This window comes from Chamaea fasciata, unplaced genomic scaffold (assembly GCF_029207755.1).
Source record: "Chamaea fasciata isolate MVZ Bird 193981 ecotype frontalis unplaced genomic scaffold, bChaFas1.0.hap1 SCAF_2, whole genome shotgun sequence".
Taxonomy (NCBI): Eukaryota; Metazoa; Chordata; class Aves; order Passeriformes; family Sylviidae; genus Chamaea; species Chamaea fasciata.
This window is the reverse complement of record NW_027094087.1, coordinates 32,792,786-32,864,308: the sequence shown is the minus strand read 5'-3', so window position 1 is coordinate 32,864,308 and position 71,523 is coordinate 32,792,786. Positions and strand designations below refer to the sequence as shown.

Genomic DNA, 71,523 nt, shown 5'->3' with positions numbered 1-71,523 from the left:
GGATTGAGTGCACTCTCAGTCAGTTTGCAGATGACACCAAGCTGGGTGGTAGTGTTGGTCTGCTGGAGGGCAGGAGGGCTCTGCAGAGGGATCTGGACAGGCTGGATCGATGGGCCAAGGCAAATTCTAAGAGGTTCAATAAAACAAAGTGCCGAGTCCTGCTCTTGGGTCACAACAACCCCAGGCAGCACTACAGGCTTGGGGAAGAATGGCTGGAAAGCTGCCCAGCAGAAAAGGACCTGGGGGTGTTTGTCAGCAGCAGCTGACCCTGAACCAGAGTGTACTCGGGTGCCCAAGAAGGCCAATGACATCCTGGCCTGTATCAGCAACAGCGTGGCCAGCAGGAGCAGGGCAGGGGTTGTCCTCCTCTACTCAGCACTGGTGAGGCCACACCTCGAATGAAAAAGACAGAACAGACCAAGAAGCACTGATAAAGAACAGACCCTTGGCTCAGCCAGCTTCAGAAGATAATCACAAGCTTTCTGGAAGCCAATTTAAGTGCCATGCCAGAACACAGTCTAATTTTGCTGTTAAGCCCTTTGCCAGGAAATAAACTATTTCATTCAAGATGTTATTGCATTAAGCAGAAATGACTAAGGCTGAGATTCTGAAATCCAGTTCATGCTGAATGTCACCTCACTTGACAGGCAGATCTTAAGTAACAAAAAAGGCATTCAAAAAGAGAGTTTTTAATTCAGTTTTATTTTTAGCTAGGCCCTCCTGCTTACCTCTAGATATCTTGTTTCTTATCAGAATGAATTAAAGCTTCACGGAGCATAAGATGGAGGAAAGCTGAGCAGCTGTGGTGCATGACTTTATATACTGAGTAGGATCAAATGGGTAAGAAATTGGTGATGCTGGACAGGAAATAGGATTCCCTTCTCTTCACAAAGCAATGCCCAAGTGTGGTAGTAAGCAGAATCTCTTGAAAAAATACAAAATACAAATGTATTCACAAATAATTTAAAGAGTTTGTTATACTCTGACTTCTACAATTGGAATTAATCACAAATAGTTGGATGGCAACCAGAATTTTTTTCACAAGGCCATTTCATTGTTCTGCTTAAAAAATTTCCGTCATTCAATTAGGGAGCTGAAACAATGTCTTGGACAAAAATGACATGTTCGCTGCAAAGCAAACAAAACCCAAAACAAGCTCAGTGGTTTTTTTCCATTAAAATTGCTGTCTTTCTCCAACTGGCTATCCCAGTTTAAACCCTGATGGAAGCAAGGCTCAGCAGTTTCTGACTCTGTAAACTCAAAGAAAAATGCAGCTGCAGGGAGCAAAGCCGATCTGGCCCAGGTAGCTTGTAGAGAAGAATGGATCCCTTTCGCAGTGAAGACAAAGCCTTAAGGAATCGAACACACACTATGAGTAATGGATAGTAAAGTATGCAAAAAAATGATTCATAAATAACCCATAGAATGAGAGTTATGAATTGATTTACTCACTGGATTTTGATACACACCATATTTTTTAAGATTTCCTAACCAAAAAAGGAATCCTATTTGTTGCAGATTTTTACCCAGAACTTTAGAGTGCCTAGAAAGAACAGCATTGCTCTGAATTTTGGGTTTTTAAAATAGAAATTGATTTGAAAAACCTTCCTTTGTATGAAACAGGAGGACTTGACCACTTTTTTTTATCATTATGACTACAGCACTTTTCACAGAAATAGGGTGTTAACCTCTGAGATGTGGCTGTGTTCCAGCTCAGATGGTTTTCTTTCTTCCTGAATTTTCTCTGTAGTTTCAGCTGGATGACGTATTCCTCACTTCCCTTCCTTTGTGTAATCCTGGTGGCACAGAATGGGAAAGTCTGCTGTGTTTCCCCCACAGAGATTGCCTGCTGCTGAAATACAGCTAGTGAAGGATGTGTGCACAAGGTGTACTACATCCACACTCTTGGAGGCACTCAAGAGAAGCTGCATGTAATAAATGAGGCAGACTTTGCCCCCAGTTTATTAAGCATGCTTGTTTATTAACCCTCCTTGGATGACAGCAGTGCAGAAATAGGGAGTGGTGTTATCCTGAGCATTGTTCATTGTCCATTCTTTACCCAGAAAACACAGGTTATTTTTATCAAGCCTCAGAACTGACAGACAGAATCATGATTAGCTGATGAAACTCAGCAATTCTGCAGCATAATGAAAGACAAAAATTCCAGAGGGACAAATAAACTGTAGGTGGCCCATCTTTATGATACATAAAAGTAACCTTGAAGAATTAAAAAGAAGTCCACTCTAGAGTTCCACTCCTCTCTTTTACATTAAACCTTTTCCTTATCCGTGAGTAAGAAAATCTTTAATGCCTTTCTCTGCCATAGTGGTGCCATTTGCAAGCAAAGGCATATTTCTCACATACTCCCACTGTACTGTTCTGAAGTTCTCTCTTTTATAGGCAGGAATCTGAGACAGGCCTTTCCTAAGGGTCTTTGGAAGGTCTGGGCTGGCATTTTTCTACTGTACCACAATCTCCTTCCTAACACAGATATGTCTCTGGGTCTGGAAAGAGCTTGGTTGTTATTTTGGCAGTCCACAACTAAATACAGGATGAAGAAGAACTCAGGGTGATTTTCTGACCCTAAAGAGCCATTCAATAAAACCAGGAAAAAGTCCATCTTGATATTGCTAATATTGCACAGGAAATCCTCCTCAACCCAAGATCTTATTTTTATAACCTTTCAGAATTTCTTTGCATAGTATAAAGAGAGACATATTCTTAATTCCCTGAGAATAACTTCTAAATCTGTTTCAAAAATGTAGTGGGGCAATACCTTGGGATTTAAATGCTTCAAACTTCTGAACAAGCCAGATATGATATTTGCAGCTGAGGCCCACCTCTGCTCTGAAGAAAGCCCATTTCACCAGTGTGATTTTATTTTTAAAAGCAGTTTTCCTGGCAGGCTTCTCTGCCTTTAGCCGATTACGTAAACTACTGACATATGCAGACCAGTTGAGGCCATTTTCTCCATTAAATTCAAACCTTGTTTTAAAAGTGCAGTTTTAACATGTTGTTCTTTCTGAAATATTCCACAATATGTGCTTTCACGTTTGGTTATATAACATTACATTCTTTTACAATAATAAAGCCGAGTGTATTTTGGAATTGTTCACAGACTGAAGCAGTTTAGCACATGGGACACATCCAGATGCGAAAAAGTTCTGTGGCTTGGCTAGACATGTTACTAAACCTTTTCTCAGACGACCAAATGATGCTCAGGATGAATTTAGATTTCCTTTCTGAAAGGGGCCTAGCACTTTCCTAGTATGCACAGGGAGAACCATCCTATTTCTGCTGATGGGCTATTGCAGTTGACCACAAAATATATTTTACTTAATGTTAATTCAGTAATATGTTAAAACTGCTCATGAGCTTCACTTAGGTACTTATATAGCCTATTAATGGCCTTGATACAGGAGAATATACAAATAATAATGCTGCATTGAATCAAATGTCTTCAAGCTTCAGCCTAGGGACAGAGATGGCTGGTAGTAAGGTGACAAGAAACCCCTGTTTGGTAGGATTTCATGTATAGGCAGATTGCTATGATTTTTCTAAATTTGTAGGTATGTACTTAGATATAAGCCAAAAGGGGATCTGCTATTCTAACAGAATAAATACATTAATTTGTAAGTATGTAGGGCTTTTCTGTTTCAAGAAGCTGATGAAGGGTTGTGGCATAAGAAGGGCTACTGCTATACAGCACCCTCTTGGGTGGAGATGGGCAGCCCCTGTGCTGCAATGAAACACCTCTTTTGTCTGAAGGCATTTTCATGACCCTGTGAAACTGAAGGCGATTCAGGCCAAAGCTGTGGTCTGCATCCCCAAACAGACATTTGAGAGATGCTACATAGCTCTCTCTGCCAAGGGTGTGACATCACTGACATGAATCTTGGCACAGGGGATCCCTTGTCTAGATCCATTGTCTCCGTCTGCATTATCATGTGTTGCCATCCCCACAGCACCTACACGATCTGCACATTCAATTGCTATAGCACACTTCTTCACCCTGGCCCTGCACTGTCATCAGCACAAATTTAGCCTTATGACCTCACAGGACAGATCCTGCTGGATTTACATATCCTGGATCCTTTATTGTCTCTGCACAAGGGAAAATTCTATGAACCTCAGGGATTTCATTACAACTTCCATGTGCCACTCATTTCTCTGGTCCTTCACTGTATAGGCTACTTGACACTTGTTTTATCTATGGCCTGGGGGTTAGAGAGGATAAAAGTTCTCCACTAGGATCAAATAATCTGCTTCAATTGGCTTATTCCAGTCTCAGATTCTGGTCTGAATCAGTCAGGACCTGTCCCATTAACTGAACAGTGTTTCTGTTAGTATGAGACAATGGGTCTATGTCAACAGTGTGCTGGTTTGGCTTTACATCACATTGAAATCAAAGCAGTCATCATGTCATCAGCCTGTAGAAACACAGTGGTGAGTTCATCCACAATAGTAATTTAAAGTCTGGGGTGGTGGTCTTTTTTTTTTTTTTTTTTTTTTTTTAGCTGACTTTAATGGAAAACTCTGGGCTGACTGCCTTTGAGTTTGCTATTTTATGTTTGTTGTTCTGCTTCCTGGTTATTATTGATATCCCATCATTATCCAAATACTTTCTAACCACAGGAATTAGTGCAGCTACAAACTTTTTTTTTGTTTGTTCCTTCCCTTTGCTTGTAACTTATGAATATTTATTTCTAGAGGCCAAATGTCATGTCACAAAGTGTTTTCTATCCTTTCGCTGCATATAGGCACAATACAGTGATTTACCAGGAGACCACAGAGTTTAAATTCATTCCCTTGCAGCATTTATTTTTTTATTTACCCACAGAATTCTTATTTATCCATTCAAAGGATCATCCTGGCACAATTCAGTTTGTTGCAGTGGTGAGATTCTAATTCAGATGTTGAGCTTTGGCTTTCTTTATCAAAGAATTATTTCCCAAACATGCTTGTTACCAAATACCCTTCATTTGCAGCTGCAAGATATCTGGGTGGAAAATAAGAGACAACCTAGAATTGCATGCCAGACTTGCTTTTTTTGCAGATGTGCCATGTACACAGAATGCCCACCTGGTCTTTTCCAGCAGTAAAAAAGATGTATACTAATGTCTGAACTCAGCTTCGCCATGCTGAAAGCTTTCTTTTCATGGAAAAAAAGTCTGGACATTTCATGCACTTATATGGTATTTTGTAGCCTAGTACTTTAGAGCCAGAGGAAATGTACATGTCCAAGAGCATTTGCTGGATACACAGACAGTATTCTTGGAACTAGACTTAACTGTAATCATTAGGGAAATCACTTTGTTGCTTTCCTTATGCAGTTTGAGCCTCTAGCCTCCTCCTTCTCCAGAACAGGAAGCTTTCCATTCTGAAAGCAACAATTCCATACATGATAGATTGATGAGCAGCACTTATACACAACACATGGAGTTTTGTTCTCTTTGCACTTTATCCCTGAGAGGCCTCACACTCACATGGATGATAATCTACCATCTCTGTTCTTGAGACTTACAGTCACTATTCCAGATCTGCCTCTATGGTTCAATCATCTCACCTAACATTAGGCTTCTGTAGCATAGATGCCTACTGCTAAACCAGACATCTGAATTGCTTTTTGTAGTCAGTGGACAGAAAAAGACACTTGCAGAGACCAAGGTTAGCGATCTTTTTATTCAAAACTGCCCTGTGTTAGATATTTAACCTAGATGAAATTGAGTTTGTCCATTTAGTAGGTCTTTACCATCCATAAAGGAAGTTTGGGTGGCTGGCCTAGATTTATACATATATGTTATAGTGGCATCTGAGCCCTGACCTTTCTGTTCAAAGTAAAACCTCATATTGATTTGACATCTTCAGTGGATGTGTAATGGGTTTATATTCCATCTGACTAAGGCAGATGTTTCAGCCTTCATTACCAAAACCTGATTTTCACTCTTCTCAGCACTGTGTACTGTACATGATCTTGCTGGTCAGTCAGACCCATATGTTGGATATCAATTTTGACTTCTTTGACCTCTTCTGAATTCATTTAAATACAGACTCAACTGTGGAGGTTCCTCTAAGATAAAGCCCTTCCTATACATCTCACTGTCAAAAATTACATGCAAGTTTTAGGTCTTTTGCATGAGCAAGATGCAGAACTTGTCTAAAGTTAAACTACTTAAGAGTATGAAACTTTACTCAGAATATGTATAACTCTTAGCTGTGCAGGTCTTATGCACAATCCATACTCTACATGCACAACCACATCTATATTGTTTCACTGACTTCCCCTTCTGTGTTCATCAAAACTCAGCTGTATTTCTTCACCTACACTGAGGTTAACAGCTTTTCTGTCCTCTCTTCCTATCATGCATACTGAGAGCGACTCCTGCTTCTGCCACTTATTTGCCATGTTTAAAAAAAAAATGTATTCCTATTAATGATCTCTCAGACCCATTCATTGTTCTAATTCAGATTCCTTCTTGCAGCTCTCCTTGGCTGTGATGCCTAGAAAATACTTGGCAATCCATGCTGTCTGGCTGGCTAATGCAGTTGCATCGCTTCCCCAGTCTTCATCTAGGTCTTTTGTGTTTTGTCTTGGATTTAAATTCTAAAGCTATTTGCCCATGTGTGTACAGCACTGAGCTCAACTTCTGCTGAGCCACCATCATATAGAAATAATAAAGCATTAGTAAAGAAAAAATTAACAATGCAAAAAATTTTGAAAAATTGAGGGTAAATAACATTTCACATAAGCTTCCCAGTGGAGATTTCCACTGTCATCTTTCATAAAGACTAACACTGTACTTCCTTTGTTAGAAAATCTTTATTCTTCTGGTTTTGATTCTTTCTTACTTTTAAGTTGAAAAGCTTCATCTAGGTTCTGAAGCCAACACTCTGTTGTAAGCATGCATTCCTTTGGCAAAATTCTTGTATTTTTTTTTTCCTGTAAAATACCATGCTTTAGAATAAAAGATCACCATAGTTTTGCTCAAGTAATGCAGAAAACTTCCAGGCTGTAGCAAGTTTCTACCATCTGCTGCTAAGACTGAAAGGGTTGTACTTCAAGTGGACATTGGTGAGACAAGATTTATTGATAGTCTTTTGTTGGATCAGCTGGTATAGTTTGAAAAGTTAGAAAAATTTTCAAAAATATAAGCCGTTTGTATGTCCCAAAAATTAACGTATGCACGATAATATAAAATGTCTAACATACTTCATGCCATAGGAAAAAGAAACAGGTAAAACACAGTAGGAGAGGTGTAATATACAGCCAAGACATGAGATACCACCTCAGTTTGTCTAGGAGGAGCACAATCAATGCTACATCAATAATGTTGGATATTTTTTTTTTACCAAAAGGTACCATTCTGCTTAGCTAGGTGGAGTGTTTGAAAATAGGTGATTAAACACCTCATAAGGAATTACTTCAGAACAGAAAGAAAACCTCCACTGGTTCTGTGGAGTACCTGACAAGAGCTATCCTAGCCTGGAATCCACAGAGAGCAGTTACAGTTGTGATTACAGTCTTAGGAGATAAATATCCTTCTTTGAAAATGTTCTGCTAGACCTCGTATCCTCCCCTCAAACAGCTCTTTCCTTTGAAACCAGGCTGTCATTTGCAGAGATACAGTTTCTTCAGGTCTTCTGCTTTGTGTGGTGTCTCATTTCTGTGTTCTCTCCAGTGAAATCTCCATCAGGTGATAACAGGTGGAAGAATTAAACTACTGCATGTCAGTAATTAATAATTGTGCAAATATCTCTGAGACACAAGAATTATGAATTCATTGTACCTGTTTTTCCAAAATGTATGAAAGCTAGTCAGGAAAAAAGCTGACTAGGAAGAAAAAACAGTTATTTGGGGAACCATCTCATGTGTCCGTCACCATTAAGCACTTATTTATGCCTTGTTAAAGTATTTGGCCACACAGACTGGCTGAAGGGAGCTGCCCAGAAATGGATATAGATGGCTATAGGTGTTTCATCAGGAAGAAAAGTCTGTACAAAGCTCTGTCTCAGTGGAATCAGTCGGCATTCCTCCTGAAATCTGCAGAGCTTTCTGAGGCACCTCAACAACTTTGCCTTATCTTGTGTGTCCTGTTCCTCTGGATAACTATTTTCTGCTCTGTGCTGAACATGCCTTATGTGTTGGGAAATGCTGTTGATCTGGCATGGTTCCTCAAAGGTTTTGCAGATGGGCAGGAATGTTTTGTTCTGATAAAGAAAGGGCTGCAGATGCAAGAATATCAAGTCTCAAGAAAAAGGGAGGAGATTATCTAGTGGAATGGAAATAACACTCCTTTTCTCATGGACAAGGGAAGTGTTTGATAGTGCTCAGCACCAGCTCTACCCATTATTTTTTCTGTGAGCAGCACCTGATCTTCACCTTGGTGATTTATCATCCACATGAGTAACTTTTACAAGAGGCTGTGAACTTAACTGATGTTAAGACATTTGACTGCAGAGATTGCTGCTGCTTCACGTCTGTTGATCCTGACATTTTGGCAACATCTGTACAGGACTTTCTCTATTACAGCTTCAGGACTGTCACTTTCCTTCTCTTCACCAACGTCTTGATTTGATACAGCGTCTGTGCAACACTGTGAAATTTGTCACCTTTATGTAACACAACAGTGTTCCAAAAAGCAAATATTTTTCAATTTATACTTGAAACTTTCAGGCTTTTTTTAATAGGATCCACTCAACAGGGGCCTGTTCACACCAGGTATGAAAGTGGCCTGAGAGATACTAAAGACTGTAATATATTGAGCCTTCAGTTAACCTTTTCTTTTTTTTTTTTTTTTTTTTCTTTTACAATTGTAAGATTAGTCTTGGGTTGCATTGCATCCCTTTACTACACTCATAGCCAAGCGCATAGGACAAAAGTCAGGAAATCCTAAATTAAATGCCTAAGCCAGTGTGCATAGATGGTGCTGCCTCCTCCACTGACTGCACCTGGACCCCAAGGGGATTAGCTGAGACTGACTCATCCCTGCCATGGACATGGGGCTCTGGGGGCAATGAAGCCCACCTAACTTGCCTGAAAATACCTGAAAGCACTCAAGTAACTGTGTTCCAGCACAGAGTATGCATGATGACAGTTGCTGTAGGACAATTACCTCTTTGTACTGCCAATTACTATAGTTTGTCACCATAACTCAAGCAGTCTGAGCAGTCAAGCAGATAGGTGAAGTTTCACAATGGTTCTACATGTAAAGTATTTGGTTTTTTCTTCTTCCCTGAAAACCTAAGGAACAGAGGTACTAGTTGTTCAACTAGTGCATGTATATGTCTGGATTACATCTTTATTTACATCTCCGCATACTATTTTGCCCCACAGAAGAGGGTGATTTCACAGCAGGAAGAAATTAGGACAACCTTCCATCAAGCATCTGCTTAGCTTTCCAGCCTATATACATGATGTTTTGCATAGGACATATAGGAAATATAATGGTAAATTGCCTGTGAATCCTGTTCATGGTGCAGTTAGGGAATGAGTGGAATGGTAAAGGATGAGAAGACAGTTCAAAGAAATAAGGTTACTTTTTGGCATCAGTTTCCTTCTGAAAATATGCTGGAAAATGCAGAGAATGGGAGGAAAAAAATGAGGTTATCAGCAAAGATTAAGGAAGGAAGTTACAGGAAGGTAGAATGAATGGTAGCATGAGTGAAAAACTGTGTATAGTCACTGTAGAGATGTGAAAGAGTTTAAGATTCAGTGAGACACCAATAAAACTATATAGTACACTTGAATACTCACCCAGTGTTTTAGTGTTGAGAGAACAGGGGAACTAAAGTTTATTTTATGTCTGGAAACTTCAATACTGGTCTCTGAAAAGGAACACCAGCAGTATGTTCTTCACTTAACTTTCACTGCTCTCTTAGGTGTAAAACAGCCCAGTGATTGCTCTAGTGGGAGAGCCTGGCTGGATTTAGATGAAGCTCTTCTAGCTCACACTCTCCTCCTGAATGTCTGTATCGTGCAGATGAGCACAGTGTAGAACATCCTTTAGGAAGTGCTGATTCATACTGGCAAATCCACATAGCAGAGATGTTCCCACTCTTATCCACTGTAATCTTTCTGGAGCAGATGCCCTGCATGCAGAAAGCAGAAGTAGAAAAATACTCTCTGCCAGAGCCAGCTGGCAGTGGAAGAAGTGGCCACTGCTGCCTGTGTCATCATGTCTCTCCACCAAACTGGCTATTCTTTCTTCTCTTTTAAAATACCCACTCCTTGGGTTTCTCCTGGTGAAGCAGTGGGAATACTTCTGACTCACTTGAGTGAAAAAGTGACAAATTGGCTTAAAAAGTTTAAATAATTCATTTTCACAATCTAGGTCACTTTGCCAGAGATGGGTTTGGAAGTGCTTACATAAACAACTCATCTGACAGATATGAGAGGTCAGGAATAGATGGAAGAGAGGCAGCAAAGAAAATTTGGGAGTGATAACTTTTTCCAGTGTCACAGCTGATTCTAGAGGAAGGTATCAGCTCACAGACTGAAACTGTGCTACCCAGAAAGGGCTGATGAACACAGCTAATAGTGAAACCATGCTTCAGTGTCTGGGACACTGGTTAAGCCACAATTCAAAAGGGAATGACACGCTAGAAAGATGATACCAATATGACAAACCCTTAGACATCTTTTGAAAAGCAAGTTTATATCTCACCCTTACATAATAGTACTCTAAATCCATCAATAAAATGAATCAGGAAGAATCAGGAGACAGAAAGTTGGACTTGAATGAGCCTTTGAATAAGGAATTGTGAAGCCATCCAAGAGAAGTAAAATACCATCAGAGGCCAGAGATGAGAGAAATCAGTGATTACTCCACCCATGTTCATCACAGCCAAGAGTTAACACAGAGTAGCCAAAAGTTTGGAGTAGAAGCTGCAATACTCAGCATGGCAATACCAAATGGCAGGTGACGCTCCAGTCCTGGCAGCTTGGTGTCCTCCTACAGTATTTTCCCTGTAATCATATGTTACATAGACCTGGCAGTGATGGTGGGGACAGTGTCGCCTATTCTGTCACAAATGCCAGAAGCAATGCTATTGCTAATGCCAGATCTGTTCTGGGGAGAAGGATTAAATGAGAGAACAAATGCTCTTGTTACTTGTCATGACTCTTCCAAAGGAAGAGCATCATAAAACACACTTCAATTAAAAAAAAAAAAATCTACCCAAACTAAACTCTTGCTTATGTAATAAGAAAAACAGCTTGTGTTATTTTCTGTAAAATTGCCATCTGGGGGCTGCTCATAATGTATTTTTGTTTGAAGTGGTGACCATGGATATATTTATGAATGTTCATTTCTGATCTGGAAAGAGGTGAGAAGCAGGAAGGCAAGACCTACAGACTACTCAGTATTATTTAAGGGAGGAAAAACCTGGAGACAGAGCAGAGAGTTTTTGGCGGAATATTCTGAAATAATGTGCTCAGCTTGGCCACTGGGTCTAATAAAGGATATAGTTAAAAGAAAAAGGTTGAGAGATGGGCAGTAAGACTCACATAAGAATGGAAAACCATGGGTATTAAAGGAAAAATACTGAAACTTAATTTTAGTAGCAGGACAACAAGGGGAGACTATGATGAATTGCATGAAATGAACACTTAAAAGAGGCACATTGGGATTTTTCCATTCATGTGCTTTTCACAAGAAGCCAATCACAGAAACAGAATAGCAGTGAGCATGAAAGGAAGGAGAGAAATATTATTTTAAACACTGTACAACCTCCACTGACTTACAAGGCATTAGAGTGAGAGATTAGCTGGTCTTAAAAGAGTATTTTTATTTTTTAAATTAGTATTTTCTGTATATTCTCATGAAAAATGGAAACATTTTCATTTAAAGGAATAGTGATGAAACTGTGGTATGGAAGAGACATAAACTCTAAAATTCCATGGCATGAATGCAGCCAAACTGTAAGTGAAACTGAAACAAGGTAAGTAACTCTGTTTTGTTTGTTTGTTTGTGGCAGCTGCCTGTATTTCAACATATATTTAAAAAATAAAGTCATGCCAATATAACTATAATAATTCCTGGGATTAGATTAAAAAACAGAGATATGCAAATTATTTTTTTTACTCAACACCTTTTGAGATTTCTCCTTCTGGAAAATGTCACACTAGCTTTTGGTAAGGAATTTATTGCTTTACAAATGACAATGAATCAGAACTACAGTGAATATGAAATGAACATGCACAAGGGGAAGATAGATGATCATAACCAGCAGTCTGACGGCCAGTGCCTGTTTAGCTGCTGTGGGAATCTATGTATGAGCATGATACTACATTTTCTTTAAATGTGTCCCTGGGCAAAACAAAACAAAGGCTACACGAAGCAATCACCATTGTTAACAGCTCTTAAACAAAAACAAGGCAGTCTTTCTTTTCTTTTCTTTTCCAGTATTTAAATGTCTCATTGTTGAGCCAAGAGTAAAATAATGCTGTTCTGAAGAAGCCTATACATTATCCTGATGTGCAGCAGCTGAAGATTTAATCAAGGTTGCTGACTGGGACCTTCTTCCTAAACCTCTGGTCTCCTGTTCAGGTAATTAACACAGTATCTTCAGGCAGCTCGAAAATATGCTGATCTCCAGCTTTCTTTGTGGTCTGTAGTCCAAGATGTAGGCAGGGCTTATTCCAAGGACAATTTGAAAATGCACACCTAATATTACCTTTTCCATGTGTCTCTGTTGTTTTGAAACTTGACTTTATATGTCAGGTGGTCAGTTTTAAGGTGGTTTTAGGTCTACAGATGAATTGTGAGGATGGTGTTAACTGTGGTGTTTTGCTGTGAGGTCAGAGAAACTTTGGGTTGTGACTCACGGGCATAGGCAGATGAAAAACGGCTGTGGGGGCTGACACCTCTAACATGAACACAGATTTCAATGTCCTCCATTGTACTGACACTGGAATATCTCCAGTCCCTCGATGAGCTGGTTCTGGGCACCAAAGTGCTAGGAAACTACTTCAGTGAAATAAGTGAAAGTTTTCTGTGGATTTATTGCCTTGGAGTGGGGTCCTCGAGGGTCATACAAACATGAGAGTTGGCACTAGGAACAATATGGGATGATATGGGCAGGGACTAATCAGCCTGGTTCAAATTGTCACCTGATTGTGACCAAAGGTGGGCAACCACACCTGTGGATGGAGATTCTTTGCTGTGCTCAGCAGTGTTTGCTGCTGCTTCCAGATTCCTCCTCCCGACACAAGGTGCTGCTGCCCAACATCTGCTTGCAAAGCTGCCCTGTTGGGTCACAGGGAGCCAGGACACTTCCCATTAAAGTAATTAAGAGACCAAGATATTTGTGCGTGAAATGGGGCTGGGAGACAGGTCTGACAGCAGAAAGAGACAGGCAGCTCCAGAGGAGAAACATGGCAAGAGGTGTGATGGCTGGGCACACAGAATACTGGCAACAAGTACACTTGTGGTCATGGCTGTTTACCATAGGCATGCTGGTTTCTACACTTTAAAAGCTACATTTTATCTTTAAAAAATAATAATAATAATAAAAAAAAACCCCAAACAAAACAATCCCCATAAAAGCCAAAGATAAATTAGGAGGTGGCTTGATAACAAAACATATTCTTACAGGGAAGAAATACCAGGTGCCCCTTAATGTCACTAATGGCTGGGGCCAGCCAGACACATTTCACAAGAGAAATAAGGCACAATTGTTCAACTGTGAGAGTGATTAACCAGTGGAACAGACTACCATGGGAAGCAGCAGATTTTCCATTTCTTCAAGTCTTCAGCTCAGGACTGGATGCCTTTGTGGAAAATACTTTTAATAAACATGAGATTTTGGGCTCAACACTAATTCAGTAAAACTCAGTTGTGCTTATTAAACAGGAGGTCAAGCTGGATGATATAATACCCTTTCTACTCTTAAAAATCAATGAAGTGTAAATGAAACAGCTATTGAACTCCACTATGGAACTGGTTAGGGAACACATTCCTATGCTTTCCTTGTCAGTGGCAATGTTTTGGCTGGAACACTGCAGCCTCTGGTGTCTAGGACAGCATCTTGCTCCTGCTTAACCCTCTTCTGAGGTCAGCCTGTCTCTGTCTGAAGCCCTTCAGCTACAATTATCTCCAATTCAACATTCTTTGTGTCTAGTTCACGTTGTGTTACATAAAAGCAGAACTACAATATTATGGGAAAAAGAAGTATGCTTAGTATCATGTGAAAGGTAAATAGAAAGAAGCTAATTTAGTTAGATAGAACAGATGCTACACATGAATGAAGTCTGAGTAGCAATGTTTTCATGCAGTCTTAAGGCTGCAATTTTCTCAGCAACTCATCTCAAAAGTCCCTAAAAAAGCTGGGGTTTTTTCCTCCTGAAAGTAATAAAACAATACATAAAAGTGAACTTTTCCTCAATAGGGCCCAAAATCCATTAGTGAGGAAATCTTCATTATTATTTGCTTCAGATTTATAGATGGAAATGAAAAAAAGTGAGTTGCCTATGAGTAGTCAGGAGCTAGTGAGGGTGATCCTGCTGTCTGTATCTCAGACAAGTGTCTGAGAAGATTAGAAGTGTACACATATCTGGTTTAATTGTGAGAAACCAAATATATTTTCCTAAAAGGGTTTTCTGTGGCTGTCTCGATCATAATCCTGAAGGAAGTGGGCTAAGGGATGCTCTTGCTCATAACTGGATCTGATGATTTCTGTCAAATACAGTTGCACAAAAGATAATGTATAGCTAAAGCTGTAGGCATTTCTGGTACCCTCTGGAGAGACATTTCCAACCATTTAACAGGTTCTTTACATGCAGTTGAGATGTTCAGAGTCAATCCATATCCAGCAGTATGGGTGATGTGCATCCCAATGGCAAATGAGTGATACCACAGGTGGGAGAGGAGTAGATGCTAAGTGCCTGGTGCTCAGCCTGAAATTCAGCATACAACTGCACAGCTGCTCTGCATGCACAGAGCTGGTGCCTGTGTACCACCCACATATTTACATGGAATCATGATTAGGAACAGTTAGCTTGTACAGACTTGGGCTGTCTGTGCACTTAAAAGCAAGCCTTCAGTTTGAGGATGAACTAAAAACACTGTTTTATAATATTACAACACTGTTGTCACCCATGAAAGAGTCACAGCAAATAGGCAAGCACAGGCCATGGTACACAGAGAGGAACTCGAAGGTTTCACCATTTTCACAGTAACTTTTTTTCCTACCAACCAACCTTAGAAACCCCTTTCCAGCAATAAGCCAACACGCACACTGTGGAAATATTACCTCTTCAGTTCTATCAAAGATTATCAGAAATACATAGCTACCCTGAGCCCAAATATTACCTTGGCACTAAGGGTGAAGGAAACAAGCCAACAAGACTTTCCCCTAATTCTGCTGCAATGTAATCCGTTAGTCTATTTTGTTCTCTACTAATCCCTGTTAACTCTGGGCTTTCTCCTTGTATGCCCCGCATCTGGAACATGCCTGTACAGATGGGAATTCAAGAGGCCAATGGCCTCACTGGCCTTATATAGGAACAGTTAAGCCTAAAATATTCATGACTGACATTTCTCTTATCTTAAAACTTCCATTGTACTATCCTTCACGACTACCTAATTATATTATCTATTAGTATATTTTCCCTATACATAAATTGAATCTTCTTTACTGCAATTAAAGCCCATTGCTTCTTGTTCTGTAGAAAATAATTTATTTCTTCAATGACCTTTCCCTTTTTTCATGTCTGTTATCACCTCTCTTCTCAGTTTTCTGTAATTAAGGGTAAGAAGTTCACAGTTTGTTCTGTTTTTCCATTGCAGGTCATGGTTTCAAACCTATAATCATTCCTGCTGGTTCTTCTCTGGACACTTTCCAACAGAGCCAAATTATTCTTGAAGTGTAGTGCTTGGAGCTGGATATACAGATAAGACTTTAGCTGCAGTAGTTGACATTATTCAAGTCTTTATCTGTTATAATCCCTTCAGCTCCCTTCTTGAGGCCTGGTCTTTACTTCTATGTTGTCTGTCCCATGCTTGCGCAGTTGAACATTTCTTCCCAAGTGCAATACCTCAAATTAACCTCCATTAAAAAGCTATTTTCGGACCCTTCTATAAATATGTCAAAAGCGTTTGGAATTCTAATCCAATACCCCAGTGTTTTTTCAGTCTCCTCCCACCTCTTTGTCATTTCCATGTGGAATGTGCCCATTTTCCATTCCAGCAGCTGAACTATTATTGAATAGATTGAAAAAGATTTAATGAGGGAGAGTTCCATTGGTAGTGCTGCTATACTAATAAAGGATGGCAGCAAGGAACAGTGCAATGCAGTTATGACAGCACTGCCCTAGTCTGGTCATACCCACCACAGAGATAGTTTTTCTTCTCCAGCCTTTTAAGGTCTTCAAGTGGAAAAGTGATGCGAAGACATCTTGGGCCATAGTTTAACCTGTTACTTTTTAAAGCAGCAAAAAATTATGTTTTCTGTTTCCTACCTTCCCTTTGGCACTTGTACCCTGCACAGCCTTTTCTGTCAGGTCAACACAACTATTCATGTGGCCAAGTGGTTAACCAGGTTGGGGGAAAGCTAAGACAGCAGAAAGAGAAGAAGCATAGCTCATGGATAGATGCCTGCTCTGAACCAGGTCACTGTGGAGACTGTGCCCATACAAGGAAAGGGATAGGAAAGCATGGCTGGAGGTGTATGCTCACAATAAGAAAGACTCAGCCCTTGCTGCTGCTTGGAGAAATTGCCCATGCACCTCTCTGCTCTTGCTTTCTCTCTGATGCTGGGTTTAATATTTCAAAATATTCTGTTCTTTTTGACTCCATTAATTTTGATTTTGGTTGGATCCCTGATCTGGCTGACCACAAGACAGGTGTTAGACATAGGAAAGAGGCTCCTGAAAATGTAGTTTCATGACTGGCTTGCATCCAGATAAAGAAACGTTTTGGCCCAGAAGCATTTTCTTTACTGTGCCTTCCACCAGCTCAGTGTGACTGACGAAAGGGCACAGCAAACACCAGCAGTGTGTCCTGGGTTGTTTCACCTGTACCTTAGGAACCTGAGCCTTCTGTATTGCCAAGGACCTTCCATCTGCAGCTCCAAACCCGCCTCCCAGAGCGGTGTCCTCTCACCCTGGCTGCTTTGGCAATGTTCCCCAGAGCTCCTGGGGCAGTATCTTTTCCTTGTTTTTCTCACGCTGTTGGTCTCATGCTGTTATCCTGTTGCTCTCCTGTTGTCATTCTTACGACCTTGCACCTGCAAGCCCCTGATAGTGTTCTCAGCAGGTTCTCATGGGAAGTGATTGCCACCAGTGTGGGAATCACCCCTCCTCTCCCTCTTTTCCTACCCTTTTGCTTCTGGTTTACATTTCAGTGGGCACAAAACTTATCAACCATCCAGCATGTGACACCCACAACATAAGTGGTTTCAAGCAACAACATTTGAGTGGGTCCCAATAACCATTATATCATTACTCTGGTAAAAGCACTACAGGACAGCCTGGAGAGAAGTCCAGGGGAGGATGCTCTCTGAGGACCCTCTCCCCACTTTTTTTAACAGTCCATGTGGAAGAGCTCTGCCTTTCCTTTCTCTTTCTCAATCTCTCTAGTTATTTTTTGCACTCTTAATTTCAATGTATGCCCTCAGCCTAGAGCCGCACTAATAAACCTTTGTGCATGTGAACTTGTCGCCACACCCTGTGTGCATCAAAGGAAAGGCTTGTGAGGCAGAAATCCCCCCGAAAGCCCCCTTGCCCTAGCAACAGCACCTCCTATACCAGTTCTGCAGCATCGTGCAAGGATGAGTGCAGCTCCATGCAGTTTAAAGGAATGTGTTTAGCTGATGGGTCTGCCATCACATGCAGTGGAGGGGAGAGAACATAGGGCTGAGGCAAGACAGAAAGTGACAGTGGAATGGCAGCTGCATTGCACTGGAATAGAGTGAAAACATATTCTAAGTGAGAAGGAATAAATATTAATACCCAGGACTTTCCTCTCTGTCGAGAGATAACAAGTTTACACGAACTGGCGTGACCAGAGGAGTGGTTCTGGCACTGAAGGCTGCCTGTCACCACAGAGACAGGCAGACCCTGGGGAGCAGGGTTCTTGGGAAAAGAAGCTGCAAGAGAAAAGTGATGAGGTGATAGGACACAGGAGCTGTTCCAGCAGCTGCTGGTGTGGACTGCTGCCCTCTTAAGCACTGCTGGCAAATCTGCCTGCACCCTGTTACGAGGTTTCACAGTTGCTTTGGAGTTTTTCCAGTACAACTACTGGAAAATGAAACTGAAATATGAGCTGAGAGAATAACGCATTTATTTAAATACAGATTAACCGTAGGTGTTGGACCATTTTTCTCAGCAAACAAATCTTGCACCATGCAGCTAAAGAAAGCCTGAATTACAATGCATAACTGTCTCTAAGGCATTTCTAAATTATCACATTTTGCTGCAGCGAATCATTGCACTGAAGTTTTAGTACTGTGAGTAGCTTCTGAAGATGATGTCAACACAGTCATCATGACTTTGTGTGTTTCAGTGGAAAACACTTGGGCTCAGCCTTGTGCATAGCTATTTTGATAGAAAAATATTTAAGGGAAAGTGTATTGCCATGGTGAACGACATAGAAAAACTAGGGTGTGGCATGGGAAAAAAAGGCAAAAGTTACAAAGGCGAAGGCAAAAGCTGCATTTTTGAAAATTTTATTAATTTATCCATATATTTTTTTGCATTAGCTGCTCCTTTGGTGAGTGAAGCTATCACAGAAGAGATAAGGTAGCACAAGACTTGAGTCTGTGCTATCTTCTCTACACAGTGGCTGTGTAGCAGAGTGGCTTCTCTAAGAGTATTGCCTGGTGTCAAGGAGACACCCAGGCCAAGAACTGCCTGCCAAAGGGGCTCCAAGTGGTAATGGAAGCATGGGGCTTCCCTGGATGCTCCTGATCGCTTGTATCTTTCCCAAGTTGAATGCAAATCTTTGTGGGAATCATCCTTGTAGTGTTTTTGGGAAGACGGGGAGAAAATCCTAGGGAGGTAGCTGCACAGACTTCTGCGCACTTACAGATGGCAAGTGAAATACAGTTTAGCTGAATTTTAGTTTCTTATCTTGGCCTTTCAGAATCTTTGGTGTTATGGTGACTTAGTGCTTTAATATTCACACTTCTATGGACTAGTTCTGGGATGGCAAATAGGATGGACAGCAGCCCTTAGCATTTAGGGCATTTTAAACTGTTGTTACAGGCCACACCAGCAGCTGATTTCCTGTTGATGGCAGAGGTTGCATCATAGAATTTTTATTGTACTTTGTCACTGAGCCAGTTTGTGGGACTGTAGGTCCCCCCATTTCTTCTGTAAACTGGGCTCCAAAGCCCCTTTGCAAATATGGTTCATGTAGTGTAATGTGCCTGTCTGGTTAAGTGAGAGCTCCTTCACATACAGAACAAGCTATTCTGGAAGAAAGGTCACTTTAAACTAGACTAAAGGCTCTGTTCACACGAGCTGTGGGTCCATGAGGATTTATTTGGTGACAATACTGGCTTGAGTAATTCTGGTTTTTTTTCCTGCCACCTCCCTCTCTTCCCACCAATTGTTCTTGCGCCACTCCCTGCACTGTGACAGCAAAGCTGTTTGTGTACTACATCGTGAACAAACAAGGAAGCTGACCTAATACAACAAAACAGAGATATGCTCCTTGTTTTCTTCTGCCAGTTCACTTGACTTGTGTGATTCTTTTCACAACTATGTATGTCACCCCTTGGCAGAGAATGGAAGGGCAGGTGGAAGCAGGAGAAATTAGGTGGATGGGACTGTCTGAGCCACACTGTTGCTGATCACGAAGCCACAGACTGAGATGATACTTTACTGACACAAAAGTGCATGTTGCCCCTCTGTCATCATGGCAGCAGAGCTGTTAGAGCAGCATAGAGAATCCTACACCTTGGTCAAACCCTTTCAACGTTGAAGATAAACCATGAACTGAAGTGGCACACAAGCAGATTTCAGGACATTGCTGAGCTGCAACTCACCACTACCATTTGGATGAGATCTTGTTTCTCTGCCATCTTTCACTCCTGGCTGCAGCTTCCTTTCTGGTGGTCATCAGAGAATTTGCATTTGTCTGGTTTTGCTCATTAGCTAAAGACAAGACAAAGGATCAAGTTACTTTGTGCTTGATCCATTTTCTGCTGGGTTAGTGAGCTGAACTGGCTCATCGAGAGCATTCTGAAATGCAAACCCCATGAAAGAGCAATGGTGGAAAACCAGAATTAGGAACATGAAGAAGGTTTGGAAAGGCGGGTGGGTGAGATATCCTTCCTTTAGTATCACTGAGCTGTCAGGTCAACTCAGCTGTCTTGTCTTCTGATTCAGATACATCTTCCATTTTTATGCAGGTTGTTAGCTCTGGCAGATGGATAACGTATGTAAGTTTTATCCATATCATCTTGAACTTCTGCAGCAAGATTTAAATGTGTGAGCTGTTCCTTGCTTTCAGAGTATGAGTCAGCCAAAGGTTTGACCCACTAATCTTTAAAAAGTGAGAAGGGGGAAAAGACTACAGCCTTTTCTGGCTGTTGCACTCCCATTACACAAAAGGGATGCTATGGTTTTCCGTGTGGAGGCTTTTCCAATTGGTTTCTAATGTTGCTGTTTTCATAAGGCAAAAACTATGTTAGCTGTCAGACTTAAAAACTCAACTGGTGTTCTGAAAATCCAGCCATGTTTTCAGACTCTTAATAAATATACCAGTCAAACAGCCTCTTTAATTGGAGATGGACTGACAGGGCTATTGACAATACATGGAGCAGAACAGAATCCACCTCAGTTGCCATGGCTATGTTATACAGTCGAGCTAACACAATTTTATAAGTTACTTTTTTCCAGTTAATTCAGTAGTTCTGATCTGTAGACACATAAAAACCAGTTAGTAACAATAATGGGAAACACTTTTTATAGAGCAGATCCCGGTGTCAGGTAACTCAGCTGTGGGGCTATCTCTGCACAGAGGTAAAATAACTGGTACCTAAGGCAGTGTAGTCTTGGGGCAGGACAAAGGCGAGGGCCCCTCTGTTAATGCAGGAGCTCTAAAAAGCCGGACTCAGATGCTTCACTGAGTAGCAGGAGAGGTTGGAAGAAAACAGGTATTGCCTGGGCAAAATACCTCTCCATGCTCCCTGTGTCAGTGGGAACAAGAAGCTTGTTATCCAGGCTCTACTCCTTGATGTCTGCCCGCTAGCTCACTACTCCATATATCCTCCCTTCCCAGCACAGCCCAGCCCCTTCATCTTTAAGTTGGCAAAATTAAGGGCTACCCACACAGTTAGAAACCCTGAGCTAATTCTAAGGCCATTATCTCTTCCATTCTTTCTTACATATCATCTACTGCCTACTGTTGGAGACAAAAGTTCTCAGCTACCTGGAGCAGCTGGTTGCCGAAATCACCACTAGAAGAAGGCAGAAGGTATGCAGACTACCTGAAGCATATCAAGGAAGAAAGATGCCAGGGGAGATATCTTGCTGGACCTGCTACAAACAAAAGTGAGCTGATCAAAGATGTGGTTGCAGCCAACACAAGACTGTAGAAATGACAAGGCAAGCAGTAGAATAACAACCCTGGACTTCAGGAAAGCAGGTTTTGGCCTACTTGGGAATCTTTTTGGCAGGATCCAATTGGTATGCGGCTCAGGACAGCTGGTTGATCTTCAAGGAGAAGCTCCTCTAAGAAATAAAGAGCAGTCCATTCCAATGTGCAAAAAACCAAGCAAGCGTAGCAGGAGACCAGCATGGATGTATGAGGGACTCCCAGCTGAGCTCCAACACAAAAAGGAAGTGCATGGAAAGTGGATGCACAGATGGATTGCCCAAGAAAAATACACAGACATTGCTTCAGTGTGTAGGGCTGGTGTTAGGAAAGCCAAAGCTCATCCGGGAGAGCTCATCTGACAGAGAGGGAAAGGTTACAGGAAAGGCTTCTGTAGGTACAGTGGCAGCAAGAGGAAAGCTGAGAAACATGTGGATCTGCTGCCCCATGGGCAGACACAGTCACAAACGACATGGAAAATGCAAAGGACACAAGTTGAAGCATGTGAATTTCTGACTACTTACAACTTAAAAAAAAATTACCATGAGGGTAATTAAACACTGAACACAGAAGACACAGTGGCTGCAAAGATCTTGCATTGAAGGAATTTGTAACTGGACTCAATAAGGCCTTGAGGAACTGGCTTTAACTGACTCTACTTTGAGCAGGAGTTAGAGATGATGAGCTTTACAGGTTCCTTCCAACCTCCACAATCCCATGATTCTGTGAAGAAGCTTGCCTAGTAGAGAATGAATGAAAAGCGTGAGACTGATTTACTTTCAACCCATGTATGTAAAAAGTATTTCAATGTCCCTGAATGATCCAGAAATATTGTGGTATGTTTTAAAAAAACAACAAACCAAAACAGACTATCTATTAAGACCCCATGTCTTCGATGCATTCCAGAGTTTTTCTGACATTTATTATCGTAATCCTATGAGAACTCATATTTGGCAGAATCTTTGCATATATATTAAATCCAGCCTCCCAAGTACCCATCATGTGTTTTTAAAACACCACCAAATCACTACTTAAAACTGACTGCAGATTTTTTTTTAAAAAATATTGTTCTCCTGTTTTCCTCCGTGTACTATATCAAGGGCCATATTACTTCTTAGTTAATATGTGTATGGTATTTATACAGCAGTATTATACTAATTAAACAAATAATGAAGTATAATATATTTTTTCATAGTACCCCTCTGGGATATAAGAAATGCTTCTCCCATAGCCCTGTTGAGAAACTAAGGCAGAGAAAAGCACAGAGGCTTTCCAAAGAGAATCTCAGCAGAGCACAAATTGAAGCAAATTCCCTGAACTTTCAAGCTTGTGTTTAAGCATGCAACTAATTCTTTAAGTAGAAGCTAGATGAAATGTACTATGACATTTGGAAACTGGGCTCCCCTGGTACCCCAGTCTTTCATGTCTTCTAAGAAAACAAAAGAAAAGGAAGTGGTTTAGACTAAAAAGTGTCTCCAGCGGGAAGCAGAGCTATCACCTTGAGAAGAAAGTTCCCCAGCATCTAGAAGATAGGAGAAGGCATAGACCTGCCAGGACACAGTGGTTTGTAAGGGAGATGAACTGATTGATCTGACTGCTGGCCATGAAGCATAGGCTAGCTGAGGCTTCCACTTTCCTCCTGAGCTGGTGAAATGTGGTGGAGTTGAACGTGCAGCTCAGCTGGCCATCTGGAGCATGTCAGCTGACAGCTGCAGGACAAAGGGGAGCTGTCTTCTCCCCGGTAGCTCACAGGGCGAAGTTAAAAATCCTCTCTGCTGAAAACTTTGTGCCTGCCCTTCTTTCAACAAATCTGAAGCACAGTCGTGATTTAGTCTTAATTACAAGACACCAGTCTAAAAAAAAATCCTGCTGTATTTTAGAAACAAGCCTGTATATTTTCCCACAAACACTTCTATCAAAACCTCAATCTTACAACACAGACCTCTGCAGGGTTTTTACCTGTAAACTACCACCTATTGCTATATGTTGTGTAATGCTTCATTGGAGCCTACAGTTCTGAACAGAGACTGTTTATTGCTAAAAACACAATAATGCATGCACCATTTGAAGTATATCTCTTTCTCTTTATCTCTGAAGTTCATGCGAGATTAAATTTTATATACAAGGCACGGCTCACTTCTGTCACTGGCCTCAAAGCTTTTTTGAGACTGGAATGTCTCCCTCAGGGAGAAAAGACTTGTTTCTGCCTCTACATGAATAGCAGATAAGATGCTGTGCCTGTGGGCAGATTACTTTTCCCCTTTGTTAAAATCTTTTTTACTTTTTTTTAATTTTTATGTCTTTTATTTTTTTTTTTACTGTTCATAATTATTATGAGTCTGGGACCTGTAGTTTACGAAGAAATAAATAAACAAACAAACAAAAGCCTGGCAACTGCATTTATTTAACTGAGAGCTGCAGAAGGAGCTTGCCAGGGAGTACAGAAGTAGGAAGCAGAGAAGATCCTATCTTTCTCATCCGGAAACACTATTTGCAGACTGAAAGACTTTTGTGGAGTAAGAGAACAAAAAAAAAAAAACAACCCAAAAACCAACCCAACAAATCCTTTGGGCACCAGAAAAGATGGACAGAGGGGTCGGTAACTCCCACGGCGAAGGGGGTTGTTTCTCCATCACCGCGTGCTCGGGCTACAGGCAGCGCCGGGCCGGTGCCACCACGCTGCCGCGCTGTGAACGCGCGGGCTCAGTCTCGGCCGAGCCCCCCAAGACGAGCGGGGTCCCCGCGGCCCGCTGAGCCCCTGAGGCGGCGGGCAGGGCGCTTTCCCAGCGGCGAGAAAGGCGCTCCTCCGCCGGCGCGCCGGCTCCGGCCCGGGCAGCGGGGCCGCTTTACGGCACAGCCGTTCCCACTCGCCGTCCGCGCTTTGCGGCTGCGTGGCGGCGGGTGGGGGGCGGGGAAGATGTCTGAGCGGGGAGAAGCCCCGGCGGCGGCGGCACCGGCGGGAGAGATGCCGGCGAAGAAACAGAAGCTGAGCAGCGACGAGAACAGTAACCCCGGGGACCTGTCCGGCGACGAGAACGTGAGGCCGGGCGAGGGGGAGGCGGCGCGGGTGGGGGGCCGGTGTTGCGGGAGCGCGCGCGCGCGCGCGGCGGGCACGGGGCCTCGCGCCGGGGGCGGGCGGGAGCGCGGGGGGGAGGGGGAGGGGGCCGGCCCCGGCGGGCCCCGCCGTGAGGGGACGTCGCCCACCGGGACCCCTCGGGTGTGTTCCGGACGGGGGACGGAATGGGGGCCAGAGGGAGAAGGGGATCTCAGCCCACCCGTCTCGGCTCGGTGGCCGCCCCTCGGGCCGCTGGAGGGAGGCCCCGGTGGGAGAGACCGGGGAGGGTCTGGAGGAGAGACTCCCGCTTTTCCTCCACGTGGGTGAAGGTGGATTTGAGGCCCAGACTGTGAGCGGCCTCTGTCTCGAACTTAGCTTCAAAACGTCAGACCTTTTTTTAAAATTTCTTTTCCCCGCAGAGCAGCAGCATTTTCCCTCTTTCTTGCAGTTTTGCATCGTGCATCTTCATTGTCACATTGTAGAGTAACATGCAGCAGAAGTTTACGTGTGCAGCTTCTTGGCGAATGAGAAGTAGGAGATGATGCTCGTAAACTACTGTCAGCAGAAGGCAGCAGGGATGGGGTCTGTAGACTCTAAGTTAGGTGAAACTCTAGTGTTCAGAGCAAAGGTAATGTGATTGATGTGGAATAACTTTATACCTGAAAGGTAAACTTAATCTAAGGTATCGAGCTTTAACTACACTTTCTGTAGTTACTGCTGTGGAGGGGGATCGTGTAGTTACTGTGTTTGTGTTTTATAGTGTGTGGAAGTTTTTTTTTCTGCACTTATCCAGCAAGTGAGGGATCTGGACCATGTCCTCCACTACCTTTGGAAGTGGTGGTTGTGAAGTGACAGGCAGGTTTGAGATGTTCCACACCACTGCTCTTGGTTTTCTTTTTCATTGCTCAGCAGCAGTTGTGGATCCAAGTGTAATTTGGTGACAGACATTCAGGCTTAATTTGCTCTCAGTTGTAGGCTGTCACTCACTATGGAATAGGTTGTCCAGAGATGTGGTTGCCCCATCACTGGAGATGTTTAAGGCCAGGCTGGGTGTGGCTCTACACAGCTTGGTCTAGTGAAAGGTGTCCCTGCCCATGGCAGTGGTTTTGAACTAGATGATCTTTAAGGTCCCTTCCAACACAAACCACTCTGTGATTATATGATTCTCTGATGTGGGTGCCTCAGTGGTGAAGGGATTCCTTTTTCAAGTGGACTCCACTACTCCTGGAAGTTGGGGGATTCTGTTTAAAAGCTGACATAGTAGTGTTGGCTTGGAGAAAGGGCGTGTTTTGCTGCACAGGTGTCCAGTGTGCAGGTTTGTTGCTTGTGTGGTAGTTGCAGATACCCGGTGTAGTTGCACCACTCCAGCTTCCCGGAGTTCTCACAGACAGTATCTGTCTAGTCCAGAGAAAACTTCAGTCTTGTCAGGTACTAAAATTCTGGCAAGTGAGCTTGGGAGATGAGAATTTGGCCAACTCTGAAGTTTTTTATGGTAAAAGAGAAGAAACAGGAAAACTTAAAAATTGTTAAACTTGGTTGTGAATATTAATGGAGGATTGGCTCTTTTAGGGGTCCAATGTGAAGGGAATGACTCCAGATTTGGGAAGCACGCTTACGGGCTTATGTGCTATCTTTCCTCCTTTTTGTCCTCTGAATGTCCTGTTTTTCAGAGTTGTTGGGCAAACAAAGACTAGACTGCTACAGGCTTCTGCTAATACAGACATGAAACTGGGACAAAGAATAAATGCTTGGTGGGAATTGGTGTATTAATGTTTATAGTTGACCTCATTCTGTATTCCTAGTGGAGTTCCTAAATGCAGCTTTGTGAATTTCCTCCAGTGACAGGCTGTTGTCTGCTACTGTCTCCCTTAGTTCAGTTCTGGAAATTACCAGACCTGGGATGAGTTGTTTTCCCCCCAGTAGTCTGATGGAAAGTGGGTGGACTGTCTTGCCAGAAAAAATGGGAAGAGTTGATTTTTAACAAGCTGAACATACTCATATGGAAGCACAGGATTAGCAGGTGAAGATGAGGTGCTCTGTGGTGGGTGATACAGGGAAATGTCCTTTTAAATAGTGCCCTGCAGTCAGGCCACACGTGAAATTGTAGTTTCTGCTGATTGTCCAAAGCCGATTTAAAATCTCTCAGCAGCTGGATGGGGTGTTTTGTGTGTCCTTTTTTTTTTTTTCAATCTTCCCCATTCTTATCTTATGCTAATGGTTGAAGGGCCAGTTGAATTAGTTAGCTGATCAGAATTTAGCTTTTAGCGGAAACAAGAGTCTGTGGGAAAGAGCTGTAGGGAGATGTGGGACTTTGTCTTCTGATGTCGATGGTGGCCCGCTGCAGAACCGTGCTGTGAGTGGTGCTGCTGAGGGTCTACAGGAGCCTCAGAGTGGCTTGGTTCTTGGTAAGGTCAGGCCTCATGTTTTTACACAAACAGCTCTTCTTCAGTACTTCAGAAGTGCTCATTTCATCTGGATAAAAGATGTTTTCTAGGGGAAGCAGCTGCTTTATCTCTGGACATTCTCTTAAGAGCAGCTACCAGTATTCTGAAGAAATGCCACTAGATCACAGTTCATATCTCTCCCTCTTGGATTAGTCCTCATGTGATTCATGTTCTGTTTCGAGAGAGGAATGCTATTATGCTGGCATTAGATTTAAATACATGAATCTAAATAACACCGAGTCCTGGGAGATCTGTTCTTATGAATGACAAGAAAAAGTGAAAAGGCCAAGTGGCTGCAAGATTAGTTGAATTTATCCAGCAGTTACGATCTCTTGGTGACATTCTATATAATTTGGAATGTTTTCAGGATGATGCCGTCAGTATTGAAAGCGGGACTAACACAGAACGCCCTGATACACCAACAAACACTCCGAATGCACCAGGAAGAAAAAGCTGGGGGAAAGGAAAATGGAAGTCAAAGAAGTGCAAATATTCCTTCAAATGTGTAAATAGCCTAAAGGTAGGTATGTGTGAGCTTCAGGGATTGCTGGGCACCACTTACTGGCAGCAATGTTCATGTTGGCTGTGAGACAGCGTCAGGCTTTATACTTTTAAATATCTTTAAACAATTATGTTCCCTGCTGATTTGAAGCAATTACCTTTCTTACTTGGAATAGCTAAAGTTTTGAAAAAAAAAGGATGCTAATAGGTAGGAGGTAGTAGATAGTGCTGCAATTAAGCCTGTTTTTGTACAGTTTGCAAAGTTTTGTGTGATGCTGTGATTATGTATTTCATTGAAGCTGTGGATGCTAGAGATAAATATGAGAAGTCAGATAAACAAACTGAACTAACACAAAACCTGTGACAACTCCATGCAAAGCACAGAACCAGCACAGATTTCTCTATATATTGAAAAAAACCCCCCCAAACAAATCAACGATCTGAAAGTAGCTTTTTCCTCACACTTAACCAGATCAGGTATTTTCTGTCCTCTGGCAGTATCATAACTAGTATGTAGTGCAATTTGGTTGGTTTATTGTGAGTGTTGGGATCACATGTTAGCACCTGACTTAAGCAGTATGTATCTTCCCATATAACACCTGATGGTTTTAAGTGATGTGAATTCGTGATCTTTACTCCCTGTTCTGCTGTTTTAGCATAGTGCTGTTTTCTTCTGCACTGGTGACAGACTTAGGGGGAATGAACAAGTTTTCTCATTTATGACAATTTTACTCTGTCAGGATGTTCTTCTTTTTCTCATTCCTCAGCCTTGTGTGGGATAGTTATGTGGCAAAAGCTGTAAATAGGCTTTATGATTTGATTTTTATAAGATTTCTAGATTATGGATGATTGTGTCTGGAACAAGATGGGAGTTATGGAAACTCTTTGAGGATCTGTGTGGCTCAGTAGTGGATATTTCCTGCAGAATTGCTCTAAGAGTGTTTTTTCATTCCCCCTTGCTTAACTGTGGAGCTGTGCTGATGTGTCTGTTTCTGAATTTTGTCTTCAGGCTGCCTCTGTGAAACACTGGGGTACCTGAGTGGGCAGGGATAAAAGGTTTGGAGCATGGAAACCTCTAAAATGAGCTTTGCCACTGGAGAAATCGTGATACGAAGTTACACTGACAGAAGTAGCTGGGAAACAAATTGATCTTATTGTGTTCTTGAAGTATAAAAATTCTCTCCAGGCCTTTGAGGGTGTGGGAGGAAGGGAAGTTGTTTCATTTCACCAAGGTAGGCAGCAGTTCCTGTGATGCTGGTGAATCACCCCCGCGGATGGTGCTATTTGTGGCTTCAAGTCGTACTTCAAACACAGACACGGCCGTTTGGACACCCAAACTTTTAACAGGTTCTGAGCTTTGTTACTCATACTTGTTTTCTGTCTGCTGAAAAAAAGGGTTAGTACTTTCCAAGCGTCTTCTGGGAAAACAAAACATTCCCTCACCCCGGTGTCAATGCAGACCCCACTGTAGGGTGATCCGAAAGACCAAGCTATGAAACTGAGCAATCGCTGACTTCTTTGGATTTGAATCAGGGCCTGGGAACAGATTCCTGTGCAAGTGGAATCAAACTGTGAGGGAGTAAATGTAGCATTTCAGTTAAGTGGGGTATTTTTATTAGCTTTTTTCCCCATTTCTCTTTAATCTGAAATTAGTGGTAATAATAAGAGATGTGCATGTTAAGACAAAGACCAGGTAGCAGCTAAATTTGATTTTTTACTTCATGGTTGAGAAAGCCTCTCTTCTTTTCCTTTTCGTTCATACTAACTTTGCTGATACTCTGGGGAAAACTCTAATGATTGAATGTTGTATGTGGGTTTAGAAGGACACTTGTGACTCTTTGAGTACCGTGTCATATATCCCCTAGTTTATATGTTTTTGAACTAGGCTGTGTCAAAAACATCTTACTAGGCTGTAAGATGCAGGTATTGAAGTTAATGAAGGGTCAACATGATTTAAAGATCATAGAAATTAATATTCTTTAGGGATGTATAAATTATGTGGTTTTCCACTTTTATACTTTTGGTTTCCCCCTCTTACTTTGTTTTTTACTTCTTTCCTTAGGGTAACAAATAAATATGGCCATTACTGTCTGCTTTGAGCGTTAAATGGTTATGACTCAGCCTGAAAAACTCAGTGCTTGCTAAGTATGTTTTTTAAACGCTACTTTGAGAGTTATTTTGGATGAAATTTAAGCATCAGGAAAACAAAAAATACAACTTGGAAAATGACAGGAAATAAAAAACTGCCTTTTTTCTTTTTGGAGTAGTAAGTTACTTGTAAGATGTACTGTAAAATCTTTGCTTTCTGTGGGTTGAATGGAAATAGGGTTTATAAATGAGTGTATACAGCTAAGACAGCTAGCACAGTTACACATCCTCATATATCCATATATGTTTTACTGATAGATCTTTTAGCAGAAAATCATGTATATTTTGCTTTGTTGTGCTCCTTTTAAAGCAATGCAATTATTTTCCCTACTGTTTACTTCTACTTAGGGTGTGTGCCTAAGTTGTAAGCAGCCTGGTGTTGTCTCAGCTTCTGCTTGCTGTCCCCTGACCTGGGAACCAGTATCCAATGCCATGCAGAATTCTAGTTTGTGATGTGTAATGGAGACTAAATGTAACTAAACCCACTGCCTATAACGGCTTACTTCCACTTCTGGCAACTGGAAATGCACGTGTGGGTTGTTGGTTCCCCACTGGCAGTGTGGGTGACACAGACTAAAAGGCATTCATGCAGGTGATTATTTTTGGTATAGTATTGACTTCACTGCTTTCTGTCCAGAACCAGCTCTAATCTTACTTTTTGACTGAACCCAAGTTGGCATTGAGTGAGTAAGGTTCACCATTGATTGTTTATTTATTTGCTTTTGTAGCAAGCGGTCTGTTTTCTTATCTGCCTTCTTTCTCCAGTGCACGAAGAACTTGGGTGCTTTGGGTTTCGTGCCCTTTATTCATGGCAGGGACAAGATGGCATTTCACAATTGTAATTTTGGATGGGTATCTGGGTCACCTCTGTCTGTACAAACCAGTGTCAGATTTGTGTCACATGCTTGGCCTCTGAGCACAACCATCGTGTACTGCACCTAGGAGTACAAGGTTTTGGAAAACCTCTTTCATTGTTTAGCACTTGGGACAAAAATTAGAGCAGACAAGTATTTTTGAAATAGCTGTGTGCTGTCTGTGACCACTGGGGGTGTTGGCAGTTTAAACAGGAGCAGAGCTTCTGCAGATACCCTGGTATCTTCCTGCAGGAGCCTCTGCCTGGCTGCTTCATCCATCAAACACTGGCAAAACTGCAGTATGTACAGTCAGGCTCCTGGAGATTGTAGCACTTGGTGTGAGAAATGTAGTGTGGGTGAAGTAAGTAGACTAAAGACATTTGTCTTGCTGAGTAATTTTTTCCAGGGAAATAGGTTTTCTTTGAAAAGGCTTGCAAAATAATTTAGCCATGTACTGAAATATAAAAAATATAGAAACAGTATAGCACTCTGCTATATATCTCTACTTATCACCTTAGTCTGGGTCCTACCTAGAAAATCAGAAACTTACTGCAACTTATGCTGGAAGAATAGCCTATCTGGAGGGCGAGAAACTTACTGCTTTTCACTGTCTGTATTTTGTTAATCAGAAATGGCCTATGACAGAGAACAAGGTTGTTCCAGAAAAACAAATGCAAAACCTGCTTATATGTCTCTGTAATAAAGCACTGGGAATCCATGCATTTTTCCTGTGTTATCTTCATGTGATAAGTCAGAAGTACTCACTATTCAGCAGCAGGAACTCCTTCAAGCAGAAATTTGAAACCAAGTTATTATTAGTGGAAAAAACTTTATTAAGCATTCTGAATTTGATCTCTCAGCCATTCTCTTCAAGACTTAAATACATTCAAAAATTAAGGCTACCAAGTAAAATTAATAAATGCATTGCAACACAAAAAATTATGGCCTTGTGTTTGCAATTTTATGGCTTACAGTTTTCCTCATTCTTAGTTTCTAGTTGAATTGTAGTGCTTTACAGTTACTGAATACCTGCTTTTTCCTTCTGTCCTGGGGTTACTAATTACCTTGCTACTTTTCCCTTTCCTAATATTCTATATCCCTCATCTCATAAAGTCATTAGTTTGTTCTTTGGTATTGTGATGGCTTATACTTTGAGTTAAGTTTTGGACAATTCTTTGTAATCTATATTGAGCTTTGAAAGTTGTTACCTCTCTTAAGAATTGCAGGAGGGCCTTCATCTCTGAAAGATCTTCTGCTTTCTCTTTCTAGTTCTTCTAGTTATTTCTGTTAATAACAGATACTGCCTTTCTCAGTAAATAATGCTATTTAAAATCTTTCCAGACTTCCTTTACTTTTCTTTTTCTAAGTAGTGTTAGGCTCCCTACTCACACCCCCTCCTCGAATTTATTCTTTGGTTTTGGATAGGCCAGAGCTGCCAGGGCTGGTACTTGTCATGTTGTCTCTGAAGTGCTGCCATTTGAAGGCTGCTGAACAGCCATCATGAGACACTTCCTTCCTGCCTGCACTGTCCCAGACAGTCCCCTGTGGGGAGGCACTTCAATGAACATTATTCTCGCTGAAAACATCCTGTCAGGACAGGCCAAAATACTGTTATCAATTATTAACAAGCACCACCATATTCATCACAATTCATAAACATACCTGCTTTTTTTTTTTTTTTTTTTTTTTCTCTTCAAACTGATGTAAGTTGTATAAAAATAGAACTTGGCATTTCTCTGGTAACTTCTTGTAAAGGCGATCTGAAAACATTTTGCAGACATGAACTTTGTAGCAGTATTGTGACACACTGCAGAGAGTTCCTTGTGTCTGTGACAAAGTTACAAGACCTAATTGTAATGTAATAGTTAAATGTAGCCCTTCTCCATCCTTATACCAGTATAATTCTTCTCTCTCTTGGTAATTCTTCCCTATGAAGTTGCAAATCCTTGTGTATAAGTAATTATGATAGAAAATGCATATAGCTATGACCTTATATGCAGAAGTTGCCTTACTGAAAATTGTGAAATGAAATAGTAGTGCTGCAAATGCAACTTGGGAGTTCTGCCAGCTTCTAGGCATAACTGAGACAACAGTTCTTCCCCTTTACTTTTTAAAAGCTTGGTGGAGAAAGAAGAGGGTGGAGTGTGTTTGTCAGAATATTCCTTTAAACTGCCTTTAAGACAGCCAAGTTAAAATGTGAAGTGACAAAACTATGATTGTTAACTGTTCACTATCTAAAATTATACTGGCTGTGAACCCATTAGTTTGAGGAGGGAAACTTGTCAATTAAACTATTGAATTTTACAGCAATGATATGCCTGTGGGTTTTGTTGGGTTTTTTATCTCTAACCTTACTTTACACCTGCAGGAGGACCATGGCCAGCCTCTGTTTGGAGTCCAGTTTAACTGGCACAGTAAAGAAGGTGATCCTCTTGTTTTTGCCACTGTAGGCAGCAACAGAGTGAGTAATGTGTTTTTCATCATACGCCCTTCTGTGTGGTTCTGCATGCATTCCTGTTTTCAAGCAATCCCTTTACCTGTGTTTGGTATGGACACAATACTTAGTATAAACAGATATATTTCTAAGATGTGTAGCATCTGTTATCTGGGAGAGCTGCATCCTTTGGATGGTTCTATGAAGTCGTGTTAGCTATTTGGTAATTAGGCTATGTAGTAAAGAAAAAAGTCCTTGAGTAATATGCATGTGGGATAAGGAAGAGAGGTGCATAAATGTATCTTCTCAATAAAACTGCTCTTCATAAATGTTATTATTTTCTAAAGATCACGTACTCATATATACAGGATGAGAACCGTCTACAGTGGTGCCAGCCAGCTCAGTAGCTAAATTAATGGCCTGTGTGGAGTGAATTTATAGACTTCCTCTGAACAAGGATCAATGTCATTTCAGTCTTGAAAATAACCCCTGAGAAACATGTTTTATGCAAGTGTTGTGAATAAACAAGAAGTGTTTAATTTCTAGGTTTGTTTTGCCTGGCAAGTCACCAGAAACACTAAACTGAGTTTAAGCAAGGTTTCAATGACTCATTAGAAGACCAGGTCATGTTAGAGATGACTGCAATAATTAATTCCAACAAGGGTTTATCTAATTAAGGCAATTCAAATAATAGACTTCAATATCTGGGAAGGACAACTGACAAGTCCTGGAATGGTGCTTTACTGAAACTGCTGTGGGCATTCTTTTATCAAACCATTTCCACCTGTTAAACAAATGGGTGATGAATGAAATCTAAACCATAGAGGCACTCTACCTCTCCCCATCAGGCAGTCAATAGATGGGTGCATGTGATTTCCTTTTGAAATGTCACACCTAAGCAGCAGTCTCTCCCACTTATTTCTGTTTTTTTTTCCTCCAGGTTACTTTATATGAATGTCATTCCCAAGGAGAAATCCGTCTGTTGCAGTCTTACGTGGATGCTGATGTATCCTTCAAGTGAAATACCCACGTGTTTGCTGCTTCTTTATGAAAAATCAAGAGGTTTTGTAGGAAAAAGCACGAAAATGTTTTGTCTGTGGTTTAATTCTTTGCTCATGTGGTGCATTCTTTATGTTAGGTCCAAGTCTTGCCTCTTTCCCACATCTGAGAATTCCTCCTGTTGAAAAAATGTTAAAAATGCAGACTTAGGGAGCAGACTGTATTAAAATATTTGAAAACTGATTTTCCGTCAGTTTAATCTTCCCAACACTAATATTTGTGTAATGTTTCCCTGCTTTACAGTGGGCTCAGTTTCCCTGTGAATTGGAACTGGCTTTAAAGCCTAAGAATTGTGTTTTATGCTCTGAAGCATTAATAATTAGTGTTGATCATTTGCAATACACAAGTCATTAATTTGTGAACTCAGTCGTGATTCATTATTCCCAATCAAAGGTGATGCCGTGAAAGAGAAGGTCTTCCTTGTATGTTATGGAACAGAAGTGAGGAAATCAACATCTGTAGTTAAAGTGATGTTGCTGGTATTTGCAGGTGTATAACTGAATATATGTCTTTTTCTTATGAGGTCCAGCAGGCACTTGGATAAAATAGCAACAGGTCTGTTTAAAATAAAATGTTGTTTAAAAGAAAGAAAAAAGAAATCCTGTTTGTTCTGTGATCCTTAACTTAAGGCATTGAAGGCAGATGAAAATTTCTATACCTGTGCATGGACATATGATAGCAATACAAGCCATCCTCTTCTGGCTGTGGCAGGATCCAGGGGTATTATTAGGATAATTAATCCTATTACAATGCAGTGCATAAAGGTGAGTGTTCAGAACTTTGAGATACAGCTTGTGTTTCAGTAAGGCATGACACTTTTTTCTTCTAAGTGCATGTAAACACGAGGGGAAATGGTAACTTGGTCTCTGAATTCTCTCCCAGCACTACGTGGGCCATGGAAATGCAATCAATGAACTGAAATTCCATCCAAGAGATCCAAATCTTCTTTTATCTGTAAGCAAAGGTGAGGAAAAACCTCTGTTGTTTTTGTATAAGTGAGTACAGTTTGGATTGGAGTTTCGTCTTGTATATGGCCTAAAACCTTCATAATTTTTTTTTATGAATGGCACTAAACAAGTTCACCTTGAAAGTTGAGAACAAATCATGCATTTACATGACTATATTTTTCATACTTACTAAATCCATGGCCTACAACCATAACTCTAGCTATGGTACAAAGGGATTGTGAATAGTGCTGCTTTTTAGGAAAGAAGAATCATGAGCCTTGGATTTGCTCTTTACTTTCTGACAGTTGAATTAAATTTTTTTCAGTTGTTGAATCATGTTGCCATCTAGTGGGGACGTCTTAATGTTGCAGACAGCATTCTCCATCATGTTCATGGGGAAAAACTTGGATTGTCTGTTGCTTGGGAACTGTAATTGGACTTTGTGTGAAAAGCATATTAGTGAAGGGAGTTTTTTGCCTTGTCCAGAAAATTCTAACAGTCACAATTTCCTAATCTTGGCTGTTTTTTTAAGTAAGGGTATGATCTGCCACAACCCATCAGGAATGCTTGAGTTGGAAATATTCCCTTGAGGGGACTTTTGACTTCAGTATTTTTGGACTTATTGATGAAGCTACATGAGAACAGGAGTTGGGTAGTTTTCTGATGTTTGCAAAGGTCAAGTTGGTGCTGTGGGTCTGTAAACATCCAGTTTCTGTATATTTTGTAGATTCTCTTTGTAACATTGTTTTGACATCAGCCCTAGTACTGCAAGTTTTAATGTGCAATCTCTGGACCAGGTCCTATCACTGAGAAGATATGAGGCAGGAGAATGTTTGGGCTGTTAGAACTGCTTGGCTGAGAGATTCATAAAAAAAGAGGAAAATATTTGGGACTGGGTGGCCACCTGTGTCCCTTCTGGGATTTTGGGTGTTGCTGTAATTCAGTGCAGTGTACTTGTGGAATCCAAAAGGGAAATACACTAGAGGTTCCCATTACCAAAATGGGAGATACACTAGAGGTTCATCATTAGAAATTGTTAAAACTTTCTTTAAATAATTGAATTTGTCTGATTGACTTTGGAAGACATATTGTTTATATAAACAGTTTTTCCCTTCCTTACTGACTGTGGTTCATAAAGAATAATACTCTAAAGGTTAAAAAATGGAAGATCGCAACTTTTCTAAATGTTGATGTTAGAATGGCAGAAGGGAATTCTAGGATTTTTTGATACATAAAGTTGTTTTTATGACTGACTAAAAGCATATTTGTCTGAGATCAGACTTCTCTTTGCTTTTTGTATGATCTAAAGATCCAAGAGTCTTTTTGCTAGAAACTGTCCCTAGGGGATGGGGTGGGCACACTTTTTCAATTACAGAATTACTTTTAACAGTAAGTTAGTCATAATAGTAATTTTAGTTAATGCAGTTTTGTTGTTTCTAACAAGAGAAGAATTAAGTGCTTTTTTGATGTTGATCTAAAAAATAAATAAACACCTGTTACTCAAAGTGGTTAAGCTGAAATATATTACTTAAATGTACATATAAAAAGCAGCATGTAATTCTATTTGTTCTTTATAGATCATGCATTGAGACTGTGGAACATCCAGACAGACACGCTGGTTGCAATATTTGGAGGAGTAGAAGGGCACAGGGATGAGGTGTTAAGTGCAGTAAGTGGAAGACCGTGGGGCAGTGATTTAGATTTACAAAGGGTAGCAAGCAACTTTTTATCCTCTTGTGCACTGTCTTGATATTATAGCTACTTAAAAATAACCACCTGGAAGTGCATAAATACTGTTTTAAGGGGATAGGCAACTTTAAATGTCAGGTGGTTTGATTGATGTAGCCTCCTCTTACAGACAGGATCTGTGTGTTTCAGTAGCTGGTTTTCTTGGGGTGCAGCCTAGAAGTGAGCAAAATAGGGCTCAGTGGGGCTAGAAAGAGTAAAAACATTTCATGATGGTCCCACTTCTGAAGTTCTTGAGTTCTCATCAAGTCAAAGCAGCATAAGCAAATAAACCTGGAGAGATATGGTAGTGAAAGCAAGAAGTTCTTGGAGTTAAATTGTTTTTCAATGGCTGTGAACAGACACTGATACCCAGGAAATATCAACTAGAATAGTTAACTTTTAATATGCTGTTCTTAAGACCTCTTTCCATTCCTGTTGTGTGACCTGTTGTGAAAGGTGAGGGGTGCATCTGTAGGAAACCTGACACTGTATTTATTATTCACCCATGTCATAGCCCTGGAATTCTGCCAAAGCTGCTCCTAGGGAACTTAGTGACGGAGGAGAACTAGCTGTAGAGTCACTGTCTGTCAGTGCTGTTGAATATGCCTCTTTCTTGAGAGAGACTAAATATAATTATTAAGATGCTGTGCTGCTTTGCAGTGAGCTGGATTATGTTCTTAGTGTTTTTCTATTGGAAATAATCAGTTTTATTGCATGCTCTACACGTAAAATGCTGTTTTGATGGAAACCATGGAATAAAATCTGAGTTGATATAATGCAGCCTAGGATAGGAGTGCTCAAAATTATTTTATATACATAGGATTACGATCTTCTTGGTGAAAAAATCATGTCCTGTGGGATGGATCACTCTCTAAAACTCTGGAGAATTAATTCCAAGAGAATGATTAATGCTATCAAAGACTCTTATGAGTACAACCCAAATAAAACCAACAGGTATGTAATCTTCATCTTCTAGTCTGTCTTTGCAACACATGAATACTCCTATCAATGGTCCAGGTTAATTCCTTACCATATTGGGAGTTTTTGGGGAGTGACCTGGATGTTGTGCTGGGTACTGAATCTCACTAGGTTGTGTGTCTTATTGAGGTTTGCTTCACTGGAATTAAGTTAAATTCTGATTCAAAGTCCTGAATTTTTTATTTTTAAATATCTCAATTATTTCTTATTTGCTTGACTAGAAAATGTCTAGAATTATTACCTTAAAGCTTGTATTTAATGCATTTCAAGATGTCACTTGTATCTTTTCTTCATCTCATCTCATCTCAAAATTTCTAGAAGGGAATTAAATCTATGTAATTAAATTTGGCAAATAATCTTATATTGAGTAGTTAATTGTTGTGTATTACTTGACTTTGGGGTGGGGACAAAACTGTTTACACAGTAATAACTTTTAATTTTCATCATGCTCTGATTTGACCTCAGATATGAGTAAATTATCAATTAAACATAGCAATTAGATACATGATAGATAAATCCTCCTTTATGAAGTTCTTCAACTTTTTGATCTTAACTTCCAGTTAAACCATTGAGAGAATTGAAGAGTCTAAAACACAGTGAACATGTTCAGCAATGAGACTAGCTGTGAAAATACTCTCGCTTTTTTTGGTAATGTTACCAAATATTAAATGATGCTTTTTAGCGTGCTTTTTTTTTTAAATGATGATTTTTTTTGTAAGTGTGCATTTCTATATAACAATTTAGATGTTGCAGAAGCAGCATCAGGAAGACTGAGCTTTAATTAGTTCTTGAAGTATTTGGTGACAGCCATTGTATTCAGTATCTGAAGGAGTAGTTTTACTCAGCACTATCTCTGCACAGTCGTTTATATGGGAAACTTAAGTTATTTCATTAGGAATGAAGATGAAAACAGGGACAATTCCTAGTACTATTAAAAAGAAAAACAAGCTGCATACAAAATCTTTGTTATAAAACTGTTAAAAAGTTGGGCTTGTTCTTTTAACATCGAAACATGTTAAAACTGGTTATTAAAAATGACATTTGTGCTTCTGCGTTTGTTTTTCTGAACCTCACTTGGCAATTTTCTCCATAGGCCTTTTGTTTCCCAGAAAATTCACTTTCCTGACTTCTCTACAAGAGACATACATAGAAACTATGTTGACTGTGTGCGGTGGCTGGGAGACCTAATTCTTTCCAAGGTAATACTGCAGCTTTCTCAGCTGATTTGCTGGTCCTGAGGATCCTAAACCTTAGAAATTTTATTATTATTTGGGTCTTAGGTTAAATTACTATCTTGTGTCAAATGATTTTGTGGAGTGTGCTGTGAATTTTATCACCTGTCAGCATGTGTGGGTAAGGAGCTTATACCTAAAAAGCAAAATTTTTACTACAGCTGTACTCTGCTACAAGTAAAGGGTTTCTGGCTAAGCAGAATCTGCATGGAACATATGGAAAGGGAATCTGTAGATACTGATTAGGGATCCTGCTGCTAAAGAGTGAGATGAGGGTTACCATACGGAGTAAGTTTGATTAATGTGTTGTGCCCACTAGTAACATTGGCTTGCAGATATTAAACCAGGCAGCCCAACTGCCTTGATGCCACCAATTGGTGAGTGCACTGTGCTGTTAGCCAAAGGGATTGGGTAAACCGTCCTCAAAGTAAAGTAAGGTTAAGCTGCTTATGAAATTGTGTTTGAGCACCTCTGGTTGACTTCATCTGAAGCAGGTGAGGGGGGGCTCCTGCAGTCCCATTACTTGGCAAAGCTGTGAGGGCATCAGCAATGCCAGCAATGGACAGTGATTATTGTTGGTGATGTGGCTGTGATCTAAGGGCAAATTTTCAGTTCTGCTTTTTGTAGTGTCATTGGGGAAGCTGTGAGATTAAATGTTTGCTTACAGTTAGACTGATTCCGCAGTATAAATTACAGGTGATTTTTCTTTCCATTGTTTCACTCCAGTCTTGTGAAAATGCCATTGTTTGCTGGAAGCCTGGCAAGATGGAAGATGATATAGATAAAATCAAGCCCAGTGAGTCAAATGTGACCATTCTTGGGAGATTTGATTATAGCCAGTGTGACATATGGTACATGAGATTTTCAATGGATTTCTGGCAAAAGGTATGTGCCTGACTTTGCTGTATTTGAAAGTGTGTGACTCTTCATTGATTACATGTTTATGGGATTAAGGAAGGGTCTTGGTTCATGTCATGTTTGAGAAACAGAGTGGTTTGCTGTAAGGGGCTTTATATGAACATGCAGGAACTCCAGAATTTTCATTCTGGGTTCTGCCTGTGGAAAAAAAAATCCACCAAATAAATATTTATTTTCCACCAGAAGTATGTTTTTCCTGATGTCTTCATCCCCTGTCTGCAGAGACTGATAAAATGGAAGAAAGGAGGCAGATTCTACAGCCTTTCTAATTACTCCAACAAACTCATTATGTCATTTCTGTTTAAATGTTCACACACAATTTATCAGCTGTAGAGCTTTTATAAAATTCTGACTTAATTCTTTGAGGGAGTACTTTAGAAGTTTTTTATCTTCTGCTTTCTTTTTAAGATGCTTGCTCTGGGCAATCAGGTTGGCAAACTTTATGTTTGGGATTTAGAAATAGAGGATCCACATAAAGCCAAGTGAGTATTTTGGTTTTGCTAAGACAGGGAGTTGGGGTACTTTTCCTTATCCTTTCCTGATAACTGGAAAAATTCTTTAGAGTACTACTTTCCATTATAACTACTAGGGAAATAAACACAGCGAGCCCTTGAAGGTTAATGTTTATTATATCTCACTGATTTATAATTTATATTATAGTAAAGCCAAGAGGCCCCAGTTGGATTGTGCTGACTACCATGAGTAGGTATAGTAAGAGGCAATTTATTTCTCACAGAGTTTTCACTAATTGGGTGGAAATTTTGCAAAGCCATTAGGAGAAGCTGTGCTAGGTGGGTGTAGCACATGACACAGGCAAGGTAGGTGACAGGACAGGAGTAAAAAAAGGAAAGTGTAAAGGTGAGCTATGGGCACAGTGTGGAGAAAATACTCTGGCTTTCCACTTCCTCACTTGTGTTGCCCGGCAATTTCACATCATGTCTCTTAGATACATATAAATACATGTGTATGTGTGTAAACAGACAAATGCAAAAAAACCCCCTGAACACATAAAAAGGTCCCAAACAAACCCACTCCCAAAACCCAATGTTTATAAACAGGATATACACTGTATATATAAATACTTCATGCATTTTATTTTTATATGCCAAAAATATTATACATATCTTTATATATTTATATGTATAATCCGTGTAAATATGTATATATGAATACATTAATGTATGAAATTCCTGGAAGTGCTGCAGTCTTTAATCACATGATACTGATATTTTATTCTAACCCTGGGAAATAACACTGATTATGAAGTGTTAAATAATGTGATTCAATAAGCATTCAGTTTTTTGCTTCAATAAAAGCTGGGTGGGTGAGAAACAACTGTGGGTGAACAGGAACCTGCTTTCCCAAGTCCTCAAAAAAATACACCATGAAGGTCGTAATCCTGTTGCCTTCAGTTCCTCCTGGGTCACATAAATAAGGGATTGCTGAAACAGTGCTCCATAATGTAATAGGAAGATTTAACATTGCAACTGAATAATTTTCTTTTTTTTTTTTTCCTAGGTGTACAACTCTCACTCATCCTAAATGCGTTGCTGCCATCCGACAGACCAGTTTCAGCAGGGACAGCAGTATCCTTATAGCTGTGTGTGATGATGCCAGTATCTGGCGCTGGGACCGATTACGATGAAAGTACTTTTTTCTTAATTCATAGAAGAAAATATATTTTCAAATTCTAAAATAGTCTGGTAACTTGCTAGCACAGTAGATGCATTTAGTGTAGACTTTCTCGAAGGTTCGGCAGGCTGGAGCTGGACTTAGTGATGTTTACATTCTGTGTATTGTTCTGCTTGGAATTGCTGCTTTTAATAAAAAGAAGTATTTTTGTAAAGTTTTCTGAATTGTCCATTTTAATTATTTCCCACAAGAAGTTTTCCCTTACAGCCTAGGAAATTTCTTTGTGTAGAGCTATCATATGGGTGTACGACAACTTGCTAGAAATTTGGTATATTTATGCTTGAAGTTGTATTTTGTGCCTTTTGAAAAACTAATGAAGCTTTTATTCAGGGATAACACAAAGGAAAGGCTACTCTTAAGAATATAATATAATTGTTAAACAATTTCTAAAAATATTTTGAACTCATTCCTTAAGTTAGTTGCAGATTGAAATTGATTTAATTTTTAGTAATCTCAAATTTGCTTCTTACGGTATCTGTTAATGACTAGGGGGAAAAACATTACTGGCTTTGTTTTGTGCATCACATTGTTCTGTTGTTTGAACTCTGACTGTCTAGTTACTGCATTTATCTAAAAGTTAGTTTTTGGAAATAGATTTTAATTGCCTCTATTGTCAGTATTCCTAAATAGCCTCCTCAATGTTTTTATTTGCCTTAGGAATAATGAATTCTAAAATCAATCATATTGCATATAGATTTAAAATGTGTACAGTTAATAAAATGAAGGGGAAAATGGATAAGATGGCAGAAATTATTAGCAGTGATAATCTCTGTTTGAAACACTTGTGTTTATCTTGTCAGCAGGTAGCTAAAATGCTGATGTCTGTATTAAGAAAGTGGTCCAGGACATTCCTCAGTAGCCGTGTGTACCTAAAGGAGGAAGAAAGCAAATAACATTTATTGAGGCTGAACCATTTACATACTTTTTTCCCCTTTCCTTGCCCTTATCCTTCAACATAATGTGTTACTTGAGAAGAATGTTTTGAGTTATGATGTAAATACAAGTTGTCAATATTATGGTGCCATTCTGATCAGTTGATTAAGTAGTCCTGTCTGCTACTGATTTCTTAAGTGCATATCTGACTTTTCATCTTTCAGGATGCTGCTTTTTTTCTGCTTGTGTGGGAAGCTTGTAAATGCTCCACTTAGATAAACTACCTGTTCAGGTGGAAGTTTTATGACCAAACCAGTTTTGATTTGCATCCTTGGGAACCTGAAAAAAATGAACCCCAGAACTGACAAGCAGTTTACAAATTTTAATCTGTAATACATAATTGTTTTCCATTCTTTTTTCTTCCTCTTTTAAATCCTTGTTCTTGCCACTGGGAAAGTGCATTATTACCACAGGTCTGTCCAAAACTAGTGTGTAATTGAGCTGGATTTTGGACCTTGTTTTTCTTGCACAAGCCAAATAGCCAGTACAGTCTTTCTTATGCCTCTCTCTGGTCAAGAGGAGGTGATCAGGAAGCCACGTGTAAACCCACAGAGTTGGGCAGAACCATGTGGAAGCCTGAGTACCGGAGGGAGGAGGCTGAAATTCCTGCAGAGTTGCTGCAGAGGGAGACAGGTGAGACTGGGAGCTTGGCGAAAGTTTAACTTCCTGCATCTACAGAATTGCTGGCATAGTGTGAGCCAGTGTTTACACAACAGCAGTGGTCCATAGACCTCACAGATCATTCTGTGGCGAAGGGATGTGGGGTTGGCAGAGTCTGAACAATTATGGGGCTGGGGTGTGGTTGGGAGAGCACTCCAGTAAGGTGGTGGGAGTGCTCAGACTTCCTCGAGGAAAGAACTTTGGTTGAATTAGCTATCCTAACACTTGGGTTGGAGGCTGGTGCCATTTATCCTTTGCAAATGCTTTCCAGTAGCATGGCATTCGACTGTCTTCTGTGTGTTTTCCCGTGGTGGGTGTTGAGAGTGAAACGGGATACAGAAGCAGTAGGGATTTCTCAGCCATGGGTGTTGTTTTGGGACATAAGTGGTGCATTCTGACAAATGAGCTGCTCTCTTTGAGAGGAAGGAAAGGAAGGGTGGTGCTTCATTGGAAACAGGCCTAACACAGGATCAGCTCTAACTTCTGTTTTAACTTATGGATGTGCTGAAGACTGTCCTCTTCAAATACAGGCAAATGTTCCAGGAGCTTTGCCCTGAGAAACCTGGATGGAGCTGAAGTTGCATTAGAAGTCTTAATGAAGGGAAGAACTTGTGTAAGTAGATCTGTAACAAGCCAAGGGGGGAAAAATTCTCCTTTACAACAGTCAGCCCCATCTGCATGTAGAATTAATAATATTTTGAAGATACACAACAGTGGGGAAAAGTTTTTTTGTCAACAAGCAGACTGATAAAGCTCAAGTGGATATAAAACTTATGTATTTATTTCATTAGGGTGTTTTCTTCCTACAGTTGTCTAGTTCTAGACTAAAAAAAGGAGAAAGATTAAAATTACTTTGTGTCTTCTGGAAGATACAGAGCTATTAGAGTTATAATCATTGCAAAAGAATTTAAAGAAGAGTTAAGTATTTTCCAAAACCTTTTCACCTTTTTAATACATACTTTTGTGAAACATACCTTTAGAGCTCCATTGCCTAAATTTTTCAACAACAGAAGTGTGCTTTAACCCTAGTATTGGAGAAACCTATCAAAAACAGCCTGAAAGAACATGTGTTCTTCTCCATTGTCTTCAGGCCACCTTTAGGTCTGTTTTTTGACAAATTCTGTAATTGACTCCACTCCTTCTGTTCCCCATCTCAAGACAGGTGAGGGAGAGGTAAAGTTAGGCTGATGAGTAACTGCAGTACAGTCAGGAAACTGTTTCAGAGGCTGCAAGTGTTGTTAGAGAGGTCTGTTCTTTATGAACTCTGCATGAAGAGCATAAAATTTGAAGGTTGCTGATTCCCTCAGTTATTGCTCACTGAGTATCTCCCTGAGGAGATTAAAAAAAAAAAAAAAAAAAAAAAACAAAAAAAAAAAAAACAAAAAAAAAGCTGAAAAGTAGAGATACCTGGCAGCCCTTGTCTTATTCTACCAACTTTCAGAAACAGAAATTGCATAAATGGTAGGCTTGGACTACAGTTCTAACTTTAGGCAGAGACTTTGCTCAGAGACAGCAAGAAAGTTTGTTTGTACCAGAGCTGGAAGTAGAAATAGAAAACAGGTTCCCGATTGTTAAATCAGTGGTTCACTTAAAAGGTCTCCTCATGCACTTCTCAGAGCATGGACCTGTTTCCTGGGGTGCTGCTGCTCCATCTGGTGGTGTATGAATAAAGAACGTTACCACAATGCAATTTTAAATCAGGTTCTTCTTGAGGTTTTTAACGTTAAGCCAAAAAAATTTTATGCAAATATGGATCAAATTTGCCCTTCCTAGTATAGGTAGGAGTGCTTGTTTTCTGTGGTGCATTTCATGCTCATGTTTCACCACTGATTGTATTGGGGAGCTCTGGTTCCGTGGCTGAAAGTCAAGGAATTAACTTCCTCTGCAAGTGCTACAGACACAGAACGCTTTGCTGTCACCATGAGCTGTGTCAGGAAAATATTTACAATGAAGAAATGAAGCCACTTTTTAAAAACAAATAAACAAATCCCTTGCACAATTAGAATTTTGGTTGCTTGCCATGAATTTTGCATCTGTTTCTGTATAAGCCAGCAGCAATATGTGCACTTTGTTGCTTCCTGTATTTTGAAATTTTTCTCTGGGTATGAGGTTGAGGTGAGAGCAGATGCAGAAACAGGCAGGGCCCTTGTGAAAAGAATCCATTCTAACTAGCAATTTCTGTTGGCTTGGAAAGGAGAACAATTGGGAAAATGTTGCTAAATGAAGGGAAATATATCTACCCCTGTCATGGTTATGAGTTTGTCATGGAAGGGTATGTTTAGCCTCAAAGCCTAATGATCCAGTTGACAGTATTTTATTTATTTATCTATCTATCTATTTATTTATTTATTTATGTACAGGTTTTCTTTAAAACCTGAACTCCCTAGTGTCTAGAAATTGGTAATGGAAAAAATACTCTAAACGTAGGAGAATCATTACAAAAGAATTTATATTACATCGAGGTTGTTACTATTACAGGTATTATACCTCTGACCTTACCTGGGGAAAGAAATTTTAATATTTTGTGTGTGGAGGAAAAAAAGGAGATATATATATATATGTATGTATGTATGTATGTTAAAGGCAAAGTAGATGAATATATGTATCTTTGTTTCTCCTCATATTTATTCCTATAATCCTTAAAAACCACGATGTTGAGGTCGGAAGTATTGTTGGGAGACAAGTTAGAAGACCTTGGAGTTTCTTACATTAAACTTCCTTAGAAAAAGCGAATTCCTGTTTCCTCAAGCATCTTAACTAGTGATCACATGATAGGATCTCACAGAGCTAGTGAAACTCGCCCACCGTAATGCTGTGTTTCAAAGCTGAGAAAGAAAAGGCACTTATGCTTGAGAACCAGTCTGGCCATCCACAGAACCTGTAGAAACGAATCAGTTCTTACTTTCACAGCAGTTGTGGAAGGCAAAATACTGATCCTGAAGGGGGATAGAGTCTTCCCTCTGTGAGTTTCTGATTTGTAAGCTGTCACAGCAGGAAAGAAAAGTAATTTACAATGATGCTCTCAAGCATGTGCCACATTCAGTGAGCTCAGAGACACCACCTGCTGGGCCCACAGTGGCTACAGCACTGGGAGAAGTTCATAATCTACACTACTGAATTTTTCAAACCCCATATAATTACATTTTTTTGTTTACAACCTTAATGACTGGAGCTGGGGCAAGAGCAGCCACAGTGCTCATGCTGGACTTAGTGATCCCACCCACATGGTCTAGTCTGGTGTGTCTGGCTTCCTGAAGCCCAAGCAACATCTGGAATAACAAATACGGCTTTGGTCAGAAGTAGCTTGTTATAACTAGAGAAGAGAAGAGTGAGCAGCAGAGTGACAGCCTGTGCCCAAACAGGGCCCTTGGGTTTAAATACCTTAAGTTCTGTGACCTGTTCTTCACCAAACCATATCAGATAGTGATGGCCATAGAAAGTTGCAACAAGGAGTAGTGACATGAGGATTATTTCAAAGACAACAGCTCTGGCCAGTCAGATGAGGAAGTTGTAAAGAGTATCTCTTTTTTTACAAATAAATCACTCCTTTGTTAATTAAATTGTGCTGATAGAGTGAGTTTGTTACTTGATGCAGACACATTCCCTAACTCCTGATGCCTTTGCAGTGACCTATGAAGTGTTATTTACTTATTTCCACAGCAGCCAGATGCTTCCTTAGAAGTGTGAGAAACTGAGCAATGACCACTCCCAACTTCCATTTGGCCCCTCTTGTCTCTTCTGATCCCCTTCTATCACCAGCTATGTGAGGCATCTGCCACCTGTGTGACAAAACTACCACACCCTACAGCAGAATTTGACAGGTCACACAGAATGATCCTAATTATCCCTTCTGATGAGGGAGTTTAGCCTGGGCCTCTGCTAACTTCCCTCTTTGCTGCTTCTCCACAAACATTTGGCCTACAAATGTGTCTTTAAGAAAATTAAGCCTTTAGTCATGCAGGCAACCCAAATTTTTCAGGGCTCGGGTCTGTGCCATGGCTTCTGGGAAATAACCTTTTTTTCCATAAATTACCTGGGGGAGAATTAGTTTTACTTTTCAAAAGCTGTTTTTACACAGCTTTCCTGCATTTCATCACTCTGTTTTCTTTCTCTTCTGGGCCCCAGGTTGAGCTCATTCCTTTTATTCCTTGGTTCCCTCTGCTTTTATGCAAGGCAAGAGTCCATTTTAAGCTGAGGCAGAAGTGATGTAGGGTGTCATTGAGCAGGTTCAAAGGTCTGAATTTCCATTCTCAGGACAAGTGTACCTAAGGCTGACTTGACTTGATAAAGGACTCCTTCAAGACTTCATTCCCCTGTCAATGAAACCAGTTAAAACTTTTATTTTCATGATAATGGTTTGGGAACAAGTCTTAGTCCTTCGTTACAGATAGTAACTTACAAATCAAGATCTATTGTTCAGTATTTCTGATCAAGCTAATCTAGTGAACAGAAGGGTCAGCTGGAGCTCACCTGTGAGATACCTGGGCGCATGTGGCTGAAGCCATTGCACTAGCAGAAACTGCACTCATCATGAGAACGACTCAGACCACCTCAAAATCCTATGAATTTATGAGCAAATGTGACAGCATTGGGTGCCAATAACCTAGACAGCATTATCAGACACCCCACATCTGTTTCTATGAGAAACAAGATTTTACTCTCTTATTACTGGGAATATTTCTTCTAGCACAGCCAATTCCTCTTCATTCCACTTTCATACAGGGAAAGTTAAAGACAGGTACTCCAAGATTAAGCTCAATAGTGTCTTACTGCCAAAGAGGGAAATACTGCTGTACCATTTATATGGAGTTGGCAACAGGAAAATTGTTGTCCACAAAGTAGAAGAACTTACAGTGCAAGTACCAGCAGGAAAACCGTCAGCATATTCACAGTTGCCTGATCCTTTAAATGAGGTGAAGAAGGAAAAACTGCATTTGGTTTGTGTACAACACTCCAAAGCACTGCACAAGTCTGACACAATGCTGCCATTTTGCATCTTGTAATTTTTTCCCCTTTAAATGCAGTTTCAAAGAAGTATTTCTACATGGAACACCAATTTCTTGTTGCAGCCAAGCACTTCAATGAAATAAAGCAACATGCAGACTAATCATTTTCATTGATTTTAATTTTAAATACTGTTCAAGAGTAATATAAAAGTTACTGGTTTGTCTATTTAGACTAATCGTTGTTTGGGTTTTTCCCCTCCTCCCCCCAAAAATCTTCAGTGGAGTTACTTGATGCATCTTTCAGGTAACACTTTACAAAGAACTCCAAATGACAGAATTTAAGCTTATGTTTTCCAAAAGAGAGGGTTCTGTGTCAGACGTCTCTGGAAGTTTTCATACCTAGAAAAATAAAAAAACAGCCAAAAAGTAACAGCTGCTGCATATAAAATTGTATTTTTTAAAAAGGGTACAAATAATTTGGTCTCCGCAGAGAACATGGTAAATTATGTCTACTTCACACCAGGAAATTAGCAAATCCCAAATCCATTTGCATATCTAGAATATTCACAGTTAGCCTTGTGTATTTTACCAAAATGAATTTCATTTAAACAGTGTCCCAGAGGAGACTCATTCAAGCTTAGTAAAATTTTAAGTTAATTTAGATTGGATATGAGGAAAATTTTCTTCACTGAAGGGGTTGTTAAGCACTGGAAGTGGTGGAGTCACCATCCTTGGCTGTGTTTAAAAGAGGTGTGGACATGTTTTATTGGCCCTGGGTTTGTGGTGCACTTGGCAGCAGGAGGTGAATGGCTGGACTCCATCTTAAAGGTCTGTTCCAACCTAAACAAGTCCATGAATTATAAGTGGTTGTTTTGTGCATAACATTTTTTGGGCTAGGAAATCAAAGTCTGAGAAGGCAGGAGTATGAATTTGAGGCTGGATGGTAATGTTATAGTAAAATCAAATGAGGAAATGTAATTCTCTAACACATAATGCAAACATTATGTGTTATATGCATATATATGCATATGTGCACATGCTGTCCTAATTTCATTTTACTCACAAAACCAAGAAAACCATAAACAAACTGAGCATCAGGATTCACTGTTGACACACAGTGAAGAAATAGAAAAATATACAATTTCTGTGCCTTTCTAAAAGAAGAAAAAATAGAGAAGCCTATAGGCTTTGAGCCACGAAAGTTAAAGCCCCCCTTTTAATCCTCACAAACCCAAAACGTAAGGAATCAAAAGGTACTGCCAGTGAAACAAAGGAAACCACAAAATGTTCTCCCATACCTGATAGTTCACAGCCCAGCTCAAGTAAGAAAAGACTGAAGGGTTTTAAACTACTTCAGCCTCACCCAGGCACTGAGCAGTCCCATCAGAGACCCTACCCACAGGCAGTTCATGGAGTTTGTAGTTACCTTCTAAACACAAGGCATCAGCACCAAATTACACTCCCAAACAAAATACATGGCTCTCATCAACTGCTTGCATATTCATGAGATCTTACTAATGACAAAACTGTATTCAGATAGTCTCAAATACCGATTTAAAAAAGGCTTAGGTTAATACTGCAGAGGCTAAATAAATAAGGCCAGACTGATAGGAAAGACATTTTCAGATAACCTAAAGGTTTGCCTGCCGTTCACAATTTATCTCCAGACTACACAAGCTATCCCCAGACAGTTATTAAACCAGTCCCTGGAAAACAACTCCCAGAGGGACTTGTGGATTTACACTCAGGGGTCTTGGTGACAGAACCAGGTCAACAAGTAACATGATTTCATCACCTCTCACATATTCTTAAGTAAGGCAACTATGCTGGAACTTTGTCTAGGAAGAGACCAAATAAAACAAATAAGCACAAACTGACAAGTATCAGTGTGCTCTATCTTCCCACAACTCCAGAGCACTTGCATTATCAGCAACACAGTGCAAATACACATGTCAAGGGCAACTTTCTAGAACCAAAAAAGTTTCATTGGTAGCATAGCACTTTTCTAATAACAAAAACCCAACAAAAAACCCAAAACAAACAACCAAAAAAACCACAACCAAAAAACCCCACAACTGACAAATATAAAAACAGTGGGCAGGACCTCTCTGTACTAGAAATAAACAACGATTTTAGAACACTTCTGCATCATCTCACTGAATAGCATGACAATAGTTCAGCGCTTAGAAATGATAGTCTAATGCCTAGAAAAAAAGAATATTTGTTACTACAGATATCTGCCATTACCATTTCAGAACTACATTTGCAGGAATGAAAGCTTCAGAAGGATTTGGGGTCATCTGTGCCTGAGTAACAGCAAATGAGGAAGCAAAGTTATAGAAGTTGTCCAACATCTTCTGAGTGAACTGGAAAAAAAAGGAAGAAATATTTTAATGAAGTTCTTTCTTCAGTTTGAATTTTTGTGTGAAAGTTTAGCAGATATACAGCTCCTACATGACGTAGTTTTAGCATTGCCATCTAAAACACATAGGAAAGTGGATATAGTAGGTCCAGAGACAATGAGTAAAATATGCTAAGCTTTGGTCTTGCCCTCAGATTCATCCAGCATCCAGAAATCACTTTAAGAATCTTCACTTGCCCTCTCCCTGCTCAATTTCATCCAACTGGACAAACAAGTTTGGGAAGAACATTTTTTGTTTGTGACAAAGAAGTGGTGCAGTGACAAGAGCTGTCCCTCTCCTCCAAAATGACTAATCAGAACTCCAGACTGGGCCAAAGCTGCCATTCCAGCTCCCAGAAAAACACTTGCTAAACGACTGGAAAAGTCTGCAATCTGTCTAGTTACAACTCATCAGACTCCAGTGACAGGGCAATTTCCTTTAGCATTCCCCACAGAAGGGCTGCTGTCCTGGCATCTTTTACTCCAAGATCTTGTGGGGAAAACACCTAAAGGATGCACAGGGCACTCCTAAACACTGTAGGACTAGGAAAGAGTGAAAGAGGCGCCAAGGAATAGCAAGCCCTGTGTGCGGGGGATGAGGCTGTAGGACATTCCCAGCCAGTCCACAAATATACAAGTCTACAGTACCTCCTTATTTCTCCTGTTCTTTAAAAAAAAAAACTAACCCAAAAGAAAGTTATGCCTTGTTTTGATGGGAGAACAAGGAATTTTCATATAGAACATTTCATAGACAGTGAAATGATGCAGGAAAACAGAGCCTGAGTTAATAAATGCACGGTCTTGTGCTCCCTTCTGACAAAAGGAGCAGAAGAAATCATATCCCAGAACTCTACCCTGAGTCTCACCCCACTCAAATGCAGAACTCTATGGTTTTGTCCTACTTCTTTTTAATAGATAAGTGTATACACATAAAAAAGACATATTCAATCATAAATCTTCATAAAACTTATTAAAAATGTAACAGAAGAGTAACTCCTTGACTTAGGGTAGCAATAGATGAATTTGCCATTAAAAAATACTTTTGTTGCTATGATGTAACAGTTCCAAAGAGCTGATATCAAATATTAAAAGAAAGCCATTAGTTATTGACGAATATGTTCCCAATCATATATGCCCTTCCTCTGCAATCTACCCCCTCAGAGGTTTCCTTCCACTTTGATCTCACACACTTTCACTGTGGGAGTAAGTAGTACTTTACCCCTTGGGCCAACTGCATTCCTTGAAGGCAATTACAATTTCAGTTAAGATGCTCACAGTTAGATGCTGCTCTTTTTTTAACAGAAAAATTCACTTAGCTGAAAATAACATTTGTAAAAATGTTAGGCAATCATGAGGTGGTTTTTCTTTTTTTCTTTAAATACTACTGCCAGAAAAATCCATGAGCCACCTTGCAAATTCCCTGATGTGGCACGTTATTCGTCATAACTTAATATAACATAATAAAAATTGGTAGAATCAGAAATATTATTTAGGTGTCCTTTGCTCCTTTCAAATCCAGAAAAGCTTAATTAACTGAACTATACAAAAATAGCTGTTGGTCAACTAGTCATGGTAACTTTCTGCAAGAAACATTACCCATTTGGAGCTACAACGTGTATAAACTGCCAAAGAACATCAGCTACAGTATCAGGATTACTGTACAATTACCAGTCTCCCACAGAAAGCACCTGGAAAGAAAAAAAAGGCCTGAAGAAAAGCCTTACCAACTGCTGAAATGTTAAAAGAAAATGCCACAGCCATCAGTGTTAGGGAAATCAAGACCCACTACGCAGGTCTAGCTTGCCTTGGACTGCTGTTAGACTGCCAACTAACTGCCAGAGCTGGTTGAGGGTTTCCAGAGGTTCAAACTAATGGACAGGCTGGGTTAAAAAACAGCACGTATTGCAGCCCAAGGCCTGATCCACAGAGAAGGCACTGGGGAAAAACAAATAAAAATCTTCCTGTGGGAAAGGGCATAATTCTGTGGTTCTGCAAATCTACTACATCAGAAGGATTTCTCCAGGGAAAGTGGTACACCTGAATCTCTCTCTGCATCTATGCCCACATTTGCCTTAACTTGGGATTAATTTTTGACCATCCCTGCAAGTCTATGTACTGAAGTTTCAGCAGCTACAAATCACCAGAGATCCACTCTCTCTTACATGTATTTAGTCATAGCTGCTCCTGTAAGAAGTATCATAAATAATTTTACAGTAGAGTGACACTGACACAAATGAATCTCTTGGCCTCACAGGGGACAGTTTTTCAGTGTAAGAAAAAGCAGTTACACAGTATCAAAGCATCCAACCAAATGATTTGACAATTATTAGGTTGGTTACAATCCTACTGCCACCCCCAGCAGCACCTCTTACCCACTCCCCAATTAGTGCTTCAGAGGCTCAATGAGACTTCCACAGAAGAGAGAATTTCTGAGAACGGAATGTCCAGGCTACCTCTGTGAATGAATCTACTGATGACACAGCAGCACTTGCAACAGGAGTCTGCTGGGCCAGGTTCTCCAGCAGTTCCACTGAGATTCCAATCTGAGCCACTGTTGGTGTTTGTGGGAGGTTCATGGCACCAAAGGGATGTTGACTTCCCTTCCCTGAAAGCACCACGAACAGCACACGTTAGGTTTGGCACACACTTAAAGGCTGTGTAACTTCAACCACCGTGCTCCTCCTGTAGAAGGTATTCCCCAGCTCCCACCAGAGGCATCTCCCTGTCTCAGGAAATACAGAAAAACCACAGCTCAAGCATACACAAACACAACAGATGGAACAGTGTGATTGGGACATTTAAAAAGAACAACAGATCATAAACTTCTAAAAAACAGAAAAACATGACTTTACAGCTCTCTGTGAAGTAAATGGATTCAAGAGGGAATACAATCAGTGAGTAAAAGACAGCAGAACCCCTCTCTACAGGAACCAAGTTTCTAATTCACATTTTGGCAATTGCAGATAAACAGGAAATATGCAGCACTGCTGCAGTTGTTTGATTCCCTCATTAAAGCCAGGTTCTAGTGAACCTGCTCTGAAAAAGTAGAGAGCACTAGTTTATGATCCCTCTGACTCAGGGAGGGCTGGGTAGCCCCAGGTCTCATCTGAACTGCTAATACCCACCAAAAGCAGCAAAGGTCCAAGAAACAGTCATGGAACAGAGAGGCCTCTGACTTTGCAAGTGCCACAAAGACAACAAGGAACCACCCCCAAACTGCACTCCACAAACACAGGCATCATCCCAGCCCTCTGCCCTCACTTCTGACCTTTCTCAACCCTTTCAGTCCCAGCTTCAGCCAAGGTCTCTGCAAACAAGGCCAGACACTCAGAATCACTTAAATCATGTACTCTTCTGTCAGCACCTCTAAAGGAAAATGCGGGAAAAGGTCTGTGGGACCACAACGCTATCAGTAAACAAACACTAATACTGCACCTGTGTTTGTGGGAACACAACAGTCAAGTACCCTCTGAACACAGAGGCAATGTCTCAGCAGCACTCTTTGGCCTCCTACTGGCAGGAGAAAGCAAAGCTAACCAAGAGCTGTCCTGCACACACCAGTCAGCACTATCTTGAGCTGCGAGAAAAGCTAATGGAGATCTGACTTTGTCAAAAACTCAGCCAGCAAAAACAGTCTGACAGGTTGAACAGAGATCAAGATTGAAGACCTCAGGAACTTGACCATTCCTCTGCAGAGACACAAGGCACAAAGAAGGAAACAGCCAACCCATAAAGTGCACTCACAAACTCGGCACTCTTTTCAATTGAGGCCAAGTGCTAGTCCTCACTCCAGATCCCACAACTGCAATATAGAGCTACCTTAAGAGTAAAGCACTCCTATTAAAATGGTACTTTAACACGAGGTAAGTAAGAAGAGAGTTCATCTCCTGAAATGCTACTTAGGAACCTCTTCTGAGAAACTTCATTGCTGCACGATCTCAGCGTTTGCTGTTGATAGAGGCTTGCTTGATACAAGCTATCACAAACTAAGTATCGAGTTCATTATTAAAGAATGCCAATAACAACTGAGCTGGTACAAATTTTTCATCTTGTAACATCTTCACCTGAGAAGCTGACATTTCAATAAAAATGTAACATCCTCAAGCTACAGGCTGTTACAATGTATGATTACTTTAGACAGTCATGATCCAAACAATAAAACACATCCATTCCATTCCCTCTCCATGAACTCCCACAGAACCACGGCCTTGGAAAGATGTCTGCCTAAAAGTGAAATAAAAGCATCTATTGTCATCCTTACACCAGGAGAAATACGCTTTACATTTTCCATGCTTGGCTCTTGCAATTAGCATTCCAAACCTTAAAAATGCAGAGAATTTTAATCAGTACTGAAATACAAGCTCAGGTTTTTGCATTCAGACCCTGCACTCTCCAACACATTACATCACCACAGAGCAACTGCTATCAGAAAAGTATTTTTCCACACAATTCTTTCCCTTCATTGAACCCTTAATTCAGTGATTGAGCCCTCATTACCTTTCAGCCCAATCACAACAAAAAAAGCCCCCCAAAAACCCCCAAACCCTTACCCCTGTGTAGGCCTCAAATGCAGGCATCATATTAGAGCATAAACAGCATCACAGCAGAAAAGTCTGTCATGGAAAAGGCTCTGCTGTAACTCTTGTGAACATACTTCCAGTAAGGGTGCAAAATACAAATCCAAAGTTTGCTTTTTCTATTACTACCACACCTTCAGGCTCAACTGAAAACCAAAAAACCTTACAATTCCAAGGCAGGGAGCATGTCTAAGCCCCTTCTTTATGAGCAAACAAATGAACCTCTGCTACAACCACTGCTTCCCAGGGAGCTGACAGGGACACACCTTTGGTTCTCTCAACCAGGCATCTAATCCAAAATGCAGAGTTCAAGTATCAGTAATGTCTCTCAATGATTCCAGTTGTTACATAGTCTTCTCCACCTTAAAAATGTTTATGGCCATGGAAACTTAGGTCGTGTAGCTTAGACTGAGTCCACAGTCAGAGCTAAGCTGCAGGCAATGGCAATGGCAGAGCTCTCTGCTGCTCAAATCAAGCACAGCAGTCCCTCAAGGCACTGCAAATGTGTTCAGCTGTCACTGAGTTCTTCCTTGAGAGCAGCCCTTACTGGGAAATTATGGCAAATCACGCAAAAATCATCTGAAAACGCATTTTCCTCCAAAGCTGTCTGAGAGCGCACACCAGTGAGTCTTTCAAGCACGAGAAACATATGCTAAAAGCACTGGTGATATGCTTTACTGTTGCACTAACCACACAGCTTTGGGATACACAAAACCCCATCCCCCCAAACCCTTCCTGCAGTTGCTCCCTCTTCTGAAGAAAGCCCAAATTTCTGAGGAATGTGTATGATGAGAATTCATTTTGCTCTGCAGCTTGAGAGCCCTTATCTCAACCATACTGCCACATCCAGGACTGACTCAAAAGAAAGCATGCCATGTTATGAGTGAATACATTTTAGCAGAGCAACCTCAATGCTTAATTAAACAGAGAGTCGAGTTAAAGATGTAGACTACATCCAAGCCTACAAAAGATGTGGACTACTTTATCACTTGAAGCTGCCTGACTGATGTATCTGTCCCTTTCATACGACAAAAGTGTGCCATTGGAATGTCTTATCATTTTTATAAAGCACACAGCAAACCCCTCACGTATTTAGGAAAATACATGCGCATCCCCCCCCCGCCCCCACTGAATGTACCAAAAGTACTAAAACATTTGGAAAGCTGCTTTCCAATGAGGACACCCTCTATTGGACAATTCTATAGAGCAACTGCTGGTGGCTGGGTAGTGCCAGCTGTCAGAAATCACTGCCAGGCTCTACTCCCTGCAACACCTGGCTGTGCTACACAGAACACAACTGCTTAGCAGAGGAAGCTGAAAGAAAATGCTGCTGGCATGTCCAGACAAACACTTAAAAACATGGTAGGGAAGTTACAGGATCATTTTTCCTCTATGCAGAGGACAAAACTACATCAAGTCTGCTTCAAAGAATTTCCAGATCAACACCACGCACAAGAGAAGACGAGAGAAATTTCACAAGGAACAGTAACACACAGACAGATTTCCATGAAGCTGACAGGCTGCTTCAGTACTATCTGAAACCCAGAGTGCTGCCTTTTTAAGTAGCTTTTTGTTCAAAGCAGCCTTCACACATTTATCCCTTACGCACTCGGGAACACACATCTGTTGCACCGATTGCTATGTTCTATCAGTCTTACCAGATTTCAGACCAGAAATTTTGAAGATGGCACTTGGCTTCTCATTAGTGACAAACCCCAGCAGCTGCCACACTGCCATCCCACTCTGGTCTGGGTAACAAAAATAGACAGATCCTCCCATTCCATCTGGAAATGGTATAGTTCCCAGCATGAAGACCACTACATGGTTGATGTTTTCATAGTCTGGTAAATCAAATACAAATTTGTCTTCAGCCACTTGTTGAGGTGCAGCTTGTACCTAAAGAGAACAAAACCTTTATTAGTATTAATGTGGTTTTTCATCTTCATCTGTCTGTGAATTTCCTTTTACAGAAACACACCTAAAGTGGTACATAACAAAAAAGTGAGGAACGTACTAGCCTAAAGAGCAAAATAGCCAGATAAAAGTCAAACACAGCAGAAGAACAACTGCAAAAAATATTACCAGAAAGACACAACAGTCTTGTTCTACCTGCACTGAACACATATCCCACCCGGGACTACAGGATCAGAATACCTTCGCTCCCCATGTGCGTAGGAGGAAAATAGGGTGCAGAAGAGGTTGCCAAGTCACTAAGAAGTGGCTGTTGACCACCTGGCTGGCACAACCCCAGGATCATGGAAACCTGTTCACATAGGAAATACAATAGACCTTGAGAATGGCAGCAGAAGGATGGCTGAATGCCAGAGCAAAAGATACCCTCCTCTTTACCCGAGATGCCACATCCTTGCAGCCAAGGCACAATCTAGCCTTAAAAAGCTTCTGTTAAGCTCCCAGCCTGTCTCTGAGGAGACAACATTGACAGGGGGATGGCAAGCGCCTCCCGGCCAGGACGCTGGAGAAGGCAGCTGCCTGCGGGGACGCGGGGCCGGAGCCAGCCGGGCAGGCGGGGCCCCTGCCTGCGGCCCGGGGGGGCCACGGGCCCTGCGGCAGCTCCACCCCGCCCCGGAGCGGGTTGAGGGCCCCGCCCGGGCCCGGGCAGCGCTCACCAGCCTGCCCGCCACCAGGCAGCCGAACATGGCGGCGGCCGGCGAACCCCTTCAGACGACTCGCTGTTCCCGAGCCTCCATGAGCGCCGTCCCCGGAAAGTCAACACGCCCCCGCTCACCCCGGCGCCGCCGAGTCACTTCCGCGGCGCCGCCACCGCGGACTACAACTCCCGTGGTGCAACGCGCGGCCGCGCACTGGCGGTGTAGGCGGCTCGGGGCTGAGCATGACGGGAGATGTAGTTCTTTCGCGTCGCCGCGCTGATGTGAGTGATGGGCGGGAAGAGGCGATGCCGCTCGGCGCAGCCCCGGGCCCGCCGCGCCGCTGCCTCGGGGCCGTGGGCAGGAGTGTTCTCACGGAGATTTTTGCCCTTGTGTTTTAGCTAGGATGAGTTATAACAGATCCATGATAATGGCATCTAGACATGGGATGAAATCAGACAACAGAGGAAGAAAATGAACAGGGAGACGAGGAGAACCAGTTCATCTGGTAAATCTCCATAAATTACGAGGAAAGCTCCCCTCTGCTCAAGACACAAAAATTGTTTTTCAATCTCTTGTTCACAGGACGGTTCCCTTGCAAGTTAGTGCAATAAAAGCTGCACCCGTGTTCGTTTGGCTGAGGGAAGCTCCATGCTTCGTTGCTTGTGGTCTCCCGGGTGTCAGAGCACTCCTTTGACTGGGGACAGTGTTCTGCACTTTCCATAGAAGCCATTCTTTTAAGTCTTGTTCTCATGTGTCTTTTGGTGTTTACACAGGTATTTTAATTTGTGCTTCAATCTCAATCATACCCATGTTACTATTTCTGTCACAAATCTTTATGAAACCTCTCCCCTTTTACCGTGCCAGTGTGCTGCTACAGACTCTGAAACCTGTGATTGACCCATCTCTGTAGGAAATGCCATGGTCTTTCCTGCAGCCAGGATCACGTTTGATGGACAGCTTCTCCTGTCCTCAGCCATCCCAGGCCCAGGGCACTGTACCTGTGGCTTATGGCAGAGGTCTGCCACTGGGGAAGCTCCCAGGGTTGCTTTTGTTGCCCACTTTGTGGTAGCAAAGGTTTAGCAAAGGATTGTGCTGCCTTCCCAAATGCTAAAAACTTAAACAAAATGAAGACCCCAGTGTCTGTGACCAGATGGAGTAAGCAACCTGTCCCTTGCAGTGTGAAAATGTGAGGGAATTACAAGAGGAAAACCTATAGTCTGCTGATGGTAGCCCACAGTTATTTTTACAGGCAGGATGGAATATGTGGTTCTGCCTGATTCACCTTGCATTTGGTAAAAAACCCAGGTGTAAAAAGTATTGAGGCAATAGTGCAGAACTGCTTAGTCCCAGGCCTCATTTTGAATTTGAACCTTTGCAAGTGAGCTCTCCGCTTGGCAGGTGCTTTTCCAGCTGGCCCTGATGAACTGGAAAGAAGGAAAGGCATAAAGCTTGAGATATTGCAAATTAGTGGAGGGTGGCCAATCTCTGCAGTGCAGCCACTGAGACACAACAAGAAATCTACTAATTAGGCAAGAGCTTCTCTCAGATTGCCAGTTTGCTGCAAACCTCTGAGATTACACCATGTCTAAAAGGCTCAGAGCAACCCCATCTTGCAGCCTGATCTCAACAGGGATCTCATGCAGTCTTGCTTAGCCTTCTTTAGTTTTTTTTTTTAATTTTAACCTAATTATTTACTATTTATCTAAACATGTGGAGCTTTCTGTGCAATGACAGCAGCAGAACCATTGCTGCTCCCTCTGCCAAAAAGCAATTTCGGCCTGTTTTTGAGGTTGCTCTACAGCTTACTTGCGACTCAGATGTTCACTTGCACCCCTACTAAGATCCGTGCCTTAATGCCATTGAGGTACAAGAAGGTAATTATGGATCAGGCACATTCCCTCTGTGCAGTAATGGAAAGTATTTCCTATTCCATAGTAACAGATAGTGGCATGACACAGAAAACAGTTATTTGTAGAAAACCTCTGAGAAGAAGTTTCTGTTTCTGAGTGAGGCAAAGGCAGGAGTAAGAGGAAGAAACCTCAGGCAAGTTGAGTCCAGACTGACACAAAACTTTACCCATACAGTGGTGGGTGGTGTGCCAGAATATGTGCTGGGATCTCACCTGAACACACAGACCAGAAGCATCTACACATGTCTGAACATGGGTACAGCAAGCTGTGGATGCTGGATGAGCAAGAACTGTGAAAAGTAACTTTTTTCTTTAATAAAGAGTATTTTCTTGTACTTCTTTTCACATTAGTCAAAGTTGCAAAAGCAGCAATAGCTTGTAAAACATTCATGTGGCAGAATGGGGTGGGGTTTCGTAGTTCCCCTTTTCTCTCTCTCTGGATACCTTTTTCTCTTTGTTTGCCAGTGTATTTTTCTGCTGTCTGTCTAGTCTCCAGGCCATTAAGGCTTTCATGAACTTATGTCATTTGCATATTTTCCAGCCTGAGGAGTTGTACCTATGTAGTCATTTATTGTGCAGAAGTTGTTCCATATTTTTTGATCATTCTTGTCGTTTCTTGGTCCATTTCCCCACGATTCACTACAGGGGAGCAGTTCAGCCCTGCAGCCAGTTCTAGCTGTCAGCAGTCAGGAAGGCACTGAACAGAACTACCCACAGGTGCTCCTCTCTCCCATTTTGGGAAGGTGGTAAAGCTCTTGTTTTTTGCCACGTGAGATCAGATGGTATAGAAGAATGTATTCTTGACCTGTTCCCCTCACTTAGCAAGTCTGGGACATTTCAAGAATTGTTTTCTCTGTGTAGCTGAGGAATCTTAGAGCTCAATTTCTTGAGAGCATGGATGAGGCTGCTGTTGGGTACCAGAAATACTGGGATGTTTGGGATAGTGGAAATGTGTGATAAGAAGGACAGGATTATGTAATGGTGAAGAAGAAGCTGCCTCATGGGACAGAGAAGGAACAAGGCTAATGCAGCATGCAGGAATTTGATGTCAAGTGGTTCAGGGTCAGTGACTCTAAGGTCACTTCAGAAAGAGATTTTAATTGTCTTTGTGCTGAGCAGTGGCCTGTATTTGTTGTGTAGGTGCTTTCCTCAGTGCTGTTGACCCCTAAGTGGTAATCTTCTCTCTTTTGAAGTCAGTGAGCATTTTGTTTAGAGAAATAGTGATCAAGAAAAAGTTACTAGATCTACAGAGGTTGAATATTTACTTGGAGACTGGAAAAACCAGCCAAAGTGCCCAACTTAACTGCAGACTAGTTATGCTCTTTTGCTTCTGTTTAAATAGCTGCATAAAACAATCAAAATCTGGAGACAGTGAACACAGATGCAATTGGTGGCACTGTTTTATATTAAAAGATTTTAATTTGCATCATAGTTTTCCACTATTATGACCTTTGTTTGCCTGCTTCTCAACTTTTTCAAACTTTAGGCATTAGCGCTTTTTTTAAAGCGCCTTTCAGTAAGTGCTTCCATTAGTTTGTATTTTTATATATGTAAAAATTTCAGCCAGAGTGTTTCTGTTGTTTCCAAGACATGGGTCAAAAAATGCACTGCTTTGCTCAAGGTAAAAAATTAAAATTTGCATGACCTGTTCTTTCAGAAGTCCTAATTCTCTCATGTTGTACGAGGAGAGGCTTTCAATTTGCTGGCAGGTAGTCTTGAATTAGAAAAGGTGCTGTAAAATAAGCTCACTTGTATCTAGATATGAAAATTTTGGAGAATCCCAGTTTGTGTGTGCTCAGGAGAGATTTATGTAGCACCACAGGTTCCATCCATGCTGAACAAGTCTTACTGAGGCTGCAGAACTTTGTCTGTATCTGCCTCTAGGTTGAGCACCAAGGCAAGAAGAGAGGATTGAACACTTCTTACCCAACCTAACAACCTGAGGGAAGTAGCTAAATTAAAAAGAGCTTCCTTCTGTTCTTTCTAGACAGTGGCTCCTCTAAGGCAGAAACTGTCCTCTGGAAGAGCATCTTTGTTGCCGGTAATTAGAGAAGACATCTTGGCAGTTCAGCCATTTAACTGACAAGCTTCAGTTACTTGGGAATTTAAGTGGGAGAAATCCAGACTCTTCTCCAGCTCGCAGTGCTGACGTTTAGGTATGGTAGGAGGTACAAGGGAGGAAAAGAGGAGTAGTGAAGGTGGGGGTTGGCATAAGGGCAATAGGTTGCAGCAGAGGGCAGGAGGGAGGAAGAATACAGTTTACTTTTCAGTAGTGCTGATTTTTTGAGAGTTGGGAAATGGTTTTAAAGCCCCCTGGGCAACTGAAAGAGGTGGTGACTGGTTTGGTCAGAAAGAAGGGCCCGGCATATTGACCTTGCACAACCTGTTCTTTGCCAATGGTAGAGAGGAAATTGGTGTCTGTACTGTGAATTTTATTTCACTTACCAGCAAGCTTCTGTTAGTGTAATCTGACAGCACCTGACTGTGGTTCTGTGAGAGCTTTAGCTATGACAGAATATTTGAAGAGTATAGGAGATCATGTCATCTGCTCCTCAGATGACTTTTTGGGATTTGAGTTCCATGCATGTCTTAGTAGTCTTTGCTGCATTTAAGGTCTCTGTATCTTTATGGGGAGAATTATTTTTTGTACATGCTGAGACTGAATTTACACTTTTAAAGTGAATGACATTTTATCACCAGCAGATGGTGATAAAATACCAGGGTTTGGCATTTTAAAAACCACTGTTCCTGTCTGAAGCCGAGATTGGCTCTGGTTGTATCTCTGCTGAAAAACCGCTCTATTCAGTTTAAACCCTAATCAGGATGAAACAGTTCATAAATATATTAATGATATGTCATTAAACTGGCAGGCAGTGAGTTATACTTTCAGGATCAAAACTAGTAATGGAACAGATAAACCAAATAATCCCAAGGACCATCAGTCTCCCACATGCCACACACAGAGACACATGTCCCCAAGACTTGGGGTACAAGCAAACCAGCCTCTTTTTTTATGCCATCTGCATCTGGAATTTAAAATCTACTTCACAGCAAAATAATTTTTTTGTAGATCACTATGTAAGGGTTTTTTTGAAGACATTTCTATTTGGTTATGTAAAATCTCATTAGAGACCTACCCTGCTTGAGTGTCTCTCCAAGCACGTCTTAACCACTTCAAACAGACAAGTCTGGCTTCCCTAAAGCTACCAGTTTAATTCTGTTTTGTCTAAAGTTGGTCTGCCTCCTTCTTGTATGTGTGAATAAAAAGAAATTAGCATGCAACTTCTTAAGGAGAAAGTTTCAATTTATTTATAGCATAAGCAAGATACTTATTCTCTGGAGTTTATGGATGAATGTTAACAAAAGGTATTGTCCAAGCATAGCTTTCTAGGTCCAGCTGTGCTAGCTCCATAGGTTTGTGTCTTCTGCTTAACTTTACATGTTCATCACTCCTCTTGTTAAAGTGTTTTGCTTCTTCAGGTTGCTTGCTAAGTGTTCCCCAAACTGTTTTAGGCATAATAGTCTGGATTAGTTTAAACAGATTCAGTATTAGATCTGTTAACTGGGGATATTATGGATGAAACAATGTGTAAAACAAACACAGGACAAAGTGACGGTCCATCTTCAGGTGGTGGTGTTGATCTACAACACATATAGAGGCTCCTCACCCTTAGTTCTTGCTTGCACTGTCCTGTCATCTACAGCTCCTTAAACTCTGCTTCTCAGCTTTTGATGATGGCCAAGCCATGATGTGCCCCTTATAAGAGTATTCTCAAGAGGCAGCAGATCTTCCGTGCCTGAGATCCTCTGATACATCAGAGATTGGCAAGGCATGGCTCACTCCCAGTGAAGAAAACTGCTTATCTAGGAGCAGGGGCTTTCTGCCTTGTGGGCTGTTCATGTTGCTATTCTGTGGGCAAAATTACCCTGTTTTTCTTAAAGTCTGAAAGAAATGAGTAGGAAATTCTACACCGTGATGACTGAGTTCACTGCTGGTGTTGGGAGAAGGTGAGGGGAATATGCAGCTTCTGAAAGGTGAGGTGTGAACTGATCTTGAGGGTTGTTCACAGGACTGCAGGTGGTTGACTTTGCTTGTCTTGATCTGTTATGATTTGACACTGAGTCATCATAGCTTAGCATTTCTGAACTCATTCTGTCCCAGGTGAGAAGGTAACCTCCTCGTGTTTTACTTTACAGCATGGAGTCAGGTCGACCATGACAGCTACATGTCTCAAGTAACACATACTAACTTTCTGGCTTGCTGTGTATGGAATGGACTAAGCTTTGTCATTGTGCTCTTTGTAGTTAATTGCATGGGTTGTTAACTCTTGCTCTTAGAAACTATAGTTACTCTTCATCATACCTGACTATGTTTTGCTTCCCTGTTCAGAATGGAGAACCTCTCTGCATGACCATTTGGCTGTGCTTTGAGTCCTCAGCTTTGCTGACATCCCTCCCACTACTGTTTTTCTGGTTCTCCCTCACGACTGCAGACAGCTGCTGTCTTGGTGGGGCTAATCTGGATGTCCAGAAAGGTCTCATTACATTTCAAAACTGTCCAAGTGCTTTTTGTTCAGTCTCATCTCACTAGATACAATAGGGGTGAGATTAGTGTCAGTTTAAGCCGAGGTGCACTTGGATTCAGGGTCTGTGCTTGCTCTTTGGGTGGGCTGGAATACTTCCATGAAGGACAGGACTAAAAGCACCACCTACTCTCATTATCATGCTAATAAATCAGCTTTATACATGTATTCCTATCTTTGCAAGCAGAAATGTGGCATGAGGGGTGTGTTTTATTCAACCCAAAAGAACTTTTTTTTAAAGAAGAGAACTTTCTTTTTTGAGTTGCTTACATAAAACTTACTAGTGAAAATACAGAATATAACCCTGTAGCCCTTCTTTGTGAAAGCAGCCTAATGAAGTTCTGTCAGGGTTACAGGATTTCCATGTTTAAAGACTTGATCCATAGGAACTAATCTCTGCCTATCTGGTAATTAAAAATGTGCATTTGAAATGGGGTTCAGTTTGGCGTCCAAGATTTGGAAAAACATACTCAGATACATGATTAATCCTGAGACACCCTGAAATTCTTCAATTCCTATTAAGTTCAAAGTCTGTTATGGTTCCCTGCAACCCTTGGATGGAAGTCTGGGAAAACACCAAGAAAAAAAGAAATGGGTTTTCCTTTGTGAAACCTTATCTACGTTTCAGACAAGCCAAGCAGGACAGACTAATGCTTCCTACACAGTGATGGAGAAAGGTCATAGTGGTGAAGGATGGGTAGGAAGTATTACACCTCTGTAGGCATTGGCTTCAATGAAATGTAGTCGTTTCCATCACTGGAGGTTATTCTCCATGTTTTCCCAAGGTTCCTTCCAAAAACTAGTGCTTGTGCTTCTGGGGAGCTTTGTAAATTAAAAATCTGCACTACCACAGTTCTCATTAAACAGTTTGGTTGATATTTGTGTACTGGACACAGAAAGAATCAGCCTGAGTTCAGAATTGCTTTCAGTTTTGCAGCCAAATTGTGCATCTCTCCCATGAAGACACTTTGATTACTTTCTAGTTCTTTTTTCTTGTATTCTAGCCAATCCTGCTGAACAATCCCTCAGTGCTCACTATAACTTAGCTCTGTTTTAAACTGTGGGCCTGTGTTTCAAATACTACCAATGTTATTTAAGAATTTGCATGCACCAGTCCACTGGAAGAGATGGACAGTCTCACCCAGCCAGCATTTATAAGCTCCCTTGGGAAGAAGTGATGTTTTTTCTCCCTCATCTGACAAGTCCCTGTCCTGTCAAAGATGCTGTAATTGATCTCTGTCATTAAATTCAATAATGTCCAAATTTACAGATCTACCTTGTTTCAGGCTAATGCAGATAAATGAGGTTCATGGTAAAATATTGACTTTTACTTGGCACCTATGCACCTCAGCACTTTATGCGTTTGATTAACATACAAGTGAGGCTGTAAAATCAAATAAATGAATGCAAGGAGTAATGTTTTATTCTCTTTAAATGATATATGAGACATAGCTATTTATAGCAAGGGGTTGGGAGAGAAATGTAAAGCTAAGCCAATTCTAGGAATGCTGATACAGGAGATTCAGTGAAAAAATGATATTTGTATGAGGAAACTTCTGTAGGGAAAGTCAGAACACCATGTAGTGGTACAGAGCTCATTTATTTGTGCCTTGATCATGGTCTCTACCCAGTGCAGCCAAACATTACATAAGAAGCATTTTTTAAAAATAAGGCACGTGTTTTTAATGCTCAGTTGCTGGAATTCCTTGCTAGGGGCTGTGATAGATCATTTATATGTAAGTCTTTAAAGCAAGACTTTATAGTTCTCTGCAGGCAATGCTGCAGCTAAGCTGTGAATGCTGGACTTACTAAAGAAACTTCTCCAGCAGATGATCATTATGCAGGAGTCCACGCTGGATAGTGATGCTGGTCTCTATGGATGTGACACATTCAAATTACAGAATGCTTATTATGCAAATGCTGTGATGAGTTCAAGCTACTAAGAACTACCAGATATTTTAATAATTTAAGAGAGAATGTCCTCAGAGAGATGATTCCCTTGAAAAAGTGTTTATCCACTGCTAGGGAAACTGTTCAGATCTCACTGAATCCACAGCCAGGGGAATTTTCAAATTATCTCACTTGAGCACAGCAAAAATACTGACTCATTTCAGACTTATTCCCTCCCTATGCAAAATACATATTCATAGTGATCCATGAAAATTACAAATAGGCAGATCCTTAAAGGACGTAACTTGCAAAAGCTCCATCAAGGGAAAATCTTTAACAGATGAGAAGGTTGCTGCACCTCGGAGAATGCTGTGTATGAAACATCTTTCTCCACAAATAATGAGGACAATGCGGTAATGTGAAAAGTGTGACCAATGTAAACACAGAGCATTTGTCTGCTTTCCTTGCTGTCAGAATCATTGTGGATTTATCCAGGGACCACAGAACCTTGTTCAGCTTTCTTCTGAAGAGGGGAGGGTTTTTAGCACAGATGCATTGGAAAATGGCTGAATGGGGAACGTGAGCAGAGCAGTTTTCCCACTAGAGCAATCCAGAATGAGATCACTATGAGGTACTCTGATTTCAGACTGAATGTTGTTTCATTGCAAGTACTTAGCTTGCTCCCAGGACAGAATCAATTTTCAGGAATAGGAACTTTTATTTTGGAATAAGGAGTCCACAGGGGAAGATACTGCAGAAGAGCAGTCATCCACCTGTGTATTTTGGCTGGCCTGTATTTACAGAGTATCAGAAAACAAACAAAATGCTGTAGTGGCACTGCTTCTTTCCACCTCTTTAGTTATGTCACTGCCCTGTGCTCCAGAAAAGCTTTCCTAGACCATTTTCTCATACTGTCAGTCTCTAATAAGGAGTACCTAGTCAAAATTCCTCTCTGACATCAAACTATAGGAGAAACAGAAAAAGTTTTCAGTAGGACTAGTCTCCTCCGGAACCCATTTTACAGGTAAGTATCTCTGTAATATCTTACCGTAAGATTTCTCTTTGCCATAGTGTTGCCTCTTGGGATTTTGCTGCTTGTTGGATTTCCCAGCTCTTACAAAAGGGAAGTGATGTCGCTTCAGCAGGGAAGTTAGGATATCTTGAAGTGTCACAGGAGTCAGCAACATTTTCTCTTCTGAAGTTACGAACGAGATTGCATTTCCCAAATGGATCCTGGAAGGTGTGAGTACATTACCAGGTCTGACAGAGACATCTGTGAATACCAGAGCGAATTCATTGGATCCATCCTGACTACCAAATGTAGACAGCTGCTGAGTCACTGGATTCGGTACTCTGGGTTGCCTTTACAGCTAATGGAAGGAAACGTGTGCTTTCATCTGAGCTGTTCCAGATACTTGCCACAGGATGCAACACCCCACAAAGATGAAGTGCCTGTTTCTTTCCACATGTTACAAAGTTAAGCCAGGATGACTACCCCAGGTATAGAGATCTAAACTGTGGAAATGTACAGTTAAGTGAATTAGGATGAAGCTCTCTTGTCTTTTAATACATTTTAAATAAATGTGTGTCTTTAACTGTAATCCTCAAAAAGGGATAAAAGGGTATGAACACAGATCATATGCTCTCTTAAAGAAATGGGCTTCAGTCAGGACACTGAGAGGCTTTGAGAAGGATTATGTCCTCTTCTATCATGAAAAATGTTTAACAAATCCTGAGAAATTTTATAAATTTATGTATGGGGAAAAGAAAAGAAAGCCTGACAGTCCTTCACACAGCTTCTTTGTTTCAAGGTCATCATGAATTAATTTTGGAGAACCATGGAATCACTTGTGTATGTCCAATAAATTAGGGAAGGTAATTAAGCTATTCATTTTAACTTCAGTGCTTCGCTTTAGTGTCCTTGTGGATCTGCAACACTGGATGCTTTTTTTGCAATAAAAAACTTGGATAGGCCCATTAATTTGATAAAGGCATTGGTGGAATGCTGTCATGTGATTTTCTTCTGTGAAGAGTTACTGTAATTAGTTCTGTGAGCAGATAAATCCGAGTTACCTTTATTTTACAAATAGAAAAGCAAGACACAAAAAGGTTTCCAGTGGCAGCAGTGAGCTTTTTATCAGGCTGCAAATGTTCCACCCAAGATGTCACAAAGTTTATGGGACATTTGGGAAAAAAATCCAGAAAATCTAAATCTCATTTAATGCATACAAAAGGTAACACAGATCATGAGGATGAATAAGGATGGCAGATTGCACTCAAGCTTGTGTAGGCCTTGTCTTCTGATTTAGATCACTAGTGTTCTCTACACAGATTTACTAAGGGCTAAAATATTGAAACATGCATTCATTTCAGCTGGTGCACTTTTGCTTGTGTCTCTGGTTGTAGTAACATCCCAAACACAATTGCAAACCAGTTTCATAGAGCAAAGGGACATGAACCAGGCAGTCTTCTCGCTCTCTGGGTTCTCAGTGTTGCCCTGTTGCACAGCCAGTGGTTTTCTGAATGCCTTGAATGGCAATCCACTGCAACTGCAAAAAGATTTGACATCGAGGGACTGTTCTGCTGGCCGTTTGTAGTGTGCAAAAAGAGTGTATAAGGGTGATGTAAGCAGAAGCTAGTATAGAAATGGTGCTGGCGGAGATCATGTGGGTGTTGGGATTCACAGGAGGCGCCTTCCTGGTCTGCTAGAGAAAGGCTGTCCTGAAGCTCAGTGGCAGTGAGTGCCTGGTTAGTGACAACACACTCACAGTACAGACATTTCACCTGCCTGGTAGCTGTCCCTCAGACCCTGCCGTCCTCCAGTTGCTGGCGTCCAGACCTAAAAGCCCCCCAATCTCATGGCTGTCAGACATCAGCCAGGGCCAGTAAAATTGAAGTTCACTGGTGGATCATGGACACAGAGGGAACGGGGACCATGCTCACACAGCTTACTAAGGAGAGAGTTTAGTTGTGATGTTATGGTGGGGGCTGGATGAAAATACTGACCAGCAACATGTAGGTGGCCTTTTCTGTCTTTTTCCTCTGTACACACTTGCTCCTCCCAGATCCAAATAGTTCTCTCCCTTTCCCCAATTTTGGTCTTTCCTCTAAACGTCCCACAGTATGTTTTGTATCTTTCACAGTTCATTTAAAATGTCCTATAATAAAATTTACACAGTCTTCAAACTTTCTCTGCTCTATCCCCATGTCTCCCATAATAAGTCTTACATAGCTTAAGGCAACAACCCTTTTGAGTTTGTTCAGTTTTCCAGGGAGAGAGTTTTCTTTGGCTGACACATCTTAGAGGGTTTCATTCAGGTACAGCCAAACTTGCCCAAATGCAGGTGTAGTCTTTCTGAGAATCTTTTTCTCCAGTCCTTTCAGCTCCTTTCTGCTGTTGATGTCTGAAGTTGAGCAGGCCCAAACAGTACTGTTCACCTTCTACATGTGATTTTTCATTTCATAGACCATTATTATCATTGTTATTGTCATTCTTTTGGCTTTTTTTGCAAGCAGAAGTCCTAGTCTGTTCAATTTCTCTGTGTACAGAAACTGTGCTACATCTTTCTGTTTGTCTCTGTGGATTTCCGTGTATGTCTCTCATCTAGCGGAGACAGGATGAAGGTGCAGTACCGGCAGTGGAATTTAGCACTGTTCAAATAAAGGAAAGCAAAAGGGCCTTACTCTTTCTAGGACTGGGCTGCTTCTGCCCTAGATTGGTCTGAAAAAGTTCACTTTAAACTAAAATAAAAATAAGGACAAAAGACCCAAGTGAATAACATCATCTTCATCATGACCTCATTGAGGGTTAATAAAATCTTAAAATGAGGCAGTGCTCACTCACTGTTTTATCTTTACTTCATTGCTTTTTCCTACCAGCAGTGCATCAATAACTTGCAGTATATTCTAACTGATTGAATAAAAAGTTATATTTAATTGGGAAATCAATGAGCAGGAATAGGGCACTGAGGTCATATAGACTGTATCATCCTGACCAATCTAACTCACTTGCCCTTTGAGCTGGTCTTTCATCATTATATTTCACTTGCCAATTCCTCAACAGTCTTAATTATGGGCACAGCAATTTGTCTTCAAATATCACACTACAGTGAAATCTATGCATCAATAAATACAGCTCAAAAGCGGTTTTCCACACTGCTGGAGACTTAATTGCTTCTATGGTTAAAGCAAATGCTGTAATTCTTTACATTTGTGGTGCTTTTCAACATCTTCAAGTGACTGGAAGCCATTATAGATGGCTAAATTAAAGGAAAACATGTATTTAAATACGAAGATTCATTCTGAGTAATTTTTGACACTTTATCTGTACAGAACATTCTTCCCAGTGCTGCAGTTGGAGCATGGCTAAGAAATAGCAGAGGGCACTTCAGAAAGAGTAGCTGGTGTCATTGGAAAGATCTGCTGGCTGTTCAGTTTCTGACTGCCTCTTTTAAGCCCCAGCTATATGCAGAGGAAGTGGTGAATACATTTTCAAATTTTTCCCAGTCTAGGATAACCAGCTTTTTCTTTTCAGTGAAGTGCAGTTTTAGTGCTGTCATTGTGTTTGCCCTCTGGGGAAAGCAGGAATGTGGGAATACCACTTGGAAAACATGGGAGACAAGTGAAGATTGAAAAGTCTGAGCAAGACTTCGTATGAGAAAGAGTAGTGGAGAAGTCCACAACTGTGGAATATATTGTCTGAGATCAGTGGCATCCTTGCAGGATTTCATTGAGCTACTGCAGCCAACCTTCCAGGTGAAACAAAGCATCTGTGTTTTCATTGTGCTGTTCTCTTTGCATACAATATCTGTTGTGCTCCCTGATTCCTAAACCAGTATTGTTTTCTGCAGTGTCAGCTTGCCTGATTTCTGAGTGGCTGTCAATATTTTTTTGTCTTTATAATAGGTAGCCTAAGTCATCCTAAAAGAGATTCTGGCATCTCTTCTGCCTGATATTACCTTACCAAGGGTGGATGGGACAGGGGCAGACCTAGGGCCACTCATACCGTGTTTCAAGTGTGCTCTGGATGCTGACATCTCCTGGGTCCCTCTGCCAGGAACACCTGCTCAGTTGCTTGAGAAAAGGCTTTTCATGGGAAGCGGTGTGCTTGGGCAATTAATTTAACCTGGAGCCCAAGTCCACATTGTTCTGTGGATGCAAATAAGGAATCAGTTTTGGGGCAAAGAATTCAGCAGTGTGCTCAAGGGTGAAGAACAAGATCTGGGCATTCTTGTTATCTCAGCTCCTTGCCTGCAGACAAAGATGGTAATGGTCCATCCTCTGATGGTTTAAGGCTGCCACTTCAGAAACAGATGAAGAAATATTGTTTAGAATTATTGGTTTCTGATCTACTCTACAGTATTTTAATCCAGTAGTTTCTTAATGGTATGTGAGTAACTAAATATGCACTGGTCTCGTTTTGTGCTACATTCCAATATCTGTGTTTGGCATTTACATGAGTCAAGGTCAAATACTAGCTCTTG

The 71,523-nt window shown here is 41.0% G+C and overlaps 2 protein-coding genes across 3 annotated transcripts; one reads left to right on the top strand and one right to left on the bottom strand.

Annotated features, from left to right (window-relative positions):
* Positions 1 to 24,449: 24,449 nt before the first annotated feature.
* Positions 24,450 to 42,543, top strand: EED (embryonic ectoderm development). The gene is made up of 12 exons (XM_066175607.1): positions 24,450 to 24,579; positions 27,409 to 27,561; positions 32,913 to 33,005; positions 33,919 to 33,984; positions 34,676 to 34,801; positions 34,920 to 35,001; positions 36,562 to 36,653; positions 37,533 to 37,666; positions 38,784 to 38,889; positions 39,649 to 39,807; positions 40,249 to 40,322; positions 41,359 to 42,543. The coding sequence occupies exons 1-12, from the start codon at positions 24,460 to 24,462 to the stop codon at positions 41,483 to 41,485; spliced, it is 1,332 nt and encodes a 443-aa protein (XP_066031704.1). The 5' UTR covers positions 24,450 to 24,459; the 3' UTR covers positions 41,486 to 42,543.
* A 5,689-nt stretch (positions 42,544 to 48,232) lies between these two features.
* HIKESHI (heat shock protein nuclear import factor hikeshi) lies at positions 48,233 to 57,775 on the bottom strand. 2 transcript variants are annotated; one of them, XM_066175605.1, is made up of 5 exons: positions 57,677 to 57,775; positions 56,708 to 56,945; positions 52,926 to 53,077; positions 50,319 to 50,437; positions 48,233 to 48,470 (listed from the first exon to the last, which is right to left on the bottom strand). In XM_066175605.1, the coding sequence occupies exons 1-5, from the start codon at positions 57,704 to 57,706 to the stop codon at positions 48,416 to 48,418; spliced, it is 594 nt and encodes a 197-aa protein (XP_066031702.1). In that variant the 5' UTR covers positions 57,707 to 57,775; the 3' UTR covers positions 48,233 to 48,415. The 2 variants fall into 2 exon arrangements, with proteins under 2 accessions (XP_066031702.1, XP_066031703.1); XM_066175606.1 differs by lacking the exon at positions 57,677 to 57,775 and adding an exon at positions 57,204 to 57,296.
* Between the last annotated feature and the right edge of the window lie 13,748 nt (positions 57,776 to 71,523).

What these genes read in the sequence shown, in the direction of transcription:
- EED (XM_066175607.1), top strand. Translation starts at nt 24,460, where the DNA reads ATGTCTGAGCGGGGAGAAGCCCCGGCGGCGGCGGCACCGGCGGGAGAG. An exon ending in AGTCTTACGTGGATGCTGAT is followed by an intron (nt 33,985 to 34,675) that starts GTATCCTTCAAG and finishes AAGGCATTGAAG; the next exon opens with GCAGATGAAAATTTCTATAC. An exon ending in CAATGGATTTCTGGCAAAAG is followed by an intron (nt 39,808 to 40,248) that starts GTATGTGCCTGA and finishes TTTCTTTTTAAG; the next exon opens with ATGCTTGCTCTGGGCAATCA.
- HIKESHI (XM_066175605.1), bottom strand. Translation starts at nt 57,706, where the DNA reads ATGTTCGGCTGCCTGGTGGCGGGCAGGCTG. An exon ending in GCCTGGTGGCGGGCAGGCTG is followed by an intron (nt 56,946 to 57,676) that starts GTGAGCGCTGCC and finishes TGTTCTCTTTAG; the next exon opens with GTACAAGCTGCACCTCAACA. An exon ending in CAGTAGATTCATTCACAGAG is followed by an intron (nt 50,438 to 52,925) that starts GTAGCCTGGACA and finishes TTTTTTTTCCAG; the next exon opens with TTCACTCAGAAGATGTTGGA.